Here is a 69611-nt window from a genome sequence, read left to right as displayed (position 1 = left end):
GACCACGAGGCCCAGCCTGAGAGAGTGCGTGCGTGCATGTATCTGCTCACCCGCACACGCACTCGCACACGCACGCTTAAATGGAGGTGAAGTAGCTAACACGTGTCCTAAGGGGCACGCTCACAGAGTGGCGGCCTCGGGGATGTCGGTCTGTCATTGCAGTGTGAGCATCCCCAGGCCAAAGTGCATTTGTTCACAAGATTCCAGTGGCTGGAGGGTCAGACAGGAGTTCCACATATGGGGGTGTGACCCTTAGGGCTGTCACAGCATCATCACTAACGGGACAAGTGGAAGCAGCACGGGAACCCCTTTCCTCGTTCTACAGCCCCTCCGGGCACCGCAGGCGGATGGGAGAGGAGGCCGTTGTCCTCAGAGGCACATTGGTAGTTTGAAGGCTCGGGAGCTGCTTTGGGGTCAGGAGGAGGGGCCACTATGGGTCCTCTGGCCTTTCCGTACGGGTCATTGGTGGTTTTCCTTTTTTTTTTTCTTCATAAATGAGGGAGGGTATTTGGTGAGGAACTGGTAAAGGGAAAGGAATCTGAGTGTCTGGGAAAGGGAGAGCCTATTTAGAAGGGGGTGGGATGTCCGAGGATGACCAGCACTGAAGGCGCTTCCACATAGACGGGCGGGCCGCTGGTGACTTGTCTGTCTTCTTCCTTTTTTTCTTTTTGGGCCGAGCGGCTACGTTGTTATCTGGAGATAACCCAGGAGAAGAAGGAAAAAAGAAAACAACAGAAAACACGAAATAAATGAACTGAATAATAACAAATGATGCTACATTCGCTAACCATACTCGGGAAACCAGAATCCTGTCCAGCCCAGGAGAGATGGAAACAATACCCACGGCACAACCAGAATCAGGACTCGGTGAATCATTTAGGCTCCGACTCCATTTAGTTAATTCAGTGGCACCCTTGTGCCAATGCTTTACTTAGCACGTGAGAAGTCTATATTGCTCTAGGAGCTGATGTGTTAAACCATTTTTCAGTTTCAATGTGTTAAATTATTAAAAAAGATGTTTATTAATTTAGGACCTGCCTTTTCATACTCATCCTTTTTAAAAGTGTTTTTATTGATTTCAGAGAGAGGAAGGGAGAGAGAAATAGAAAGATCAATGAGGTTTCTATCATGGATTGGCTGCCTCCTGAAGGTCCCCTCCTGGGAATCAAGCCCGAAACCCAGGCACGTGCCCTGACCAGGAATCAAACCGTGACCTCCAGGTTCATGGGACGATGCTCAACCAACTGAGCTGCACCAGCTGGGCTTACTCAACCCTTTTCATGACAGGCTTCCTGACACCTTGGTGACACACACTAACTCCTGCTCCTGTTCAAAGACCTTGGAACACGTAACGGTATGTTTCTGTAGTAAAACTGTCGACCTCAACTCTTCACTAATACTTTTTTTTCTTAAATCCTCACTGGAGGATATTTTTTCCATTGATCTTTAGAGAGAATGTGGAAATGGGGGAGGAGACAGAGAGAGAGAGAGAGAGAGAGAGAGAGAGAGAGAGGGGATAAGTTTGAAAATAATGAGAGTACCTACCTCTGCCAAAATAGCTAGAGCTCTACCTCTTTTGGATGCCAAAACACCCTCAACATCAGAAATTATTCCTGTTTAGTCCTAGCTGGTTTCGCTCCGTGGGCAGAGCATAGGCCTGCGGACTCAAGGGTCTCAGGTTTGATTTCGGCCAAGGGCACATGCCCAGGATGCGGCTCAATCCCCAGTAGGGGGCGTGCAGGAGGCAGCCAATCAATGATTCTCATTATTGACGTTTCTATCTACCTTATCCTTCCTCTCTGAAATCAATAAAAAATATATTTTGAAGTAATATTCCTGTTTAGATTCCTACATATCCTCGACTCTAAACCTACCCTCATGGCCTTTAAATCATAGTCTGACCAGAGCAGACAATTGGTCTAACTTTCTGAGCATGTCATGTACATGAACATAACTGATTCACCCGATTTCTGATTAAGGATTCAAGTCCATAGAGCAGCGGTTCTCAACCTGTGGGTCGCGACCCCTTTGGGGGTCGAACGACCCTTTCACAGGGGTCGCCTAAGACCATCGGAAAACAAATACATCATTACATATTGTTTTTGTGATTAATCACTATGCTTTAATTATGTTCCATTTGTAACAATGAAAATATATCGTGCATATCAGATATTTACATGACGATTCATAACAGTAGGAAAATTACAGTTATGAAGTAGCAACGAAAATAATTTTATGGGTGGGGGTCACCACAACATGAGGAACTGTATGAAAGGGTCGCGGCATTAGGAAGGTTGAGAACCACTGCCATAGAGGCACCTCGGTTACTTCTTTTCCCCACAGCGCCACCTGCTGACCACAGCTCCCACCACAGGATAAGGACCCACTACTCAATGCTGGGGCCCCAGGCGGGTTCAGCATCTTCAGGGACCAAAGCAGCTTGAAGTGCAGGCAGTGCTCACAGGGGTCAGAGTTCAGGCCCCTTATCCCTCAGACCCGGGTTCGGATCCCAGCTCCAACACTTACTCTCTGGGCCAGTGCTTAATCCTGGCAAACCGCACTTTCCCAGCTCTGAACAGGGGACAGGAATGGTGCCGACCTCACCCGGAAGTTAGAACCAAAGGCGATAGCTAGAGCGGGTCAACTGCCTAAAGGGTGCTGAGCCCAGGAAGCACCATTGCACGGCTGCCGTTACCCACATTTAACAATGACCTGCTCATTCATGGACCTCAACGACAGTTTGGATCAGTCGAGCATTTTTTTCTCTGAAAGGTTTGGCAACTCCATTAGGCTGATTGTAGTCATTAAGTCAACTCAGACAATAACACAAGTTGAGGTGGTAAATGTCACAACATTTAAGGAGCCAGTATGAAAGCGTCATGATCATTTCCCTGAATGTGAGCTTTTGACCTAATTCACCTGTTGTAAAGACTGGGCATGCAAGCACTAGTCCCCAAACAGTGGGCATGCGTGTGCACACCTCATTTTAGCATCTCCAGTGACACACCAGGACTTGAAGTGGTGACTGCCACCTGGAGAGGCTTGTGCACACGTCACACTCAGAAGGCGGCTTGGCACAGGGCCTGGGCCCTGTCAGCTACTGGAACGCCAGCCGCTGAGAGCACACGAGTCTCAGGCACGGCCCTGGTCCTCAGAAAGCCCGTGTCCTTCATAAAATTTGCTTTCTCAGGGGGCTTGTTGGGCAGGTTTGTAGGTAAATAATGTACACAATGATATTTAAATGTGAATTTGAAGGCGAAACCACGTTTAAGACGATGCCTTTGTTTAATCGATTGTAAAATGCACATTTCACCCCCAAACCTTACATCTCTGAAATCAGGATGCAGCTTCGAGCATCTCTCCCATCTTGGTCGGCGAGGTGGCAACTCAGACAAAATCATCACTGCCACCACCCATTCATTTCTTTTCTATGATCACATAGTTATACAGCTTACAACTGCCAGCCTCTTAGATCCGATGAAACATATGCAGCACATCAACTAGAAACCCATTTCGGAACCTCTGGCTCACTCCCACCCCAGCCCTAAATGACCAGGTACAGCGCCCCCTGGTGGGAGGACTCAAGGCCAGGAGGTGGGAGAAGAGAACCGCACCTGCTTTTCAGAGGGACAGAGAGCTCAGCCCCCGAGGCCCCCCTGAAGACCTTGCACGTGTCCATTACGTGTTAAATGCACCGGGATCTCCCTCCAGAAATGGCTCATCCCAGGCCTGGCAGATACAAGGAAACCCCAAAACTTACTCTCTTGGGCTCTCTCTGCGGTAACTGTATGGAGATCCGCTCTGGACATTCCAGGACCCACCACCTGTATGTGATGGGCGAGGCTTCTCGTGCAAAAGGAACTAAATTGTTCTGGGACGAAACTCCCACAGCACTGACGTGGGTTTATGTTTTCTATTTGGCTGTTCACATACCTAAGTGGGGAGCACACCCCCTTCAGGCGCCTACACACGTGTGCACACCCAGCACACCATCTCGTTGGTGCTGCCCTGTCCACGAGGGAGACCTGAGGTCCTCCCCTTCATTTCCCACCTGGAGCCAAGGCACTCCTCCTACCTTTGCCCACAGGCACACTGGGGGTGTCTCGCTCTTCCATCCGGTATGAGCATGATGGCGTGGCCTCCAGGGGCCCGGGAGGGCGGTCTGGGCTCAGCTCCGCTGGTTCTCTAGAACCGTTGCTTTTGTGTTTGAAGTGTCTGATAACGGCTCTGGCTCCGATCCAGCGCTTTTTCCTATTAGAAGTAGAGGCTTAGGACTCTGCCAACCCTCACTGTCCCTCCATCCGGGCAAGTGGCTGTAAATCTGGGGTTCAGAAGGATGGAGCTCTTCGCCAGCACCATGATCTTTGTATGTGGGGCTCAGGGGGTAGAACACAATTTGCAGTGAATTCACACTGACCCCACTCTGGACCTGCCATAGAGGGGAAGATGCGGGCCCAACAAACTGGTCACTGCTCTAGATGCTACGGCTTTCCCCGCTCATGAGAGAGCAAGCGTTCTGTTCTGTGCCACAGTTACTGCCATTAAATCAACTCACTTCCTGGGAGCAGGATCCTTGGGTTCGTAGGCGTCCAGGACTGAGTCCTCCTCCTCTCTGTAAATAGAGGAGAAAGAGAAGCAATCTGGTTTTTAAAATAAAACACGTAAATTGACTCAGCCCAGCCTGGGACCTGGTCCAGAAGGGCCGGCATTTTCCTGGGAATCAGACATCACGGTGCTCATGGCCTTGTGATTGCTGAGTCAGGAACATGGGGATGAAAGCTCGTGATGTGGGTCCGGGAACCCTAACACGTGGAGGAGACCTGCTGAAGCACCGAGGATCAGGCTGAGCGTCGTCTCAGGAGAGCAAGCCCCAAACTATGTGGAACTCAGGGTCGGAAAGCCGTGGGCCTTGACAGCTCAGACCCTGCTTTCCTTGCTGGAAAATGAGTCCCCTGGGTCGAGGCAGCTGCTCAGACTGTCAGTCATGAAGCTACCGAGGTAGATGGAAACATTGTCCTGGGGTAAGGATTAAAAAAAAAGATTAAAAAAGGAATGACCTGGCAGCCCGGGCCTGCCCCCCAGCTGACAGCCCTCAGAGGGTGTGTGTTCCCCACCAGGGTCTGCTCTGACGCTGACACTCCTTCCCCACCGGCTGGACCTGCCTGGCCCTGGAGGCACCTGAGTCTGTAGCCCCCAATACATATTAGAACAAGGCTGTGGGAAGGAGGGCTTCATGTGGCCGTGCCTCTGGGTTGAGACAAGACCTGGATTTGAATCCTGACTGGGCCACTGACTAGGAGCATGAACTTGAGCAAGTTATTGAATCTCTCTGAGCCTCTTTCCTCATCTTTTTTTTTTTTTAAAGAGGAATAACAATAATGCAGTTAATTCTCATGGTTCACAGTATAATGTCCTATCAAACCACCGAGAACACTCATTTAGTGGACACTGAAACTGTCCCCCCCGGTTCCTGTGAGTCTCAAATGCCGCTCCTTTATTCCCCATGAGGCTCAGCGCAGACTTGCACTTGGGGACACTGGACAGCACTGCAGCACTCCACTTAGGGGCCATTTCAAACAGCGACATCGCCACCAAAAAGCACGAAAATAGAACTCCATGGCACTCAATGGGCCACAGAAGGGACACTGGTTTGCAGTGTGAGAGCTGAAACAAGGCAGGAGCCAAAGGTCTTGTTCAGCCTCCCCTGCAATGTGCCCATCGGCGACTCCAGTATCTCCCACTCTGGACAGGCCCATGAAAGGCTACCGCTACCGATTTGGGGGTTCACGTGCATTTCAGGGAGGAGGTGAATTCACCGAGAGGGAATGCGTGAATGCCGGGGACCGAGCGCCTCTCCCTCACGGGGTGGCTGGTGGTGGAGGATGAAGGGGCCCTCGCCCGATACAATCATCACCATCATCAAGGTGCAGGGGAGGTCACCAGGCCTAGACAATGCAGCATCCCAGTGTCGCTAGCCCTCCCCTCCCGGCCACCAGCTGGCGTGCCTTTACCTGTGACCGTCCAGCTGTGACCATGACAGGGCTGGTAAAAATACACCATCACCAGGGGACTCACTTGAGCTCAGCTCAGTGGGTGCTGAGTGAGTTGCTCGGAATGAAACCTGGCAGAGGCGCTGCAGGGGGCGGAGGCGGTTACCTGTCCAGCTCCTGCCGCAGCCTCTCCTCCTCCTGGGCGGCCAGGGCGTTCGCCTCCTGCTCCTGTTTCAGAGCCTCCCTCTGGGTGTGCAGGAGCTTCCCCAGCTCCTGCAGGGATTCCTCGTGCTGGCGCTGGTCCTGCTCCCTGAGGAGGGAAACACCCGCTAGGCACCCACACACAGGAGACTGCACAGCCTCCGGGAGCGGCTTCTCTCTGCAGAGCTGAGCGCGGCGGGGATGGACACGGGTCCCCTCCAGCCCGGAGCCGAGTCCCTCCTCCCACCCGACCCTTCTCCAGGGTCCCTTCCAGTCCCTGGGTAAGCAGCCTCTCTCCGTTAGCCTGCTGGGAACACCAACACTGTTTTCTGAACTCCCTGCCCTTCTCACAGAGACCAGCACAGATTCAGGGAATTCCACCCACGGGACAGCTGACTCCCTCCCCGGGGCCAGGGGAGCCCTCCGCCCAGCTCAGGAACAGAGTCTCCCTGGGCTGAGCCAGGCCGATGGGGCCAGAGGCCTGTCTGCTGGGGCCCAAGCAGCTGCCAGGGGCCAGTGGCACACAGGCACGTGCACACCCACACGCCCTGCTCCTCTAGGCACCCCCAGTCCAGCCCTTACCCTCCTCCTCACTCACGGCTATTATTTTCTTCCCCTCTCAGTGCTTACAGGGTCCGGCACAGCCTCTCTGGAGGCTGCAGAGAACAAGGGGGAGCCCCTGACCAGCCCCTGGCTGTCCCTCCGGCCTGCTGGAACCTCCCGGTCAGGTGACTCGGCAGCTCCTCGTGACTCATCCCCTTTCGCTCTTCCCCACGCAGGCAAATCCCTGTCCAGACCCCCTTCCTGACGTCTCCACACCCAGAGACAGGCTGACAGAGACCACCCAGGGTTCCAGGGTTTGCAGCCTCTGTCTGCAGCCCTCCACCTCCACTCTACCACCCCCATCAGCTGTCCTTGTACCATCTGCAGGAGCCAAGACTCGGGGGGACTCAGACTCAGAAACCTGCTGTGGCGGCTGCTGAAAGACAAGCCTCCTGTGGCCATTAGCCACGGGCGGAGGCTGCCCCGACGTGGGAAGTGGCCAGTGGGGGTGGAGGACCTGCCTGGCTTTCAGGGTGGTGATTGTTCTCCTCCAGGTAAATGATTCTGGGAAAAGCCATACAGCTTTGCCAAGTGGCCATGGACCATTAGCGTTCCCAACTCCTGCTTCCCTGTTGTGTCTTGGAAAAGCACACGGATCAAGCACACTCCAACCGTTGGTAACCACCCTCCTGCAGGGCAGAGACTGCGAGCCTCACTCCCCTGAGGCTCCGGGACGAGGCTTGACACCCAGGAAACGTGTGCCAGGGAGCGAAGGAGTGAGGGTCCCAGTCAGGTGTCAAGTGAAATGAATCGTGCTCCAGGCACCTCCACCTCCCACCCTGCAGCCCTGCTGCAGACAGACCAAGGGCTCCAGCTCCCCCTGCAACCAGCAAAATCACTGAGTGACACAGGAGCTCTATCAAGCGAGGAGCTACCAGCAGAGTGACAATGAACTCCTCCTTCAGAGCCAGTCAGATGCCACTTGCACAAACCTTCCCCGTGTGAGCAGACATTAAGAATATCACGTCACTGTTATAATAAATCACTAAAGGCCTGGTGCACGAAATTTGTGCACGGGAGGATGGGTCCCTCAGCCCAGCCTGCACCCTCTCCAATCCGGGCATTCCTCTCACAATCTGGGACCAATGGCTCCTAACCCCTCTGCCTGCCTGCCTGCCTGCCTGATCACCCCTAACCACCTCTGCCTGCTTGCCCGATCATCCCTAACCACCTCTGCCTGCTTGCCTGATCGCCCCTAACTGCCTCTGCCTCAGTCCCTGCACCCGGGATCCGGGTTTCCCTCCCTCTGGCCAGCCATAGGTGCCCAGGACCTCCAGCAGCTTCGCCTAGGCCAGCCGCGGGTGCCCTGAACCCTCACCTGGGACCCCTGGCAGCTTTGTCCAAGTCCTGGCTTTGTCAGGAAGGACATGTCTGGTCAGACTAATTAGCATATTACCCGTTCATTAGTATAGATAGGGCCTGAAGGATAAAGCTGGTAGGTGCTCGGTGAGGGGTGGGCACCTCAGGAGTTTCCCATCATTAGTCAGCTGGGTGCATTCCCACCACATCTACACACAGCACCATGCGCCCCCTAGATGCTCACTAAGCATCACGTGAATGTGGGATGGGTGCAGGAGGAGGCAGAGAGGGGGATGCCAAGAGGCAGGAGATGCTCATTCTGGCTGGAAGGAACAGAGTCTGATAGGAGCAGACGTCTCGGCACCCCTGAAGGATGGGCATCTGAGAGGATAAAGGGGGTGGGAGGCCCCGGAGAGTGGACAGGAAGCACTGGGTGAGCGTTTAAACGAATGTCATGGCCCCCACGCTCACGGCAGCAGCAGGCGCCCTCAGCAGGCTCTGCTGGCTCAGTGTCCTCCCGGGACCCTGTGATGGAAACTCCCCGCACCTCAGCTGCTTCCACTACTGAAGATCCCCCATTTGCTCAGCGTCTTGTTGAGGAGGAATCGAGGGAAATACTGTGAGCGGGGATGTCTCACAAGCTCAGGGAGCGGACGATAGGCAGCTCTCTCCTGTGCTGCTCCAAGTGTGGGGCCTCTCTGTAGCCACATCTCTGCCGTCTCCCCTGAGCTGGAATCCCGGGCACATCACACCTCCCCCAGGCTCTGGATGCCGCTGCACCTGCCCCGGACCTGGAGCCATCGGGATCTGCCGGAGCAGGAGCTTGGGCGACCTTGGCTGACTACACACACACAAAGCCCTGATCGGGCAGAAGCGTAAAGTTGAGATTTGTCCATTTCAATGTACATCGATTTTACCTTAAAAAAGGAATATGGAGGTGGAGAGTCAGAGGTAAAGATGACATGAGATTGGCAGGCTATTCAAGTACTGACGTCAGGGATGAGTACATGGGGCTCTCACTACACAATTCTGTACATTTCCATACATTCAAAAGTTTCCAAAATTAAAAGTTAAACACACACACACACACACACACACACACACACACACAGAAGCACAGACTCTGAGACTTTGACAGGGAAGAAAAGGCCTGGAAGCTGGCAAGGCACGTCCCTGTAAATCGGCAGCTGTGGTGAACGGCCCTCCTTGTTCTTGGTTGGAGGGAAGAGAAAGAGGAAGAGGAAGAGGGGGCAGGAATCCCCAGGGGTGCAGGGACCCCAATGCTGACACATGGTTTCCCTGAGCCGCGATCGGCTGGGCACACCCATCTCCCCTCAGGGACCCTCCTGCCCCTCAGCCTCCAGCTGCACCCACCCCACATCGCTGAGGAGGACGTTCCATTCACTTCTCTTCCTGTGAAGCAGCAGATCCAGGGGAACCACGAGGGGCCAGAGCAAAGGGGGATGGGAGCCTGGAGAGCTCGCCAGTCACCCGGACCGTTGCCGGCACCCACCTACGCCCGAACGCCTTGCTCGCCATTTCCAGGGAACGGCGCAGCAGGGTCTTGTGGCGGCTGTGCTCCTCCACGAGGGCCTGGTACTGCCCAGACAGCTGGTCATGGAGCGCCCCCAGGCTTGCGTGGTCCGGCCGCAGGGCCTCGTGGACTTGAATCAGCTGCTCCAGCAGCTCGTACAGCTCCTCACACTCCCTCTCCTTGGCCGCCTGCCGGTTCTTGGAGGCCAGAAGGGAGGGGTCCAGCTGCCGGGAGGGAAAAGGTGATGATGCCTCACCGGTGCCGGTCCCGGGAGTCACAGACTCTGCATCCCCGCACCCCCACATGCAGTGAGGGGCCAAGAGCAAGGCACCAAAATAGCAGGGGCCCTCAGGGGAGGAGAACCCCAGCTGTGCTGAGGGCAGTTCTACCAGCACTTAAGGAACTGCACTGGGAAAGCCCACAGCATAGACGGACTATCACAAGGTGCTACACATGTGACCTTTTTGGGCAAATTATGCCCTTTCTCTGCATAAGCTCATTGGGTGCCCTCTTTGACTACTTTGAAAAGCCTATTGAAGAAAAGAGTAATAGAAAATTAGTAAGGACGTAGAATATCTGAACAACATTACCAACCAATTTACCCTGATATTTACAGATCAACCATCCACCCAACACAGCCAGGAGCACCTCCCCTCTCCTCCCTCAAGTCCTGTCAATCAAAAACAAGATGGCCAGTGTCCCTGGGAGGCAACACCTCTCCCTATCCCCTTGTCACAGTGAGACATGCTGGTCTGAGCTGCAGCTGAGCCAGGAAACTGGTCACCCAGAAATCACTGATCAATGACCAGGACACGGCTGTGACCCTGGACGCTCCCCCTTGCAGGCAGGGGTGCTAGGGGAGGCATGCGCTCTGGGGCCTACCTGTGGGGCCTTTGCCTGTAGGGTGTCTACTGCGTCGAGCACCTGTTTTAGGTCTTTCAATAGCTCCTTATTGATGTTCTCTAAGTTCTGGCTGTTGTCCTTTTCTATTTGCAGTTGCCACTCCAACAGCAACATCTGCAGAGCGAAAGACCCAGCCCGTGTGAAAGTCCGTTTCACGGAGTGAACTTTACTTTAAAGCAAAGCCCAAATGTGTCAGCCCATGGGACACTTTGACAGGCCTTCTCTCAAGGAAAAACCTTACTGCCCACTTCCTGGGGAGGCACAACAGCCACTGCCAAAGGTGGCAGAGCGGGAAGAGGGAAACCTGGCCCCTGGGTGGCATCACTGAGCTGCTGCCCCAGCGCTGGGCTGCCTTCCCTGGCACTTGTCCACCCAGGGTTCTCAGGGTGACCCTGGACATTTGGAGCAGGATCGTTCTTTGTCCTGCGGGGCTGTCCCAGGGGCCGCAGGACACTGAGCAGCATCCCTGGCCTCACCGCACCACAGCCAGGGGCACCTTCCCTCTCTTCCCCCAAGTCCTGTCAATCAAAAACAAGATGGCCAGTGTCCCTGGGAGGTAATACCTGTCCCCATCCCCCTGCAGAGCTGAGAATTGGTGGTCTGAGCTCCAGCTGGGTGAGGAAACTGGTCACGCAGGAATCACTGATCAATGACCAGGACACGGCTGTGACCCTGGTCGCTCCCCCTTGCAGGCAGGGGTGCTAGGGGAGGCATGCACTCTGGGGGCCTACCTGTGGGGCCTTCGCCTGTAGGGTGTCTACTGTGTCGAGCACCCGATTTAGGTCTTTCAATAGCTCCTTACTGATGTTCTCTAACTTCTGGCTGTTGTCCTTTTCTATTTGCAGTTGCCTCTCCAACTCCAACATCTGCAGAGCCAAAGACTCAGCCCGTGTGAAAGTCCGTTTCACGGAGTGAACTTTACTTTAAAGCAACCCCCAAACGTGTCACCCCATGGGACACTTTGACAGGCCTTTTCTCAAGGAAAAACCTTACTGCCCACTTCCTGGGTAGATACAACAGCCACTGACAACGCTGGCAGAGCGGGAAGAGGGAAGCCTGGCCCCTGGATGGCATCACTGAGCCGCTGCCCTAGCGTTGGGCTGCCTTCCCTGGCACTGGTTGTAGTGCCAGGCGAATCCACCCAGGGTTCTCAGGGTGACGCTGGACATTTGGAGCAGGATCGTTCTTTGTCCTGCGGGGCTGTCCCAGGGGCTGCAGGACACTTAGCAACATCCCTGGCCTCACCACACCACAGCCAGGGGCACCTTCCCTCTCCTCCCCCAAGTCCTGTCAATCAAAAACAAGATGGCCAGTGTCCCTGGGAGGCAATACCTGTCCCCATCCCTCTGCTGCAGCTGAGGATTGCTGGTCTGAGCTGCAGCTGGGTGAGGAAACTGGTCACCCAGGAATCACTGATCAATGACCAGGACACGGCTGTGACCCTGGATGCTCCCCCTTGCAGGCAGGGCTGCCAGGGGAGGCATGCGCTCTGGGGGGCCTACCTGCAGGGCTCTGTCTGCCTTCAGGGTGTCCACTTCACGGCACAGCTGCTCTAGTTCTTTCACGAGCTCCTCAGTGAAGGTCTCCCACTCCCGGTTGTTGTCCTTTTCCTGCAATAGCTGCAACCGCAACTCTTCCATCTGCAGAGCCAAAGCCCCGGCCCTGAAGCGGCCCAGCCGTGGTCCGACACACACGTGCGTGGCTTCCATGACTGCTTCCCTCCCAGCCCGCCCTGCGCTTTCTAACAGGGCGCTGCTCTCCTTTCAGGAAGCACTCACTGTGTGCTTGGACCCTTGACCTGCACTAACTCATACGATCCTCACAACACCTACAGGGCACAGCGTCACTCCCATCTCACAGAGGAAGGTGAAGGCCATGGGGCACAGAGACGCCCACAGTGCCCGCTCACTCTGCCGCAGGGACAGGTCATGCTGCCTCGGGACTCTGCTGCATGAGGCCTCGTGTCCCGCTCCCATCACTGTGGCTGCCCTGCACCCCGCATTTCTCCCAGCTGCGCATCCTCACCGACACCTGGGTGCTCCACCTGGCCACCTGCTGGCCTGGATGTTCAGGACACCACCCACCATTACCTCCTTCCGGAGCTGCTGGTTCTCCTCTTTCAGCTCCATGTACTTAGTGCTGCTTTTCTGCAGGGCGATGGGGGCCCCCTGCAGCGCCTGTGCCGCGCCCTTGTTCTCTCTTCTCACCTCTAGAATCCGGCTGGAGGCTGAAGAGCAACGTCGAGTCAGAACCCAGACTCTAGGGCCTGGGCTTCCACTCTCTGCCCCCGGCCCCGAGACAACCGTCACCCCGAGCCCTAGGACCAGGGGCCTTGGGTGGTCGGCTGGGTGCCCTCCGTTGTCCACAGGGTGCTATTGCTGTCGGTACCTGAGGGCTCCTCAGGGGGTGACGGCCCCTCTGCTGCCTCAGCTGGTGCCTGGTAGGGAAGCAACCCAGAGCTAAGAAGAAAGAAGGTGACGGTGGAGAGGCCAATGGAAAAACCTCAAGATAGTAGAACTGATGGAACCACTTTTTACCAAGTTCTAACCTGGCCACCAAGTCAGGGATTTCAGAGACTAACAGAGATGGCAAAGAGATGGCGTTTTCTGTGCCAGTCCTCAGAGTGGTGGGGGTCTGGGTGGCTCAGCTGAGGGTGTGTGTGTGTGGGGGGTGAAAATTGACCAGTGTGTCCGCAGGTGGTAGAGGCTCTGCGGCAAGTATGTCCAGTACTTACCATCCCTGGAAAGGGCCTTTGGACAGAGATTTCATTTTGTGTTTTCACAATTGCATTGAAAAAAGAATGAGACAGTATATTTAAATTGCTTGAGAAAGTCTAAGCGAGATCAACATAAGGTAAAGACAGACCAAGGCAGATTTCCTCCTTTGCTTTTAAACAGCTTGAAGGCAGAACAGAAAAGGGAGCACGGACCCAAGAAGAACCTGAGTTCTCGGCCCCTTCCTGCCACAAGCAGGTGCGTGACTTTAGGTAAATGAACGTATGAGCGGTCAGGGTGCTCCCTCACCAGGCCCTCCAGGGCCACATCCTCACCCGGAGCCTTATCACACTGCACTGCTCCTAGGGCTGCACCCCACCCGCTTCCTGTTCACCCCCTCGGGGCTGGAAGGACCTAGAGGGGACGCCGGTTGTCACCGCAGCACCTGAAGCTGGACGTTCCCATCGCCCACCAAGGACAGCAGCACAGACCCAAGAAGCCAGAACAGACTGAAGACGCGAAGCAGCAGGCAGCTCAGCAGTGGAGCAAATGAACCTTCGTGGTCCACCTCCAGCTCAGCGCACACCACAGACAAACACGCCTGCTGTCAACACATGGAAACTCGCCAAGGGCTTCATCCTGCCAAGGCTACCAATGACACTAACAGCCAAAACTCCACTAAGTCACAACCTGTGCTCATTCAGATTTCGCTTTAAAAATAACAGTTTTAAAAATTGGGGTGAGCCCAGTCAGCGTGGCTCAGTGGTAGAGTGCCAACCTATGAACCAGGAGGTCATGGTTCAATTCCAGGTCAGGAGATATGCCCAGGTTACAGGCTCCATGCATAGTATTGGGTGCGCAGGAAGCAGCCGATCAACCCTTCTCTTTCATCTTCGATATTTCTATCTCTCTCTCCCTCTCCCTTTCTCTCTGAAATCAATAAAAAAAAATATATGGTAAGAAGATTGGGGTGAAATATCTACAACACTGGGTTCACCATTTTAACTATTTTTCAGCGTATGGTTCTGTGGCATTAGATGCGTCCCCACTGTCCTGCAACTCACCCCACCCACCTCCTGTCTCTCTCAGTGCCTCACACCCGGCTCTGTGCTCCTGGGAAATGATGGTGAAGGATCTCCAAGTGCAGCAGTGGAGCTGACGACCAGCCTCATTTCCTCTTCCCTAAAGGCCAGCGCCTCAAAGTCTCTTGAGAGGACACAACAGTTTATTGGGAAAACAAGCGATGGTTCTCTACTGGGCGCTGCGCTCACGAGCACCCCCAGAGCCAGAGCAATGGGGATCTTTTCATCCAACAAGGGCGATGGGGACAGCCATCCTTTGTTTGTGCCCTGGGGGCCAGGCACAGCGTGAGGCTTCACCGTCTCTTCTCAGGAGACACGCATAGCAATCCTGCGAGGCAGCTTTATTACCCCCATTTTGCAGATAAGAAAACAGAGGTTTAAAAGAGGTCACCTGGCCAACAGGTGGAGGAGCCAAGACTTGAAGCCAGGCCTTTCTGACTCAAGAAGCCACCACACTATCCACGCAAAAGTCCATTCACGCTTTGTTCATGAGCTGCAGCTAAGCAGCAGGAGTGGGAACACCAAGAAGTTGTCATGGGCACTGACCTGAAAGGGCTCACACACTACACAGAGGGCCTGAGTCAGGGAGGCTTCCCAACCCACCAGCCGCCCTGGTCTCTAACAGAAACATTAGGTCTGAGAGGTCCCTGCCAGCCAGCACCACTCCTGCGTTCCACCAGGGGGCAGTGTCCTCCCCATGAACCTGAGCTCCCAGAGCAGAGATCCCTGTTGTGCCCGCCCTTGGTCCCAGGAGTGCTGAGACTCCAAACCACAGAGAGAACCGACTCCTCACACAGATTCAGAGTTCAATGAACTGATTTTAAGTTTGGAACTGATGGGGACCCTTGAAGAGAAGGACTATCCAGCTGCTCTCAACAGCCTCTCCATGATGCTTAGGAATGTGGATCAGAATTGGAAAAGCAGCACCTCCCCCACCCCCCAAACCAGCCCAAGGCCCTCCTGTGCGCTGCAGAGATCTAAGCGCACCTTCGCCTGCACCCTCAGGTGCACGTGATGTTGTTGAGCACAGAGACTGGCTACTTGTTTGCCGGGTGCACTGCCTGCCCCTGGCCAACCCCACACCTCCTCTGGGGGCTGTGAGGGGGCAAACACAAGAGAGAGGAGAAGAGGCCTGGCTCCCCTGAGAAGCAGACACTTAGCAGGCCCTGCCCAGGGAGACAGAGAACAGACTGCACCCATCTGCCCGATGATGACATGGACAGAGGAAATCAGCCCAGGCCTGTTCTAATGCAGGTTAGTGACCACTGGGGAAGGCTCCTGCCATCCAGAGCTTTCAATCCCCCACGGACAGATCTAAGGCATCCTCTGGGCGTCAGCGTGCTGTCATCTGGAAGCTCCTGGGACTGTCTGCATGGGGGCTGAGAAATCTGGCAACACTTACTTTGTAGTTCATGTCCTGACTTCAAGGCTGCCAGACCCTGCATGTTCTTCTTGGGGAGAATTGCAATGAAACAGTTCCAAATGGCCCTTGAATAAAACCCTATTCACTTGGGGTGAGGATGGGCTGACACATGAGATTCAGAGCCAAGGGCTCAGCTCCCTGGATGAGGGAGAAACCGCAGCAGCCTGGCTCCCAGGCAGCAGGGGCTGCTACCCACCTTCTGACTGCTGCTCCATCTCCCAGCTCAGGTGGGCGGGCTGGTTCATCCTCTGGACCTGTTCAGCCTCGAGGGCCATGCTGTCCCCCAACAGCTCCTTAAGGAGCTGCTGGGGGATGTGTCCACGATCCTAGTGCAGGAAGAGGGGAGTGGTGAGGATGCCCCCATGCCACCCTCTGGACAGGCCCCATGCATCCTCCCTCATTCCCCCAGGATGAAGGGCCTCCATGCACCTGCTCACTTCCAAAAACACAGCTGCACAGAAGTGACACCAACACAGGGCCCGGATGGAAGACCTACAGCCACTAAAAGAAATGCTGACCCAGTGGCCTAGGTGATGAAGACACCCGACGTTTCTGAGTGGTGTCTGAACAAAGTGGCGTACAACGCAGGCTTTAAAGCAAGTAATGTGATGACAGGCTGCTCTGCGGCCCCTTAGCAGATTTAACATGTCTTGGAAAGGCCGTAGGGACTCCCAAATCACAGCTCAACCCACATCCTAAACACCAGTAGAGACCCTTTTTGCAACTGTCACTCACATACATCCATTATTAGAGAAAAGCAACAGAGCAGTCAGGCCCTATCCTTTATATATGTATACACACACACACACACATACATACATACCCACACACACACTCACACACTAGAGGTCCAGTGCACAAAAATTTGTGCCCTTGGCGGGGGGAGTCCCTCAGCCCGGCCTGTGCCCTCTCGCAGTCTGGGACCCCTCAGGAGATAACAACCTGCTGGCTTAGGCACGCTCCCTGAGGGATTGGGCCCAAGCTGGCAGTCAAACATCCCTCTGGCAGCCCGGCAGCCCTCAGGGGATGTCCACTTACCAGCAGAGAGCAGACCTAAGCTGAAGTCAGACATCCTTAGTGCTGCTGAGGAGGCGGGAGAGGCTCCCGCCACCACCACTGTGCTGGCAGCCATCAGCCTGGCTTGTGGCTGAGCAGAGCTCACCCTGTGGGAGCGCACTGACTACCAGGGGACAGCTCTTGCATTGAGAATCTGCCCCCTGGTGGTCAGTGTGTGTCATAGTGACCAGTCATTCACAATCGTTCTGCTGTTAGGGTCAATTTGCATATTACCCTTTTATTATATAGTACTAGGGGCCCGGTGCACGAAATTCGTGCACTGGGTGTGCATGGGGGGGGGAGTGTCCCTCAGCCCAGTCTGCCCCCTCTCACATACTGGGAGCCCTCAGGCGTTGACCCCCATCACCCTCCAATCGCAGGATCGGCCCCTTGCCCAGGCCTGACGCCTCCGCCAGAGGTGTCAGGCTTGGACAGGGGACCCCCATCTCCCCCCGATCACTGGCTCTGGCCCCCGCCCAGGCCTGAGGCCTCTGGCCCAGGAATCATGCCTGGGCAGGGGACCCCCATCTCCCTCTGATCGCTTGCTTGCTCCACCCCCCGCCCAAGCCTGATGCCTCTGACCCAGGCTTCAGGCCTGGGCAAGGGGACCATCATATCCCCCCAATCCCTGGCTCAGCCCCCCGCCCAGGCCTGATGCCTCGGCCAGAGGAGTTGACCCTCATCACCCTCCGATCACCAATCACCGGATCGGCCCCTTGACCAGGCCTGAGGCCTCCGGCAGAGGTGTCAGGCCTGGGCAGGGGACCCCCAGCTCCCCACGTTTGCAGGCTCTGCCTCTGCCCAGGCCTAACACCTCTGGCCTAGGCGTCCGGCCCGGGCAGCGGGGACCCGCAGCTGCAGTGGCCCCGCTATCATGGGCTTTGCTTTAGGCCCAGGCAAGGGACCCCTAGCTCCTGGGACTGCCAGCTTCGACCCTGCCCAGCTCCCATCGCTGGCTCCACCCCTACTTCCTGCTATCACTGGCCAGGGCGGCAAAGGCGCCTGATTCTCCGATCATGGCTGGGGGGCAGGGCAAAGGCAGCCCCAGGGCCGCCTTTGCCCTGCCCCCCAGCTCTTAGCTCCCCCTGGGTTTCTGATCACTGTCAGTGGCAGGGGGCTTCTTCCTGCTTTCCCTTTCGCCTCCCTGCATTGTGCCTACATATGCAAATTAACCGCCATCTTGTTGGCAGTTAACTGCCAATCTTAGTTGGCAGTTAATTTGCATATAGCCCTGATTAGCCAATGAAAAGGGTATCGTCGTATGCCAATTACCATTTTTCTCTTTTATTAGATAGGATAGCGGCTTGGTGCACGGGTGGAGGCCGGCTGGTTTGCCATGAAGGGTGTCCTGGATCAGGGTGGGGTTCCCGCTGGGATGCCTGGCAAGCCTGGGTGAGGGGCTGATGGCTGTTTGCAGGCTGGTCAAGCCCCCTCCAGTGGGAACCCTCACCCCATGGAGGTTTGGCCAGCCTGGGTGAGGAGCTGATGGCTGTTTTCAGGCTGGCCACACCCCCTTTAGGGTGGGGGTCCCCCACTGGGGTGCCTGGCCAGTCTGGGTGAGGGGCTGAGGGCCGTTTAAGGCTGGCCAAGCCTCTGGCGACGGAAGCTCCCAGCCTCTCCTTTTTTTCTTTTTTTTCCTGGGATTTATTTATCTTCTATAATTGAAACTGTGTTGCCTTGAGTGGAGCTCAAGCTGGCCAGGGAGGGCGGGAAGCCTGGCTTCCTCTATCACTGGGGTAACCAAGCCTCCTGCTTGCACCAGCTCCGTGGCTGCCGGCTGCCATCTTGGTTGGGTTAATTTGCATATAGTCGCTCTGATTGGCTGGTGGGCATGGCTTAAGCCATAGTGAAGGTATGGTCAATTTGCATGTTTGTCTTTTATTAGTGTAGATATATTAGAGGCCTGGGGTCCGAATTTGTACACCAGTGGGGTCCCTCGACCTGGCCTGAGGGATTGGGCCGAAACCGGCTCTCCGATATCCCCTGAGGGGTCCTGCATTTCCAGAGGGCACAGGCCACACTGAGGAACCCCACTGGTGCATGATCAGGGCAGTTGAGAGATGTGTGAGGTTGGCCAACGGGGGACGGACGGCGGGAGGGCTCCAGGATGTGTCCCGCCCATCTCACTCAGTCCCTATCGGCCAGACCCCGGCAGCAAGCTCACCTACCAATTGGAGCGTCTTCCCTCTGGTGGTCAGTGCACGTCATTGTGAGCAGTTGAGCGGCTTTAGCGTATCATTAGCATATTGCTTTGACTGGTTGAATGGATGACCGGACACTTAGCATATTAGGCTTTTATTTTATAGGACATAAATATATTTTTACTAGAGGCCCAGTGCACAGATTCATGCACCGGTGGGGTCCCTCGGCCTGGTCTGTGGGGATCGGGTTGAAACCGGCTCTCCGACATCCCCTGAGGGGTCCCAGATTGCTAGAGGGTGGTTCTTGCGTGACACACCCGAGAATTGGGCTTCCTCCTCTCGGGTTTTGGGTGCATCACCTAAGAACCGCAACTGCCAAGCGACAGCAGCTCAGCAGCTCCTGTGTTGAGCATCTGCCCTCTGGGGGTCAGTGCGTGTCATAGCTACTGGCCAGTCAGCTGGTCATTTGGCTTTTATATATATATATAGACTGATCTCAGAGAGGAAGGAAGAGGGAAAGATAGAAACAATGATGAGAGAGAATCACTGATCAGCTGCCTCCCACAGGCCACCACTGGGTGTGGAGCCCGCAACCGGAGCATTGGCGCCGGCCAGGAAGTCCCTGTCTGTTTTGAGGAGCTTAAGTGTTGCCCACTCACGCCACTGAGCTTAGCAAGCAACTCTTCACCAACAGCAGGTCACTGCGTGGGCAGCAGCCCCAACCCAGTAGCAGAAAGTCAGAGAAGGGCACAACAGAAACCTAAAAGTGCCCCAATCCGTTGTACACGTGGTGCGAGAGTGTCTGACATGTACAGCCTTGTCTATTGGACGAGTGCACCTGCTGACAGGTATGGACTTCGCTGAGCTGTTTCCTTAACAAGGAAGGGGTGGGGCTAAGAGTCTATCCCGGGTTAGAGGGCTGAGTCCAGGCCTCTCAATTCCACAGTCACTTCACTGATCTGGGTCCTGGAAATAAATGGCTATGGGTGAGCTTTTGTTCAACACACAGTTCCTATCTGAACAGTTTACACACGTCCTCTTGGAAAACCAACAGCTCTCGGCAGCTCTTGGCAGTTTCCTGGAAATGAGGGCTACGGCACAACAAACAATACTATGGGCCTCTGGGTGTCAGGCACAATCTGGGTGTGGGACGCCATGGCTGGGCCCTCAAGGCCCCCTCATGGGAGGAGTCTGCTGGACTTACTCCTGTCCCAGGGCCCAGCACACACGGGGGAGCCGTTCAGCTCTTTCCCCTCATCTCTGCTCCTGTCCCAGGAGCCTCCCAGAACCACTCGGTGTATTAGGGGGCTGAGTCTCCCCCAAGTGCCTTCAGTCTGGGAACACACATAACGGGATGTGACCGATTTTCTCGGTGGGCAGTTTCCCAAGCCTGGCCCCACTCATGGGTTCTAACGACTGGGAGTGGGCGGTAGCTGCTGCTTTTCCATCTCGTGTTCATTTTCCCCACAGGGCCCAGAACCCAAGGTTCTTGGTAGGAGGGAAGCCGTGGACCTCCCATCAGTGGACTCAGTTCTGATCAAAGTCTGGCAGCGGAAAGGGTTTGCTCATACTCTGGAGTCACCTGGGCACCGTCTCTCTGCCCATCCCCAGCCCTGCACTAGGTGCCCTCTGTCCTTGCACATTCACTCTTCACAACAGCCCCAAGGGGGAGGCAGGCACAGTCCCTTCCTACACATGAAAAGGCTCTGCACTCACCGACTCCGCGCTCACTGACTCTACGTTCACCGACTGTAAGTTCACCGACTCTAAGTTCACCGACTCTACGTCCACCGACTCTTCACACACCGACTCCGCACCCACCGACTCCACACACAACCGACTCCTCACCCACCGACTCCATGCCCACCGACTCTGCACCAAACATTCCACTGTTTCCATGCCACCCATCCCAAACAGCTCCATGGCCTGCATTCTAAATGGCTCTGCCAGCAGCTTATGCCCCATGCTAACCGCTTTGGAACACACAAAAATTAGGACACTCTCCCTATTAACCTTAACATCTATCTGGGCATATAAAACATAAAGAAACATAAAGGTATAACTATATATATCCTATATCAATTCAAATTAACTGCTTAATTCTAATTTGGTAACAACACATTCATTTTATTTTGTGGAGTCTTACCTAGAGAGCTCACCTCCGAAATTCTTCTCCCCATTGACTGTGAATAGTTCATACATTAGAACACCTGAACTCCACCAGTCAACTGCCTAAAACACAATTTGACAGACCATTCACTAATGTGTAGTTTATAAGAAAAATGAAGAAAGTAAAGTTGTATATTTGGAAAATACTTTATTTACTTACTTTTAAAAATATATCTTTATTGAGTTCAGAGGGGAAAGGAGATGGAGGGAGAGATAGAAGCACCAATGATGAGAGAATCATCAATCGGCTGCCTCCTGCATGCCCCATAATGGGAATCGAGCCCCCAACCCACACATGTGCCCTGACAGGGTATGGAACCAGGACCTCCTACTTCATAGTTTGACGCTCAATCATTGAGCTACGCCGGCCGGACTGGAAAAGATTTTATCAAAAAGATATTGCACATAACTTTCTGTGCAAGGAGTATTAAATTAGCACAATCAAGAAAGACATTTAGAGAAGGAATATACAGGTGTCCTCGAAACAGAATTTAAACCTTTAGGCTGTCAATCAATGCACTAAGAGTGTTTTAATTATTTTATAAACTAGTAATGGTTTTACTTGGGTTAATTAAAAAACTCATTCTTAATTTAAAAGAAATTTTAAAATTTTTAAGTAAATGCAATATGTGGACGTATGTTAGAAGAAAAAAAGTAGTGATTGGCATTTGTATTACTTATCCAGTTCCAATAACTGGTATAAAATTACTTAAAGTGAAACCAGACAACCAATGGGTCCAGGCTGCTGGTTACTACTTGAACCAATGTAGCAGGAACATGGGTTGACTCATATATGGTGTTTATTCCATTAATGTGGGCAGAATGGGAGAGCAGCAGGTCATCCACAAACATCTGCTCTACTCTCCCCATAAGCCAGCTGCTTCTCTTGGGTAGAAAGACACAGATTCCATGGGAAAGTAGAAATTACATCCATGGGAAAGTAGGCAAGGTACAGTGCTTACAGGTTACATGCAATTCAGCCTGGGGGTTGCATGACTCAGGGACCAGCTTACAGGCAACAAGGTTGTTAATCTAGGCCGTTGGGAGCTGCATTCCCATGTTAGCTCCCATGCCTCAGGGTGTACAACTCTCAAACAGATGAGACCGTGCTTTCTCTAATCAAAACAGAGCAATCATGGTTAATAGAGCACCATTCCTAGTAATATTTCTTATAATTATAGCTAGTCCCTAATATTCTATTCCTGCCCCTAACAAAAGAAAAATGGGGAAAAAAATCCCACCTAAAGGTGTTATTATTTTATAACTACCTCAATCATTTTCTCTTTTAGAACCTATCTCATAAAATAGTCTTCATTTGTGGGAAGCATAATGAGATTTAAAATGATGTCAAACAAAATGTAATCTAAACTGGAAACTAATTTGTAGATGTAGTTAGCGGAACGGAGAACACAGCAAATAACAGATAAATTTAAAGAATCTTCTCCTCGCAGGTTTGGCACAGTTGATAGAGTGTTGACCAGCAGACTCAGTTCCAGTCAAGGGCATGTACTTTGGTTGCAGACTCCTCCCCAGCCCGGGACCTGCTGGAGGCAACCAATCGATGTGTTTCTCTGACATCAATGTTTCTCTCTGTCTTTCCGTCTCTCTTCCACTCTCTCTAAAAATCAATGGAAAAATATCCTCCAGTAGGATTTTAAAAAAAAGAATCTTGATATATTAAAAATTACTTCTTTTATCATCATTATGCAAATCAAGATTCCAATAATGGTTGAAATTAAGAGCTTAGGCCGATGAGATATTAAGTGTATGCTAAAGTTTTAAACTCTCTGCTCCCAATTTTTAGGACCAACATTTCAGAGAAATGATGCAAAATTTATGAACCCAGAGCTCTTTTAAGGAAAATACATAACAATGACACAGAAAACAGGATGAGGCCGACTGAAACTACAAAAGAGTGAGTGCCCACCTGGCACAGAGATGAGCATGTTGCATACATTATATCTCATTTATCCCACTCAAAGTCATCAAGGTGTTCCATGAAGACCCATTGACTTAGCTGTATTTTGGACCTTGGATATGCAGAAATCTAGGAGTAATACAAGGTTTTCTTTTCTAAAAATTGGTTCCATGACCAGGCTGGGGTGACTCAGTTGGTTTGGTCATCATTGTGTACATGGAAAGGCTGTGGGTTCAATTCCCAGTCAGGGCACATACCCTGGTTGGGCGTTCAGCCCCCAGTGGAGGTGCATATGAGAGGCAACCAACTGATGCTTTTCTCTAACATCAACGATTCTCTCTCTCTCTCAAATCAGTAAGCATATCCCTGGGATAGGATTTAAAGAAATAATGGGTTCCATTAGATATTAGAAGGTAATTTTCAAATTTTAACTTCTAAATTCTTACCAATCTCCCAATAGATTCAAAGAATACCTTGAAGAGAACTAAACCAGCAATACATTTTTTTTTTATTTATACAAGCATTTTTACTGGCACCTGACCCTAGTTGGCCTGGCTCAGTAGTTGAGCATCAACCTATGAGCCAGGTGGTCATGGTTTGATTCCAGGTCAGGGCACATGCCCCAGTTGTGGGCTTAATACCCAGTGTGGAGTATGCAGGAGGCAGCCAATCAATGATTCTCTTATTGATGTTTCTCTCCCGCGCCCCTTCTCCCTTCCTCTCTGAAACCAATAAAAAAATATATTAAAGCCCTACCCGGTTTGGCTCAGTGGATAGAGCATCATCCTGTAGACCAGTGGTTCTCAACCTTCTGGCCCTTGAAATACAGTTCCTCATGCTGTGACCCAACCATAAAATTATTTTCACAACTGTAATGTTGCTACTGTTATGAATCGTAATGTAAATATCTGATATGCAGGATGGTCTTAGGCAACCCCTGTAAAAAGGTCTTCTGACCGCCCAAGGGGTCGAGACCCACAGGTTGAGAACCGCTGCTGTAGACTGAAGGGTCTGTGTTCGATTCCGGTCAAGGGCACATACCTCGGTGGCAGGCTCCAGGGTGAGTGCACTGTGTTTCTCTCACATCGATATTTCTCTCTATCTTTCCCTCTCTCTTCCACTCTCTCTAAAATTCAATGGAAAATACCCTCGAATGAGGATTTTAAAAAAATGATGTTGAAAAACAAACAGATAAATAATTAAATTTATATATTATAATTTATAAATTTATATATAATAATTAAATTTATTTATATATATATATATATATGAAATGATTCTCTTAAAAAATAAAAAGGAAGTTACAGAGTCCTCGCTCTGACTGGAGAGGCAGTGGGTGCCGGGGTCCAACCCCAGCAGGTCCAGGGGTCCCCAAAGGTGTGGACGGAGTCAGCGAAGAAGGAATGTCACGGAGATAGCATTGAGTTGATCAGCAGCCTAGCCAGGATCTCTAGCCAAGTTCTGGTCTCGATCTCCAGAGAGGTTCTGCTTTGGATCTCCAGCGAGGTTCTGTAGCCATGTTCCCTCGCTAGGTTCTCCAGCCAGGTTCTGTCCAGGCTCTCCAGTCAGGTTCAGTGTCCAGGTTCCAGTCAGGTTCTCCTGCCAATCTCTGTAGTCAGGTTCAGTCCAGGATCCCTTGCTATGTTCTCCCGCTAGGCTCTGTCTCTAGGCTCCGAGGCCAGTCCCTCTCCAGGATCCTCCGGCATGCTCTCGCCAGCGAAGTTCTTTTGTCTCTAGCCAATCTCCGCAGTCAGGTTCAGTCCAGGATCCCTTGCCATGTTCTCCCGCTAGGCTCTGTCTCTAGGCTCCGAGGCCAGTCCCTGTCCAGGATCCTCCGGCATGCTCTCGCCAGCGAAGTTCTTCTGTCTCTAGAGAACGTTCTATGTAGGTTCTGTGCCTAGGCTCTGTCTCTCTTGGTCCTGTCTTCCAAGCCCTGTGTCCTTAGTTCTGTCTTATAAGTTCTGTCTCTCTGTCTGGTTCTGTGTTCTGAGTTCTGTCTCTTGCTGTCTTGTTACATCTGTATTTATACCAGTTGATTCAATCCTATCAATTTCTATTACAAAGGTTAGGGCGTTTCTTATCTCCATTCCAGGGAGTAAAGATTATGTAGCTTAAGCATGATTGTTCGTAGTTAAAGTGATTAGTTACCCGCCTGGCACTTAGTTGAGGGGTTTTATTCCCTCCCTAACTTCAGGGGAAAATCCCTACCTCGGGAAACAACCTTTCTCAGAGAGGAGTCCTTGGTTAAAACACATAGTGCCAAGAAGGTGAGCAAACATTTTAAGAACAGTATGCCATATATGCCAGGTCCTTTGAAACAGCAAGGATGGACCGGCTCCCGGCAAGTGGGTCTCAGCTGTGGCCCCACGTAAAAACCTGTGGAGGTTAAAGAGACAAATCCCCTCTCCTCCTAGGCTAATGCCTCTGGTCCTGGTGGGCCCTCTTCCAAAGTGATCAAAGAGTTCTCTGATGATTCTGCTGCACAGCCGAGTCCAGCACCACAGGCTAAGTGTGGGGGATGCTTAACTCACAGGGACTCCCCTGCACACGGGCCACTCACAGGGTCTCACCACAGAAACGCAGTCGCCATTCGATCCCTCGGAACTCTTGCTGACCAGGCTGGGCACCTGACTCACAGCCCCAACTACCTCCCAGACTTCCACGGTGGGTTCACGTCCACAGGGAACTCAAAGCACTAGGAGTAAAAGTGACTCACCAAAGCTCTTTGCAATTTCCTCAGTTTCTCTACAGGCTCAGGGTCAAAGCCCAGAGTCCTCTGCATGTCATCGCTCTTCAGGACCAACATCAGTTCCAGCATAAAGCGAATCCTAAAAATATAAACAAAAGAAAGAGAAAGCCATCATTTCAAATTGTCTATATAACCGACCTTCAATGTGGGAAGAAACAAACCAACTCTGCCCGTGGCCATCACTGCTGGTAAACCTGATGGTCGCAGGCAGACCATCCCCACTCCAGCCTCTGCAGTGATTTAACATCAATCTGGCATCGGACCTCCACCAGGGCCTTGACCACTACCCACAGATCTCTGGTTCCCTCTCCTGCTCCCCCTCCCCAACTCCTCCCACTGATCCCCCCACATGCGCTCCTCCCTCCTGACCCTGTGCTCTGAGTCACCCCTCCTCTCCACGACAGTTGCCATTCCTTCCCCCACTCCTGGCCTTTTCATTTCTTTAACTTTTAATCTAAAATAATGTCATACTGAGAGATAAGTTGCAAGAATATTACAGAGACTTCCCACATACCCCTTTCTGAGATTTCTCCAAATGTTGACTTTTAATTGATATAATTCATGAACCACCAAACACCCATTCAAAGTGTACACTGAGTATATTTAAGGTTGTGCATCCATCTCCACAATTTTAGAACATTTTCATAGCTCACCAAAAAGAAGCTCCAAACACATATTAAAAGCCATGCCCTGATTCCCACAACCCGCCAGCCCTAGGCAACCAGGAGAGTACTTCCAGTCTCTGCTGACTTCTGGTTTTTTAATTTATTTATTTTAAAAAACATATTTTTATTGCCCTAGTCAGTTTGGCTCGGTGGACAGAGTGTCAGCCTGTGGACTGAAAGGTCCTGGGTCCAATTCCAAGTCAAAAGGGTACCTAGGTTGCAGGCTCCTCCCTGGCCCAGGCCCTGGTCGGGGCATGTGCAAGAGGCAACCAATCGATGTGTGTCTCTCACACTGATGTTTCTGTCTTTCCCTTTCTCTTCCACTCTCTCTAAAAAGTCAATAGAAAAATATACTTGGGTGAGGATTAAAACAAAACAAAACAAACAATATACACACACACACACACACACACACACACACACATATATATATACACATATATACACATACACACACACACATATACATATTGATTTCAGAGAGGAAAGAGGAAGGAGAGAAATATCAATGATGGGAGAGAATAATTGACCAGCTGTCTCTTGCACGCCCCACACTGGGGATGGACCCTGCAACCAGGGCATGTACCCTGACTGGGAATCAAACCACGACCTCCTGGTTCATAGATCCAGGCTCAACCACTGAGCCATGTTGGCCAGGCCGACTTCTGTGTTTTAAACCGGACCCTGGGCATTCAATACAGGGAAGCTTCTCTGGAACCCTTTGGCCTGTCTCCAGTGACCTTCCTCCCGCTCTTCCTCTCAAATGTCTGAATGTCCGTGTTTCTAAGCCTGAGGCTTCCCACCTCAGGGCCTCAGGACCTCCTCAGGGGGCTCAGACCACAACTCCTCCCAGTGAATATCACAGGATTTCAGAAAAGAGCCCAGTTTCCCTTTGAGCCTGGGTCTCCTGCATATACTCCTGTCCCCTGAAGGCCCAAGCTGAGGACATGGGCTGACCCTGGCCTCCCCTCCCACCCATACCCCACCTGGTCAGTCCTCACTCCCACACCCACACCCACTGCTACTGAGCTAATCCTCCCACCGCCATCTCCGAACCCTGAAGGGGGGTATACCTGCCTGACCACCTCCATCTTCTACGTTGTAGCCAAAGGGACCATTAGCAAGAAGACTTCCCGTGCCATTTTCCCACTCAGAACCCTTCAGGTGCCTCCAGGATAAAAGCCCAAGTCCTTGCACCGGCCCCTGCCCTGCTCCCCTGTGGGTCCCACATGAACGCTTTTCCTGTTTCTCACACATCCCTAGGGGCTCCACCGCCCTCCCCTATCTCTGATGTGCAGAAAAGGAAACGAGGCCAGAGCCATGCCAAGCCCTGCTTCCTAGAAGGGGAAACTGAGGTTTGGAAGACTCAGGTCACATTGCTGTCCAGGGGCTGAGCAGAAGTCCAGGTACGCTGACACCTGAGCCCCGAACCACATGGCCTTCCTCAGTGAGCATGTTTTGAATAGATGAGTGTTAAATAAATCAGTTCTGAAACTCACAAAATATCCTCGTTCTTAGTAATGAAACAAGGCTTGTTCACATCCTATATAATAAAAGCCCAGTGACCGAACGTCAGAATGACCAGAATGACGACAGGTCAACCAGTAACTATGACACACATTGACCACTAGGGGGCAGACACTCAATGTAGGAGCTGCTGCCCAGTGGTCAGTGTGCTCCCACAGTGGGAGCGCCGCTAGGCTGACCAGGGTGAGCGGTGCTTCCACAGCAGACTGATCTCTGCAGGCCATGCCCCTAATCAGTGCACAATCCCCCTGCACCAGGCCTCTAGGCTATGTAATTAAAGCCTGATATGCTAATTGTCTCTCCAACCGTTAGACCACTTAACCAGTCGCTATGATGCGCACTGACCACCAGGGGGCAGATGCTCTGACTGGTAGGTTAGTTTGCTGCTAGGGTCCTGCTGATCAGGACTAGGCGAGATGGACCAGACATGACCTGGAGCCCTCCCACGGTCCCCTCCCAGCCTCGATCATGCACCGGTGAGGTCCCTCAGCCTGGCCTGCGCCCTCTCACAATCTAGGACCCCTCAGGGCAGTGGTCAGCAAACTGCGGCTCGCGAGCCACATGCAGCTCTTTGGCCCCTTGAGTGTGGCTCTTCCACAAAATACCACGTGCGGGTGCGCACGTACAGTGCGATTGAAACTTCGTGGCCCATGCGCAGAAGTCGTTTTTCGGCCTGGGAGAGTCTATTTTGAAGAAGTGGCATTAGAAGAAGTTGGGGGTGTCGGTCAGGCGACGGGAGACTCGGCGGGAGACACGGCGGAAGCGGGCCGCGGGATATGCGGTGCGGGGATTCATGCACGAGTTGAGTGAGCCAGTCAGTCAGCAGTCTCATTGTGCAGTAGTTAGTGCTAGTTGCATCCGCAAATCACGCGCGAGTGACAAAAGTACCTACTCGAAGCATAAAGTTACCTGTATTTTTCCAACCAGCTGCAAATCCTACAGGTATTTTTTTTAAAAATATATTTTATTGATTTTTTACAGAGCGGAAGGGAGAGAGATAAAGAGTTAGAAACATCGATGAGAGAGAAACATCGGTCAGTCCCCTCCTGCACATCTCCTACTGGGGATGTGCCCACAACCCAGGTACATGCCCTTGACCGGAATCGAACCTAGGACCTTTCAGTCCACAGGCTGACGCTCTATCCACTGAGCCAAACCAGTTTCGGCCCTACAGGTATTTTTGTCATCAATTTAAGAATTGTAATTCTTTTGTGTTGTGGCTTTATTATCATAAAATGAAACATTTTTTTAGGTGCCCTGTTTGAGATGGCTACAAAGAAGCAGCAAAGAAAAATGGAAGATGAAAACGTTGAATTTAAAGTTGAATCTACCTACCTATACAGTTTAAGTTTAAAAAATTTGGCTCTCAAAAGAAATTTCAATCGTTGTACTGTTGATATTTGGCTCTGTTGACTAATGAGTTTGCTGACCACTGCCTCAGGGGATGTAGGTGAGCCGAATCTGTGCACTGGGCCTCTAGTTTTAAAGATTAAAAAATCTGCCGAAACTGGTTTGGCTCAGTGGATAGAGCGTCGGCCTGCAGACTGAAAGGTCCCAGGTTCGATTCCGGTCAAGGGCATGTACCTGGGTTGTGGGCACATCCCCAGTAGGAGATGTGCAGGAGGCAGCTGATCGATGTTTCTCTCTCATCGATGTTCCTAACTCTCTATCTCTCTCCCTTCCTCTCTGTAAAAATCAATAATATATATATTTTTTTAGAGAGAATGAAACACAGGGTTTATTTAGGGGTGGGGTGGGGAGGAGCAGCCAGGGTCTAAAGACACTTGGGAATCTGAGCAAGACACTTGGGAATCTGAATAAAATATATTTTTTTAAAAAATCAAATCACAGAAGCAGAAGATAACAGATTACTAGCAAATGAAACATAGCATTTACCCTTTATTTCTATGTGCGGGTCAGCTTCTGAGGATTTAGGCACTTAGGAGGCAGGTCGAGTGACCCATCATACCTGGTCTTGTCCTGGAACTTGCCTCCTGCCCCGATGGCTTTGGCCTGGGTCTCTTTGATCATTTCCAGGGACAAAACATCATCTTTTCTCAACGAAAAGCCCACATTTCTCAGCATTAATAGGATCAGTTCCATATCTTCCTCTGTGAAATTCCCCGTAAGTTTTTCCAACATGTCGAATATGAGGAGAGACTGTACTACATGGAAGTCATACAAATGGGCAATGATGGTGAACAGGTAGTCACACTCTTTGCCCTCGCTTCCTTTTCCATAGAGATCGTCAAACTTCCTCACCACGGCGTCCAGAAAGGGAGCTCTGACCTGCACAAATGAAACAGACCAAATGTCATCACAACGCCTGACAATCGTGGCAGCCAGTTACTCTCAGGGATCCTTCTTTCCAACAAGCTGAAGTTATGCTGAAAGAGTCAGTACTTTTAAGATCAACGCATCAATATACACATGGTAGGGTACACACGCCCTCATGGCATACGCTTTAAAAACCAGTCTGAGTGTGTAGTATGATACAGGGCCACGTGGACTGGTGGATACAGCACAGAGCAATCCGCCACAGCACTGGGACCTGCCTGTAAGCACACCCTCTCATCTTCTAGGTCAAGGTGGACTGCCTCGGCCAGCAGCCTTCTGGTTCCTTGGAAAAAGACCACCGTACATGTCTGTCGGCAACGCTGCACATCTAACAGCATGCATTCTGGAGGAGGAGGCAGGAGCAGGACAAGGTAGGGGCATGGAGCCGTGTGGAAGGTGCAGTTGGGAAGGGAGACCTGCCAAATGCAGTCCTGCGGGACCTGGGAAGGAAGACCCCGAGAGAACTAGCAGGTGTGACCAGCCACTCGGCCACTAGAAGTAAAAGCTTAAACTCTGAGGAACAGGAGCTGGAAGGGGAAACCTGGAGGGGAAAAGCAGGTTATGGGGGGCTGCTTCAACTGTGGGTGCAGGTGAGCTCAACCATACAGGTTAGAGCAGGGGTGGGCAAACTTTTTGACTCGAGGGCCACAATGGGTTCTTAAACTGGACCGGAGGGCCGGAACAAAAGCATGGATGGAGTGTTTGTGTGAACTAATATAAATTCAAAGTAAACATCATTACATAAAAGGGTACGGTCTTTTTTTTTATTTCAATAGTTTTATTCATTTCAAACATTTTAACAAGAAGAATGTAAACACTAATTATTATAATTTGAAACTTCAAAAAACGGAGGAATCATAGCATAATAACATACCTTATATTGAAGATGGCAAAGGCAAAATAAAATTGCCTAACAAAGGAAAAGTACAAAAGCCTTTCAAATTAAACTTAAATATAATAATTTAAAACTAAAATAAATAGAAAAGAACAAAATGTGTAAACAGTAAATTAAACATTTTCTTTAGTGCAACTTCCAAATTATGCCCGGGACGTAGATGTAGATGAAAATGTAGACTGGGTTGAAAGGTTTTTGGTCTTTAAAACATCAACTTCAGTGGGAACAGTGTTGTTGGTCTCCTTTTTTAGCTAATGCATCAAAGTCTGGAGTTAGTTTTGTTGTGGCTATTCTCAGGATAGATCTGAGGTGTTTGTCAGTTAAGCTGGATCTGTGAGGGGCTTTGTTGATGTTCATGACGCTAAATGTCTGCTCACAAACATAGGTTGACCCAAACAGCACCAGTATCTTCTGTGCCATCCTCCGGATGTTTGGAAAAGTGGCTTCATTAAGTGAAGCATAAAAGTCTCTTAGTTCAAGAGAGCTGAATTTCTACTTTAGGACAAAGTCAGACTGAAGAGCGATGAGTTCCAGTTGCACCTCTTCTGGTGCTGTTTCAGGGTTTTGTGACAAAGGACAGGCCACCAGTTGAAGTGACTGTCAATTTTTTCAACATCAGAAAACCGACGACAGAATTCTGCATGCAGATCATCCAGTGATTTGCTGTATTTCTTCACGTTTTGGATGGTCTCCTTCTGTGTGGCTCGTGTGGCAAAATGAGTGAAGACTTTGTCTGAAATTTGTCTGGAAAAGAAAATCAGCTTCGATTTAAAGGCTTTCACATTAGTGTACATGTCATGTACATACTGATTTTTTCCCTGTGGCTTCACATTTAGCTCATTCAAATGTGAAAATATATCTACAGCAAATGCAAAGTCACACAGCCAATTCTTGTCACTCAGCTCAGTAAATTCGTCAGACTTCCCCTTTAATTTCAAAAATGCACCAATCTCTTCTTTAAGCTCCCACACTCTGTTGGAAAACTTTGCCCAAACTCAACCAGCGGACACGAGAGTGGTAAAGTAAGTCATGGTGATCCGCATCAGTTTCCTCCAGAAACTTAATAAACTGACAGTGCTGAAGTCCCTTTGCTCGAATGAAATTAACAAGCTTTACGACTGGATTAACAACATGATTAAGTTGTAATATAGACTTGCACAATGATTCCTAGTGAATAATATAGTGAAGAAAAATAACATCTTGGTTAGGGTTCTCCTCTTTCACTTTATCCTGAATTCTTTTTAGCAGTCCAACATTTTTTCCAGTTAAATTTGGAGATCCATCTGTCGTGACATTAGCAAGTTTACTCCATGGTAGCTTCATTTTCTCGATGACAGTAGACACCCGGTCATACAAGTCCTCCCCGTGTTTTTCCTTTCAGTGGCTCCATGGCTAAAAACTCCTCTGTAATTTCAAAATTGTCACTAATCCCTCGGATAAAAATTAAGAGCTGAGCAGTGTCCTTTACGTCATTACTTTCATCCAATGCTAGTGAATAAAACTTAAAGAACTCTGCCTTACTATTTAACTTGCTGGCCAAGTCTTCATCAATCAGTTCCACTCGACGAGTCACTGTCCTGCGCGATTAGCTGAGTTTTTCAAACTTGCCTTTGCTCTCTGGACACAAGAGACCTGCTGTCTCTATCATACATTCTTTCAAAAACTCGCCTTCAGAGAGAGGTTTGCTAGCTTTTGCTAATTTGAATGATAGCATAAAACTTGCTTTGGTAGTTGTCTCTTGAATTGCAGTTTGTCTGTGAAAGACATTTTGCTGAGCCTGTAATTTAGCCATCAACCTCTGTGCAGTAGCCTACCGTTCTTGAGGTGACTGCTTGCTAGCATAGTTGCCATGCTTTGTGGCAAAGTGATGGCTGAGATTGTACTCTTTGAAGACTGCAAGTGTTTCCTGGCATATCAGACATACCGGCATTGATCAGACTTCAGTGAAAAAATATTTTGTTGTCCACTCCCTCTTAAACACTCGGCATTCACTGTCCACTTTCCTTTTCTTTGGTCCACTCATGTTTAATATTGGGCTAAAACCAACAATACCGTTCTCTTATTAAATTCTTTACTAAAATAAGACAGTAAAGTATAAAAACAAGTGATTACATTTGCTCTACTATAACATTTTTGGTCTTCTAAAAAATATATATATAACAAAATCATCTGAAAAAGTTCAGACATGGGACAGAGGCACACCCTGACCATAGAGAACAACCCCTTTCCTCCATAGGAAACCTGTGTATCTTTCACACAGGCCCTTTTTTTATGGTAACACACATAGCTGCACACTGCTGTCTTCCAGACACACTTGTATGGGAGGTGCTAGGGCAGTGCAAAACATGGGTAACCAGTAGTTACCACTAGCACTTCCGTTACTGGCAAAAAACAGCTGCAGTGCACATAGTGTGAAAGAGCCCAAAATCAATGTCAGATTGCATCCACTGGACTCTATAAAAACAACCAAGTGCCACTTTTAAATGCCCATTGCAACAGTTTTTCTTATTAAAAGCTGGAAATGGCAGGATATTTATTTATATATATATATATATATATATATATATATATATATATATATATATATATATATATCCCCCTACTGTGACAGCCTGGCAGAGCATTACAAAAGAGAAAACCCCGCATCTGGTGATGTCCATAAGTACAAGACTTCAGGCTATCATTACCAGGAAAGGGTTCCATCCAAGTATTAGATATGAACATTTGATTTTCAGTTTTTCATTTGTCCAATTACTTCTGAAACCCTGAAATTAAGCGATTTTGTAATTAAATCTTTAGTTCATCACATTTCTATACAATCTTTTTGTTCAACCCACTGAATTAGGGTTCGCAGTGTGGTGCAGTACTGCAATGCAGTGCATCTAGGGTTAATGCAGGGTACACAGGTTTCCATCGTGTTTGCGTTGATGCTAATGTGCAGTGGTACATGTTAACACAAATGCCCTGAAGCACGCATTTTTACAGCTGAAAGTCTTTGTTGTTTTATTAACAAGTCATTGTAAGGTACAGAATGTGGGAACAGGAAAAAATTGTTTGAGTAGAGCTCTTAATCTTACCTCAGAGAGGCTCTGATACTGTGCTCTCCAGGGGCATGTCTCCCTACATCACCAGGATAACGTGTCTACGCATTCCCAGGGTGATGTCGGGAGATGCGTCCGCGGGCATTACAAGGAGCCTCTGGAAGATTGCGAGGTTGTTCCTTCTACTGAATGGGCAGATATAAATCCACCCACTCAGAAGAAGGAGCTGCGGCCGTGTTTCCGACGTTGCCATGTTAACACTGCCGCTGGTGAAGGAGCAGAGGGGAGAGCAAGAGAACCCTCGGCTCTTTCGGCTCCGCTGGCCGGATAGAACAGCCGAACGGGCCGGATCCGGCCCGCGGGCCGTAGTTTGCCCACGGCTGGGTTAGAGTGTGACATACACGCGTCATTGCTGAAGGGCAAACACTAAATGCTAGAAGCCTCCAGAGAAAGGCGCAGATGGGCAGGAGGGAACGACTTCACAGAGGCCAGCACCCATTGACGGGATATCCTGTAGGTAACAAATAATAAATGTAACCTGTAAACTCCCTCCTGGAGGCCCTTCGTGAAAATCAACCTGAAGAGCATCCTATGACCACACATTATGCTCAAATATAACTTAAAAAAGAGACATTAGCTCAGCCGGCATGACTCAGTGGTTGCAAGTCGACCTTCGAACCAGGGACTCGAGGTTTGATTCCTGGTCAGGGCACATGCCCAGGTCCGGGCTCAATCCCCAATGTGGGGCCTGCAGGAGGCTACCGATCAATGATTCTCTCACCAATGATGCTTCTATCTCTCTCCCTCTCCCTTCCTCTCTGAAATCAACAGAAAGATATTTTTAAAAAGAGAAATTAGAATTCTGCAGACATAAAAATAATTTATGTATAAAATACTCAGATTGAATGTTTTCAACACACGATGGGAATTACTTAACTACATCAAATACCTGAAATTCTGGACGTATTTGATGTCTTCAATATAAACTATCATTAGTGGAGCATTTAAAACGAGCAATGCCGTTCATGGTGCTGAAGTTGTTAAGCTCGCACATTGGTTCCGATGGGACTTGCAGGCAGATCTGCAGAGACCTGGTGCCTGATGGATAAATGACTCGAGAGCAGCTCCGGGGCGCACCCCAGGGGCCTGACCCACTCTGGGCCCCACGCGGACGCTGCTGTCACCGCAGACCTGGAGCCTCATGGACGCGCGTGCGGAGAGCTCCTCGCTCTGAGCCCGAGGCACCGTGATGAGGCCCCGCAGCGCGTCCTTCCCGTCGCGGGAAAGGCTGACAGGGGAAGCGGACAACGACCTCCGGTGCCCCGTCCAGCGGACGCCTGACCTGCTGCCGGGGGTCGGGGACATTCTGTCTGAGCTGGACCCTGTGGCAGAGGAGGGTCCCGGACCGACACCGGAGGACTTGGGCCCGGGAAGTCCTGGGGCAGCGCCCCAAGCGGGGGCCACACAGGGCAGAGGCAACGCGGGCTCCCGCGCCCTCTGCAGGGCGGGCGGGAGGGCGGCCTGGGAGGGGGCGTCTTTCTCAGAAACAAACCCTGATTCGGAAGGCGCCGCCCGGAGCCGCTGGTGCAGGCAGCGCGGGGAGGCCGACGCCCGGAGGACCGGGAGCCTGAGCGGGGCCGGCCCCCAGCCCGCGCCCCGCGCCCCGTGGCCCCCACGTCCCATCTTCCCCGCAGAAGCTGACCGACTCCCCGCAGGAGCACGTCCCCCGCGGGGCTGCCCTCCGAGGCCGCCTGCCGGGCTCCTCCCCGCAGGGTCAGCCGCTCCAGGCCCAGGTCCCCTGAGGCTGCCCGGCCCCGCGCTGCCAGTAGCCACTCAGGCCAGATAGTCCTGCATCCCTGGACTCTGCTGTCTACTGGACAAACCTTGCTGACTTCCGGCAGAGGCGGGACTTCCGGGCGGTGCGGAGAGGGCAGAGCACTGCGAGGGGCGGCGGTCCGCCCCCTGGTGGCGGGAGGCTGCAATGTGTCCACTGTCAGAAAGCTGCATTGAGTAGGTGAGTGCAGAGATGCGCTCTCACTTCTGACAGGAGGGCCCTGCAGGTCCTGGTGCAGAGGCCTCTGCATGCCCTGCTCAGAAGGGGCCGTGCTTGTCGCAGGCGTGCATCTTGTCACATGTGAGTGCACTGACGGGGGAGAGAACACACCCACAGGGAAATGTGTCCTTGTGCCTGGGCCTGCATTTACCAGTATTTATGGGAAATTTCTGCCCAGCTTGCTGTTCTGAGACTGGTGTTTCCACTCCACCCCGGGGCTCCGTGTGCCGTGTGATACCTCTTCTGAGGTGTGTTCTGTGTCCCCAAATCCATGCGGATGGGACATTGTGACCGTGGTCTTGTGGGAATAGGGTCTTGGCAGATGCAATCAAGTTCAGAGGAGGCCTTGGGTCTTGGATGGGTGGGCCCTCGCTGCAAGGACAGGTGTCCTTGTGAGAGGGAAATTAGACTCACTTGCAGAGAAGGGCATGTGACTTGCAGCCCCAGAAGGACCAGCCTTGCCCTCACCCTGATTCCGGGGGTGAGTGTCTCACAGGCAGCGTGGAGAGCTCCGGTCCCTGCCCACCCGCCCGGTCACTGTCTCCTGAGCTCCTGGAGAGAAGCCACAGGAGAGGAAGGGACTCCCGGCTGCAGCCCCCAGCCTAGGGGTGAGGAGCAGGAGAAGGGGGTGCCTGGGCACTGGCCCATCCCTGCCTCCCTGGGCACCTCCCATCCTGTGCCCTGACAGGTGGCCCAGGGCTGATACCTGCCCAGAGGCCCTGAGGACCCGTGTTCAGGGCTGTGCAAGGGAGACCCAAGAGCAGGCGTGATAAAATTCATCTCCGTCTGTCCCCCCTCCTCCAGTGCTGCGTATACTCAGCACCCTCACTACCCCCACCCAGGTCTCTACAGGGTCTCCCTTCTGTCTTACACCCTGGACCCCATGCCTGTCTCTCATCCAGCGATTTCTCTGGTGCTAATTGGGAAGAGGGAGTCAGTCTCTCTTTTTGTCAGCACATCTAACAAATGAAGTGAATCCCTTTATTCCGACGGAGTGCTTGGAAGGGGTCTGGCCCACAGTAGCTGCTCAGTGAATGAGTGTCAGCGCCCTCCCCAGGCATTCAGGGCAGTTGGTGGACAGGAACTTCTGCTTCTCTGGACCTGGTGAAAGGGTTGATTGGAAACATAGAAGATTCCATGAATGACACAGGGGCTGACAGGTGTGCAACAGGGCAAGTGGTAGAGCCAGGGTGCTGGTGTGCGCACGTGTGCATTTGTGTGTGTGAGTGTGTGCTCCTAGGAGTGTCTGTACATGCAAGAGATGAGCTGAAGATGTGGGCAGGACCAGGTGTGAATGGTCTGCTGACTCATGCTAGGTTTTGTGTTTATCCTGGAGCACTGGGAACTGGCGAAGTGTTTTAAGTGGACAAGTGGGTAAGGTTGGGGGGGGGGCAGCACCCTAAATCGATCGGCATTTGGATAAGATCACCCTGCTGCATGCAGGACTGGCCCAGGCGAGTCAGAATTGAGGAGCTGACCAAAGGCTGTTGCGTCAGACACTTGTCCCCCAGCCTAGATAAAGCTGTGGGTTGGAGTTTTGCTTGATGTCTCTTTACAAAATAATAACATGATTGATCTATCAAGAGTAATATAATATACAGTTTAAAGTATAACCTTTAACTCGGTGTCTTAGTCTGTTTGGGCTGCTGTAAGACACCACAAACTGTGGGACTTATTCATCTCACTGTCTGGAGGCTGAAATCCAAGATCAAGGCCCAGGCAGATTCCCTGTCTGGTGAGGATCCTCATCCTAGTTCACAGACAGCATCTTCTCACTGTGTCCTCACATGGTGGAAGGGGAGAGGGAGCTTTCTGGGGTCCTTTCTAGAAGGGCAACTAACCCTATTCATGACCTAGTCATCTTCCAAAGTCCCCAAGTCGTAACACCACCACCTTGGGGATTAAGGTTCAACATATGAAATTGGGGGTACTGGCATGCCGCCCATACACTTGCATTTACCTTTTTTTTGTTTGTTTCCATGCATCAATTTATTTTAAAAAATTCTGAGACAAAAATAATTCTATTGATCAAAAAAAAAAAAAGGTCAATACTATAGTTATCCATGTCATGTAGAAAGGGTAAGTCCTCCATAAGCTCTTCCTTCCAGAAACCCTAAGGCCTTGGAATAGGTAATGCAGACATTAACCTCCTCCCTGTTACTTTTTACCAAAATTGGGTACACGTGTGGTTTCCCTTTCGCTCTGGATGGTTGGGCTCAGGGCTGGTCAGACCTAGTGGTCTGGTCCTACGGCAGCTAGAGCAGAAATGCTAATAGCTTAGGAAAAATGTATAAACCTATTTTTAAATGAACAGGTAATTCCAACCCACTTCTGTGCCAGCTCACACTCAAATGGAGAGTGAGCGCCTGTTCCCCACACTCCTCCTTCATTGACTCCTTTCTGGGTTTTCATCCTTGCCCATTTGGTAGGTGAAAGGTCAGCATGGAGATGCCCTGTGAGAGAGGATGAGGGGTGGGGGCCCCTAGGCTGCAAGGTCACCCAAACCCTCTTTTTCATCTCCCTTCACCAGCCGGCCACCGAGCCACAACCCAGCTGCCTTCCCTCGCATCCACCTCATTGACCCGGGTGCAGACTATTCGGGCAGACCCCGGGTGCTGCCCCCTTTCTCCATCCTTCTGACCGTGGTCCCCTGCAGCCCCTCCCGTGGGTCCTTTCCAATGCACGCGCTGTCGAAGGGCTCGCTCTAACCCAGGCCTCTCCTCGCCATTCCCCTGCTTAAGACGTTTCGCGGCTCCCTGTACCCTGCAGACCAAGTTCGCAGCCTTGTCTGGGACGCAGGGCCCCTTCACCTTCATTTCGGCCCGTCCCCTCCGCAGGACCCCGGGTTGGGCAGGAGGGATGGGTCTCCCGCTCCCGGACTTCGCGCCCACCCGCCCGCCCTCCGGCTGGAACACTCCGCGCTCTTCTGCTTGACCAGCCCCTGGACTTTGCTCAGACAGCTCCCCTGCGCCCCCGAGAAGTGTGCGATCACCCCCGTCTCCCACCCGGGCTTTGCATCTGCAAAGTCTGCCGGGGCTCCGCGTCCGTCGCTTCAGTTTCCGGCAGCCGTTTCGCGCACGCGCGGGAGGCGTCCCGGGGCGTCCCGGGCTTAGCGGTTGCCAGGGCGACAGGGACACAACATGGCGGCCGGGTCCTAACGCTCCGACCGGGACCACCGCGGAGGTCCTAGTTCGAGGCCCCGCCTCGGAGGCGTGGAAGCCAGGGCCCTTTCCTCTCCGCCCAGTGTCGGCCCGGGGCTGTCGCCGGCCTCCGTCCAGGATGAAGAGTGAGTGGGGCCGGGCAGGGGCGGAGCCGGAGGGGCCTGGGAGCGAGGGCGGCGGAGGGCCCCCGGGGACCGGGACCTTGAGGGGCCGGGCCTCGTCGCCTGGGGCGTCACTCGGGGGGGGGGGGGGGCGTCCCCAGCCCCCCTGTGCTGGACGAGCCGATGAGTCGAAGGTGCAAAAAATATTCCGCCCTCCTTTGCTGTGGAAAGATTAATTAGTGTAGTTGTAATGTTAAATTTGCATCCTATCCTGATTGTCAGGTCGTAGTGGCATATGGCCTCAATCGTGTGGCAAAGATATTAAAAATAACCGACTTCTCTCACTGACCCTGTACAGCATTCTTATGTTCTCCTGTTGGATATTGTGTACTTGTCTGTCTCTTTCTCGAATGCACCCAAAGCTGTGGTTAGAGTGCAAAGTCTACAAAAAGTGCAAAAGGTTTGCACTTTTACTTAGTGTGAACTTATGTACAGCACACGCATTTCTGTACCATGTTCCTTTTTTCCTTTCCAACTGTTTATTTTGCACATTTTTGAAGCTACAGAAAAGTTGCAAGGAGAGTTCCTTGAATGTTTATAAACCCTTCACCTAGATGCCCCCCTATGTTCTGGCATTTTCTCGCTAAGCGACGCATTTATTTTTGCCGAACCTTTGACAGTTAGTTGCAGACAGCATGATATTTCAACACTAGCAGTTCAGCAAGTGTGTGCTAAGGACAAGGACATGGTCCTACACAGTCACGGTACAACTAGCGTGTTGGTACAGTACTGTCATGGGCATGCAGTCTATAATTCAGATTTTCCCAGTCATCCCAATAATGTTCATTATAGGCGTTTTTATTTTTTCCAGGATCCAATCAAAAATCACAAATTGCATTTTGATGTCCTATTTCTTTGGTCTCCTTTAATTTGGCAGTATCCTGCCTTTTGTGTCTTTTTAAAAAAAAATATGTGTTTTTATTGCCTGGCTGGTGTTGCTCAGTGGTTGAGTGTAGACCTATGAACCAGGAGGTCATGGTTTGATTTCCGGTCAGGGCATATGCCCGGGTTGCAGGCTCAATCTTTGATGTGGTCGTGCAGGAGGCTGTGATCAGTGATTCTCTCTCATCGTTGATGTTACTATCTCTCCCTCTCCCTCTCCCTTCCTCTATGAAATCAATAACAGAAATATATATATAAAATTATGTTTCTATTGATTTGAGAGAGAGAAGAGGGAAAGAGAGAGAGAAAACATTGATCAGCTGCCTCCTGCACATCTCCTACTGGGGATGGAGTCCACAATCCCAGGCATGTGCCCTAACCAGGAATCAAACCTACAACTTTGTCATATCGGGAACAAAGCTCTAACCAACTGAGCTACCCAGCCAGGGCCAAAGGGTGCAATTTGAATTTTATTTTTTAATTTTGTTATTGTTGTTAATCCTCACTGGAAGATATATTTTTCATTGATTTTTTTGAGGGAGAGGGAGAGAGAGAGAAAAAAAAAACACATTGATGTGAGAGAGACACATGGATTGGTTGCCTCCCGCACAGGCCCTGACCAGGGTTGGGGATCAAACCTGCAATCCAGGTATGTGTCCTTGACGGGAAAATGAACCCAAGAGCCCTTGCCGGCCAGAGCAGGGTGCAATTGAAATGTAAAATGTTCGCGCAGTTAGGAATAATTTTCTGTCCTTTTGTGTTTTCAGGATGTTTGGTAATTCGGGTCACAGTTTTCCTCACTACACCGAGTAATTTAATTGGGTGCGGAACTTTTCCTTGGAGGTTCCTGACCTTGTTTTTGTCATTTGGTTTGAATTCCTTAATCTCTTGAAATGACTAGACATTAGAAGCGGAATCTTCTCCCTGACAACTGTGGTCCAGGCACATGCCCCGAACATAGCGATTAACCTCCCCCAGTTCTTTCCATTCCTCAGCTGGCTGGGCCCCACGGCTCTGCTGCACGTCACCTGCGTGATTCAGAGCTTCAGAAGCAGTGCTTGAATACAAATGTTTGCACTTGGGCGTGACAACTTGCTCTTTTCACAAAAAGTGAACTTGACCTCCACTTTCACAGTTAAATAAGGTTTAGATTCCACTTAAACAAAAGAGCCATGGTTTCATAAAAGTGAACAGTTGGGGGGGGGGTGAAGGAGACATATGTACTACTATTTGTAATACTTTAAACAATAATAAAAATAAAAAAGTGACTAGAATCTGAATGAACACAAATGATCTCATTTATTTTCCTTTTTCCACCTTTTTTATTCGGTTATAGTAAGTCCTCTTTGTCCTTGAGTCTGGGTGGATGGTTGGGTTGGTTTTGGGAGACTATTTCTAGTCCCATTAATGCGGGGCAGGGATTGTCCCTAGCTCAGCTCTGCACCCTTCACAGCGCTGTGTGTACTAGTATCTTCATATTTCTTGTCTGACTCTCAAGACCTGTGAACTACACGGGTTCTGTTGGAGATGAGAGGGGGCCATTCTCTACCTCACCCCCCCCTTCATTCTTGTTTTGTAACCAGACCTTCTGTTACTGACAGAGCCATGGAGGAAGCAGTGGCCCTTTTTCCACCACAGACAGCCGCCTCCAGGGCTGCAGGTTCCATTTGTCGCCGACTGATTTCGATGGTCTGGAGGTGCCTGCAATGTTGGCCCACACTTGGAGTTTGTACTGAACCCACTTTAAAGTGTACAGTTGGACATTTTTTAAATATTTTTTTATTGATTTCAGAGAGGAAGAGAGAGGGAGTGAGAGATAGAAACATTAATGATTAGAGAGAATCCTCCTGTATGTCCCCTACTGAGGATCGAGCCTGCAATGGGGCTTGTGTCCTGACCAGGAATCTACCATGAGCTCCTGGTTCACAGGCCGACTGAGGAAGCTAGAAGTTAATTTTTAAAAATTAAAAATAAACAAGCAGTTCATGCTTACTGTGGAATTTTTATGCCATGCTGAATATTAGGCAGAAGGTGAGTCTACCGTACCCCCTTCTCCCCCAGAGCCGCGCCATTGCCAGGGATGGTGTGGGACGTCCTCGGTGGTCTTGCTGCACAGCCACGTTGGTTTCCTCATCGGCTGTGCCACGTCACGTGGACCCTGCCGCACCACAACCTGCACCTGTGTTGAGTCCTATGAAAGTTACTGACAGGAAAGAAAAGGAAGAGAACATTTCAGAACAACCAAATTTAAGAGTACTTGAATGGTAGTCTACATTCAGAGCTTCTTATGAAAACAAACTAAGTAGGAAATTGACTGGAATAGGAATATTTTAAAATTAAATATCATTTCTAAAAAACTTTATTACTTCTTTTTAAAAGTACCTTTTTTTCTTGCTGGTATGTTCAGATCAGAACTCACACAGGTTTTTAAAATGTGCCACATGGCCCGGCTGGCATGGCTCAGTGGTTGAGCATTGACCTCTGAACCAGTAGGTCATGGTTCAATTCCTGGTCAGGGCACATGCCCAGGTTGCGGGCTCAATCCCCAGTTTGGGGCATACAGGAGGCCCCTGATCAATAATTCTCATCATTGATATTTCAATCTCTCTCCCTCTCCATTCCTCTCTGAAATCAATAAAAATATATATTTTTCAAAATGTGCCATATCGAAGGGGTGTGGAAGAGGCTACCCCCTTGAGGCTGAACAGTTTCACAGGCCTGCTCTGCGCTGATGCAGGTTTGGGATCTGAAGGTGATGGACATTTTTAAAAAATATATTTGTTGATTTTTTACAGAGAGGAAGGGAGGAGGCTAGAGAGTTAGAAACATCGATCAGCTGCCTCCTGCACACGGCCCACTGGGGATGTGTCCACAACCAAGGTACATGCCCTTGACTGGAATCGAACCTAGGACCCTTCAGTCCGCAGACCGACGCTCTATCCACTGAGCCAAACCGGTTAGGGCGTGAAGGACATTTTTATTTAATAGGTTTCTGATCTATGTGCTTCCCGTGAGTTCTACACGTAAGGTTCGATTCTAAACCTCCTTCTCAAGCTGCCTTGTTTCTTTTTAGTCTTGTTCTTATTCTCTGTATCTCATTCCACCGGAGCCTCCAAGAGTCCCTGAAACAATATCCCATCATTGTGACCCTTCCTCCCGCTCTCCCTGGGCCAAAGGGAAACGGCCAGCCGCCCAGCAGACCCTTGGTCTGGGGAAGGCAGCAGGATCTGGTCACCATTCACCAGGCTCTCCCTGGTTCAGCCTGCGCTCTGCCAGTGCCTGCATTTTTCAGGTTTTTGTTAGCAGCCACACCCCTCTTTAAGATATTCATGTGTGAACCTGTCAGGGTTTGGTTTGTAAAGCAGAAACTAGGCATTTCAAGCAGGAAGGGATCTATGGTTGTAAAACCATTATCTGTGCAGGGGGCAGTGGTGGTGGTGGCAGCGCAAGGCCAGGGGCTGCGGCTGTCAGTTTCAGGAAATCAGGAATTGCAAGAATTGCAGGGAGCTTGGCGGCTCAGCTGGGCCTCAGTGGGACCAGAGAGGTGGCCTTCAGGAGAATGCTCGGAGGCTGCTGGTACAATGTCTCCTCTGCCAAATGCCCAGGCCCAGGTGAGCTCCTGCCAGAACCACCTCAGCGGGCCACCTGCGCCTCTGCTTTTCACATCTCGTGGGGTCTGAGCCTCTCATCCCCCCAGGATGCTAATCACGTGGTTCCCTGCTGTGGGGGGATGGCAAAGAGAAAACAAAGTGGGGGGAACGCTGAGCCTTAGAAAAAAGGAGAAACAGTCCTCAGTACATGCTGCCAATTATCCCTTCTGAAATATATTTTTATTGATTTCAGAGAAGAAGGGAGAGGGAGAGAGACAGAAACATCAATGATGAGAATCACTGATTGGCTGCCGCCTGCACGCCCCCTGCTGGGGATCAAGCCCGCAACCCCGGCATGTGCCCTGACTGGGAATCGAACTATGACCTCCTGGTTCATAGGTCGACGCTCAACCACTGAGCAACACCGGCCAGGCAACTGCCGATATTCTTACAAGTAAAACTTTCGCTGTCTGGAAACAAGTACAAAATATACGTATAAATAAAATCTATTTTCATAATTGTTTTTCTTTGTAGACTACAAAGCCATTGGCAAAATAGGCGAGGGAACGTTTTCTGAAGTTATGAAGATGCAGAGCTTGAGGGATGGAAACTACTATGCATGCAAACAGATGAAACAGCACTTTGAAAGGTAGGCGATGAGGCGGGCCACGCCAGAAGCAGGCTCAGGTTTCAGTCAGCAGGGCAGCTCAATACCGTGGGAAGGTTCTAGTCATGTGACGTGTGCAACACAGTCAGATTTCTGTAGGCATCCCCCCCGTTGGTGCAGAGCCTTCTGAAGTGTTTGGGGATATAAACGTTGATCCCAGACTCTGAGTGTGAAGCACTGTTTCTGAGAGCAGAAAGGAGTCTAGGGCACTAGTGGTGTCCAAGGGCATGGAGAACAGTAATTTCATCCTCGAGACATCGCCACAGGGTCAAAGTCGTCATCCCTGTTCTGTGCAGGAGGACAGTGCGAGGGGCGTGACGCGGCTAACAGCTGTCACTCTAGGCCCCTAGGTGGGCAGAGCCAGATTTGAATCCAGATTCCTCATCCTCACCGCCACAGTGTGTGGCCGTTACCTGCCCTTCCGAGACTGCTGTTGCTGCTCTCCTGCCTTCCCCTGTCACTTCTTCCTTTGTGCGACAAATTACTCTTTTTCTTTTAATACTCACCTGGGGATATTTTTTCCATTGATTTTTTAGAGAGAGTGGGAGGGAAAGAAGAGGGAGAGAAAGAGAGAGAGGAACATTGATGTGAGGGAGACACATCGATTGGTTGCTTCCTGCTCTTGCTTCGACCGGGGGCCAGGGATCTAACCTGCAACCCAGGTATGTGCCCTTGACTGGGAATCAAACCCAAGACCCTTCAGTCCAAGGGTCAATGTTCTAACCACTGAGCACCTGGCCAGGGCCGTCAAATTACTCGTGATAGAGAATTGGACGCAGTGTACTGAGGGCCCGGCATGTGGGAGCCGACTCTAACAGCCAGGTGGCTGAGGACGGACTATTGTAGCAGCAGTTTTGAGAAAGTTGCCTCTCTGAAGAGAACCGGTCCCGCTCTCAGGCTCAGGGGCAGATGTGCTTGCTGACAACAGGACTTGCCAGCTGTTATTTTAGTGCAGAGATGCAAATAAAGAGTGGGCTGCAAATAGCCTCCCGACGCGGCGCTTCCTCAGGCTGCTGGAACAGACCCTTGCGCGGGCACGCTCACTGCGGAGCCAGCCGCGGCGTGGCCTGCTTGGCCGCACATGCCCCCGCAGGAAGGGAGCGCTATCTGGAACACGGCTTAGAAGTCAACCAAGATTAGACTGCCTCGGGAGGCATTCCTGTGAGGGTGGCAGACACTCCGTGTAACCCCCGCCCCTCTGGAGGAGGTAGCATCACCTAAGGACGTGGTTTCCTGCCGGTGACACGCCAGCTGTTCCTCCATCCACCAGGTCCCCAACACACCAAAAGTGCACCCTGGTGTTAGCAGGACAAGGGTCTCAAGGTCCAGGCCATTGTTACTGAATGCTGTTCTTGCTAATGGTAAAATACAGCACAGTAGTTTGCAAACTACAGGATGAACTTGACCGGAGCTCAACCAGGATCAGTGTAGCCAACTGCAGAGAAGAAATCAGTAACACTCGTGCACCTGAGCCTGGCTTCCTTGTCTGAGGGGCTTGAAGAGCAAGCGAGGGGAGGACTAGGAAGTAGCTAGCAAGGCGGGCATGTGCTAAATGTTCAACAGACGGCAGCCTCGTTGCTGAATGGGTCATCGTTTGATGTAGTTGAGAACAATTCTTGCTCTTTGCCTTAACTTTAAAAGTGGTTGATTAGAACACATTTTTCTTTAAAAAACCCATAGTAAGTAAATATTTTTAATAAGGTACCACGGGATTTGTGTTCCTTTGCTTTGCTGTCGAGTCTGGGTGCGTGGGGGGTGTCTGCAGTGTGAACCACACTGGAATGCTGCTTGCCTTGGAAGGGAGCGTGGCCCTGGGCCACTGGTGGCCAGTGGCTGACGTTAGATGATGGTCACCTCAGGCTCATGGACAGGTGCCTGCAGCCGGGCAACAGACCCGAGGGGAATTGGACTCTGGGTTTATTCTTGTGAGCTCTTACCTGCCCTTGGTACATATGTTCAATGCAACGCTGTTGTTACTTATTTAATAAATTGTCCAGCTCTGGTCACTGGAGCTCCTTCAGGGTGGCTCTGTTTCTTCTGACGTACCCACCCTTTCCTTATTCCGTCAGCACTACAAGACCTGTCGCTCATCTTGTATTTCCCCGGCCCCTAGAACCCCCATTTCTCTAAGGAGCCTTGTCGCCTTTTCCTGGAGAAAGATACTTGGAAACAAGACTTCAGCACCAGGTGTGCTCATGCCTCCTGGAATGTCATAACCTCCGTAGACGAAGCCAGTGTGCATGTGCACGGACCCATTTAACCGCCCCCCCCCCCACCTCTCTCTCTCCACCTATCTACCCAGCCGTCTGTCTATTCAAATCACCACGAGTACATACTGACATCAATAAGTGACTTGCTTCTAAAGAATAGAAAATAAAGAGGAAAAGAGAGTAACTTTATGGTGAGAAACCTGGACCATCTACATCCTCATTGTGAAACAACTTACCCTTATCCACTGGAAGAATAACTTTGGGTTCCTTTAAAAATCCATTTGCTCTACTTCACATTGTCTAGTGGCCCTGCACCGTGTGTGGTTGGTGTGAGAAATGAGTAGCGGTGACAGGAAGTTATGCCAGGTGACTACAGCGGTTGCTCACCAAGCACCTGCCGCCATGCCCAGTCCTGGTGAATCGCTGCCTGTCACTGGTGCTCGCTGCCGCCCTTGGGGGACGGTGCCTGTGGCCCTCTATCAGGGTGGGGAACCGTGGGCTAGAGAGAGAAGGTCCCCAATTGTCCGGGACACCCAGCTGGCAGGTGGTGGAGCCAAGTGGGACCCAGTCTGCAGGTCCCTGCTTGTTGGCAGCTCATCTCTCGTCTTTTGTGAAATGTGAAAGAGTCTTTCTTTCTTAAATATTTGAAATAACTTGTCAGTGAAATCATCTGGGCCTAGAAGTCTTCTTTGCGGGGAGGGTTCACCCCCCCCCCCCCCGTGATGTTTGTTACAGCATCAGTCATAGTGGTAAAAAGCTGGCAACCCGTTTAGTGGAACAGGTGATAACATCACGGTACATCGTGGTATGGAATGCTGAAGACTCAGGGCGCCACCCGGACGTGGCACAGGTTGCTGGCACCATGAAGATCTGGTCTCCGGGGCACCCCTTGGACCAGCCCTGGGAAACTGTTCCAACAGCTGCAAAGCAGAAGTACCCACCCCTGTGAGCCCAGGTGTGCTGGGAGCTGGCGTATCGGACGGACGTCTGATCCCCTCCTGGAAAGCTGCACAGCCATCGACTTCTCAGCACAGAGAGGGGGGCCTTCCACTGTGAAGCTCTGACCCGTGTGGCAAGAACCAAAACACCTGTGCTGGGCCGTCCGTAGTTGACCCTGTGGAGAAACAATGGAACTCCAACCCACTCAAAACTCATCTACAAATAGGATCTCAGTAGATGGGAGACATACACCAACCACATCCTCAGGACGCAGAAAAACTATGTCAACTCTAGAGGCCATCATCACTGTGAAAGGAGGCCTTCTCAGTAGTCATCTCCAAGTGCTGATGGCAAGTTCGGATCTTCAAATGCTAACGGAGGCCGGGAAGCAATGGGCTGGGTCATACACAGAGTGAATGCTGAGGCTGAGAATTGAGAGCTTCGGTAAGGGAAGCATGAGGACACTGTGGCAGCAGCAGCATTTGCAGAGACTGATTGAAGTTGGTATACAACACCCAGTCCCCCAGATTCCTTCTAGCTGGCGTTATATTTATTTAGTTTTGGTTTGGTTTGGTTTTTGTTAATCCTCACCTGAGGATATTTTTCCAATGATTTTTTAGAGAGACTGGAAGGGAGAGAGAAAGAGAGAAACATTGATGTGAGAGAAATACATCGATTGGTTGCCTCCCACACGGGCCCAACCAGGGCTGGGGATTGAACCAGCAACCGAAGTACATGCCCTTGACCAAAATCGAACCCGGGACCCTTCAGTCCACAGTCTGACGCTCTATCCACTGAGCAAAACTGGCTAGGGCTATTTGTTACTTTTTTAAATGCAACTGTATTTTAGGTGGAATTTTTTTTAATAAGCCAAAGAAAGGCTATGTGACTTGATCAAAATAGAGAAGTTCAGGGTTTCTAAATAAAAGGGGAGATAAGATTTTTAAAAAGCTTTATTGAGATATAATTTGCATATCATGAAATCTACTCGTGATGGGTGAGTTTAGGAAATTGGCCCAGTTCTGGAAGACTCCCCATCACGATTAGAAGAGTGGAAACCACCTGTCCCGGGTGGTGAGGAGCTGCTGTCCTGAGCCTCTGGGGTGCCGCCCTCCCTCCCCTGTGCTGGGCACCTGCCCGGCACTCCCTAGAGCAGTGATGGCGAACCTTTTGAGCTCGGCATGTCAGCATTTTGAAAAACCCTAACTTAGCCCTAACTGGTTTGGCTCAGTGGATAGAGCATCGGCCTGTGGACTCAAGGGTCCCAGGTTCGATTCCAGTCAAGGGCATGTACTTTGGTTGCAGGCACATCCCCAGTGGGGAGTGTGCAGGAGGCAGCTGATCGATGTTTCTCTCTCATCGATGTTTCTAACTCTCTATCCCTCTCCCTTCCTCTCTGTAAGAAATCAATAAAATATATTAAAAAAAAAAAAAGAAAGAAAGAAAAACCCTAACTTAACTCTGTTGCCGTGTCACATACAGAAATTTTTTGATATTTGCAACCATAGTAAAACAAAAACTTATATTTTTGATATTTATTTTGTATATCTAAATGCCATTTAACAAAGAAAAATCAACCAAAAAAATGAGTTCGCGTGTCACCTCTGACACGCGTGTCATAGGTTCGCCATCACTGCCCTAGACCGCCGTCTGCCAGCACCTAGTGGGCCCCCTTTCGGACCCTCTTCCCGAGTTGTGGGCTGTGTCCTTTCTGGTTGTTTGTTGACCAGGCGCACAAGCTGCTAACAGTTTGAGTATCATCCGGGGTGTGAGGGGAAACGGGGCAGTGATGAAAGAAGGGTCTGAACTTCTAGTTAAAAATATCCTACACACAGACTATTGAGGCTCTTCTTACACAGCAGACTCCCGTTGGTTGGCTGGCATGAGATACTTCCGTTTGCAGCCACATTGATTTAAGATAACAGTATACTATTGGAGACATAACTAAACAGAATGCTGAGCTCCCCCCTCTCTGTTAACAGAATTTCACCAGTTCAAAGGGAGAAGATTCGCACCATCACTTCCTTTCAGAACCTCTGACGTGAAAGTCTCTGGTGCCTGAGTCCTCATTGGATGTGAGCCCTTGGGCCCAGGCTGGGCAGGGAGACCAGGCTCCCTCAGGCTCCCTCAGGCTCTGCGTGGAGAGCGTGGCAGCGCAGGCCCTGGGCCGCAGTGACGCTTGCATTGATGGATTTGGGGTGTCAACAGGGTGTCAGGTGGAGCTGTCTTCTTAAAGAAAAGCCTGCGTAGACACACCTGCTGAGAGAGCACCTGTCACCAGGTGAAGGAAGTTGAAAAAGATGACCGCCTTAAGTAGGAAGGAAGGGTGGGCCTGTTTGTGGAAATTTAAAATGCTTATTTTTACCTGGCTTTTACATTGCTAGTTGGTTAGTTCCCATAAACTGATTAATAGGAAATTTTAACATCTCTGTTTATATTTATTAAAAGAAACTACCAAAGAGCTAGATGGGGATAAATTGAATTTATATCCAAAGCTATAAGGACCTTGAGTTTTATAAGATAATGCACAAACATGATACGCCTAATTTCTACTGCTAATGGGAGAAATAAAACCTGATTGACTTGCTTGAAGCATTTGTGAGCTTGTCAGCTCTGATCATGGATGATAAGTAATGATTGAATAGCCCGAATTTTAAAGCTGACCTGAGTGATAAACTAGCTGTTTATTTTTGCCTACACAATAGTATTGAGCAAGTGAACAACCTCCGAGAGATACAAGCACTGAGGCGCCTGAATCCACACCCAAACATTCTTACGTTGCATGAAGTGGTTTTGTAAGTATACTCGGGCCTTTAAAAATTACCTACATTTGATGATAATGGTTAAACCTCTTTTTAAGAAAGAAAACCATGGTTGGCATTTTAGAGATCTGTTTTGTAGCCCAGAGAGTCAGCTGTGCACCTGATTCGTAATGTGACTCTGGGCTCCTGAGGCCTCAGGTGTGAGCTCTGACCTGACCCGCTGGGTCTGGGTCGTATCTGGGGGGCAGATGGGGGAGATAGGCTTCCCTTCCCTACCATAGTCATCTGTTTATCTCTGCAGTTTCATGTAGCCTTTCCTGTAGCCTCTCTCAATATGGTTTCAGGGTATTGTTTATTCCTGGTCTAACTGTAGAACGGTTTCCATGAGGCTCACCACCCATCAGGAGGTCAGGGCACAGCTGGTTCCCAGGCACTGTCCCCAGAGTGGGGCTCAGCCAGGGTTCCAGGCCCTGTCTTTCCCTGGGCCAGCGGTGCTGATCCCCGAGAAGGTGGCGTGGCCTTTAACACCTGCCAAGAAACCAAGGTGCGGCAGATGCCCGTCAGAGGACCGAACAGTTTTAAACTCCGTGTACACTGTCTTGTTGCAGCGTGCGGCCTCCTGGCCTGCGGTGTGCTGAGCCATCAGTTTGGGCTGCGTGTAGACACTACAGTCTGCGTGTGACAGTCACGACTGCCTGCGGGGAAGGTGCTTTACGCGCGCTTTACAAAGCGCCCTGTCCAGAGTGGCAGCCCTGAGAGACAGTGGCGGCCCCTCCGGAGGCCCCTGAGCAGCCTGCGGTGTCACGGGCTGCCCTGCCGGGGTCAGAGGCCCCTTTCAGGGCTCCTTGAACCCGGGGAAGCTGGCGGCGCAGCCAGAGGCCTCTGTCCCCACTCTGGGCAGAATGTCACTCGGGGCGATGCCACTCATCTTTCTCCCGCTTCCCCTGACTAGTTTCGGACTCTGTTCCCCACCCCACCCCACCCCACCCCGTGGTAATGAGCCACATGGAAGTGATTTAGGCAAATTAAAAGTAAGATTGCACTTGCAGGCATGAATTAAACCCTTCTCTCCTTGGTTATTCTGTCTGGCCCACCCCCCGACCTCATTTCTTCTCTCTCTCGAGAGTTAATTGTATATTGTCAAGACATATGTCTTTTAAAATGGGGAGGGGGGCTTTTAGAGTTTGTGCTTAAAGCAGGGTTTTACTATTATTTTAAATTAATTTTACCTGAAATGTAACTTCTGGTTCAGTCATTGCACTCCAGGCCTTGTCTGATGTGGGAGTGCTTTATCTTTACAAGAAATGTTTACAGATGAATTAAATATTTGGTTATATTTTCTGATTAAGACATGAGAAAACATTTCAAAAACCTGCTTTCTTCTTCAGTGACAGAAAATCTGGTTCTCTTGCGCTAATATGTGAGCTTATGGACATGAATGTTTATGAACTGATACGAGGTACGTAGACTCCTTTGAAAGCTAATGTAAGAACTGACTGTAAAGCCTGTAGTTCATAGTTGCTGGTGCTCAAGGTCGGTGCACGGGAGGGCAGTCGTCAAGTATAAACACACAGGGCTGACCATCCGGCGGTAAATGAAATGAGAAGGAAGGCCGCCAGCCACGAGCTGGCCGTGCGGGGAGGAGGATGGCGCGCAGGACAGCCGGGGCCTCCGCACTGTGGTCCCCACAGCGAGGGTCCCTCTTCCCCGGGCTCTGCTGCTGATCCACGTTCTGTTCTCGCCTCAGAGTAAGGCGGGGCTCTCCCCCCAAAGAATCCCTCTCATGAGAGGGAACCTCCTCATATCTGGATCCTTCCAAAGTCTCCTGAGTGACAGACAGGGTGCTCATTCATTGGCTTTGTTTTGAACAATGAAGCCCTGTTTAGGAGAGCATGACCAGGGCTGGCTTTGGAGGCTTACAGAGGTCACCTGAGGGGAATGGAGAGGAGCAGGCAGATGTTTGGCCCACATTTAACCACGGTCCTGGGCCTGTGACCTCACCGTTGTGTTAGATGTCAGGACACGTGAGCCTTGTAAATGTCACTGAGAAAGCCCAGAGGAAGTGCTGCATTTCACAGGTCACACCGTGCTTATGGGCCAAAGGAGAGAAGAGCCTCCTCACGTCACGGGAGGGACTGCTGCCGGCTTGGGATGGAAGGTTTGCGGCGGCACCATAGATGCTTTCAAATGGCCGGCCCAGCCCAGACGGAAGCGGGTGTCCGCGGAACTGCAGGTCACGCTGCGCTGCCGTGGGGACTCCCACGCTGAGCACGCCTGGGGGAGGGCACACAGGGTTGTTTTATGAAGCGGGAGAGTGGGGAAAGCGTCATGGCTCATTAGTAGAGTTCACATGCGACTAAAAATACGTGGACACATTGTTCGACATGCATAAAAGTCGATGTAAAATGTTTGGATGCAAAAGCTTTTGGATCTTTTTGGGAAAATAGAAGATTTCTATCTGGGACTCTAGGGTATTTCTTATCATTACAAAACGTGTGTATTTTATTCATGGGTTTAATCTTGTTTTAAATACAATTCTAACAGAGTTAGATCTGGTTTCTTGGTCTAACCCTATTTAAAATAGAGCTCTTAGAGCAGTGGTTCTCAACCTTCCTAATGCCGCGACCCTTTAATATAGTTCCTCATGTTGTGGTGACCCCCAACCATAAAATTATTTTCGTTGCTACTTCATAACTGTAATTTTGCTACTGTTATGAATCGTAATGTAGATATCTGATATGCAGGATGTATTTTCATTGTTACAAATTGAACATAATTAAAGCATAGTGATTAATCACAAAAACAATATGTAATTATATATGTGTTTTCCCATGGTCTTAGGCGACCCCTGTGAAAGGGTCGTTCGACCCCCCGAAGGGGTTGAGACCCACAGGTTGAGAACCGCTGTCTTAGAGGGAGCTTCTAGAACCTGGCACACCAGCGATAGCAGAAAGTGACAGGGGACAGTCCATCCTGGGGAGGCTGAGAATATGGAGCTTGCACGTGCGTCTGAAAACAACAGCAGAGGTTGAGAGCCATCTGGGCAAACAGCTGCGAGTCTCCAGATTCCGCAGGACAGTTAGAAAAGGCAGGCCACAGGGTGGGTGGTGGCGGCCACCACTCCACTGCGCACAGAGGAAAGGCAGGACAGTGAACCCGATGCTTCTCAGAGTCCCGTTTAAAATGATTACAGTGGAGAAGAGTTGACATTCAAGAGGTAAACTCGTTTACCTGGGAATCTCACGTGCCCCGCATGGGCCCGGGTAAATGAGGTGTTACCATGTGATTACGTTTCCTAACACCTGCTGCCTGCCGCGGGCCCTCCACTCCATCCTCTGTGTGTGTAACTCAGAGCGTGCAGGCTGGCGCACATGCAGCCGAGAATCAACACAGCCTCGCCAGCTCCCTACAGTAATGTTGGTGCCAGGAAGCCCAGCTTTTACTCTGGGCGACCCTACCTAACCGCCTCCTTGGCTCAGGGACAGTTCTTGGTGTGAGACAGTGCTCACGTTAGAATTCTGAGTGTTGCTTCCTACAGTGGATAGTTCCGAACTCAAGGTCAGAGGGTCATTTCCGGCAAGTTGCTATGCATCTAGACATTTGAGAAAGCTTTGTTCGGAAATAAGTATGTAACTTTCAGTAGTAGGGGAGCTGTATCGTTGGGTAAATTGCACCCATTTCTTCCGGTCTCTGCCTCCAGGGAGAGACTGTGGAACAGGCTGTGCAGTTGTGGGTGACTCACTACACAAACACGGTGTCACCCACAGGCCAGCCTGTGTCAGAGGGTCAGAACCTGGGAAAGCGGCCAGCAGCGATGGTCAGACACTGAGTGCTGGAACATGCATCCTGACTTCAGAGTTGTTAAACTGAACACAAAAGGTCTCCCTTAGATCACTGATGAAATGCGGCGACTGGTAGTAGCTACTAGTTCATGAATGCTAGCCACATGCCAGGCACTGTTCTTAGCACTTTAGAGGAATTAACTCATGTTACCCTCACAACAGCCCTATCAGGCACATGCTGTCCTTATCCCCATTTTAAAGATGAAGAAGTTGAGGCACAGAGAGATGGGTAACCTGTGCAAGGCTCTGCACCTAGGAAGCGGTAGACCTGGGGTCTGAACCGAGGCTGGCTCCCGAGTGAGTGTTCTTAATCACCCCACACCCTGCCTCTTGGCAGCCCGCTGTGGTTGGCACTTTTATCATCATCCCCAGTTTACAGGTGAGGAAAGTGAGACCTGAAGGAGTAAGTAGTAACCCCAAGTTAAGTTGTTCATAAGTAACAGAGCCAGAACTTAAAGTCAAGCCTGACTCAGAAACTTCAACCGTGATGCCCTACCGCCACCCTGGCCTTCCTATTCCTGGCCCTAGCTCAGTGCCGCAACTGACTGGACACTTAGTCATTGTTTGCTCTTGCTATGACACTGACTTACTGAAAGTCAAATCAATCACTAAAGCTTTTTCTAGTAGGATCAGAATTCATTTCACTTACTCCCTTGGACGATGAGAATATTGAGCAGCACCATTAAATACCGGGACCAGTCAATGAACCGAGAGAGTGTCCCTGCAGCCTTTGCAGAGCTGTCTGCGGCGTGCACAGCAGTGTCGGGGGCCAGCAAAGCTAGAGAGGCAGCAAAGAAGATGCATTTTTAAATGCAGAGAGTACAGCCCACCGTAGAGATAAACTGTATGAAGCAAAATCATGAGGGAGTGACTTGCTCGGGGTCGCTTTCTCTTCCTCCAGTAGATGTCAGATGAGGCCGAAGTGACCGTGGGCCCGAGCCGACCAGGCTCACCCGGAAAGTGCTAGCATTAGGCAGATGCAGGGCAGCGTTCTCGTTCACCATGACAGGCATGGGCTGTTCTCAAGGTGGGGACCCAGGGGAGCACGACAGACACAGCTCCCTCCCCCATGGAGCTCACATCTGATGAGAGAGAGACAGCAAATCAGTGAAGAAGTGAGACCCAGAACTCCAGACAGGGCCCGTGGTGTGAGAATGAAACACCTGCGGCACAGCTGGTGCAAAAGCCCTGAGGCCACCGTGAGGTGAGAGGCCACTGTGGCCCCACCAGAGGAGGAGGGTTGTAGGAAATGAGGTTTGCAGGATCACCGGGCTGGGGGTCAGATCATTCAGTGGGGGTTAAAGCAGGAGCTAGGCTTGGCTGCTGATGGAGCCTCGATCTATGAGCCAGGAGGTCACAGTTTGATTCCCAGTGAGCACACATGCCCAGGTTTTGGGCTCCATCCCCAGTAGGGGGCGTGCAGGAGGCAGCCGATGGATGATTCTCTCTCATCATTGATGTATCCCTCTGTTTCTCCCTCTCCCTTCCTCCCTCTGAAATCAGTTTTTTTAAGAAGAAGAAAAAAACATGTTTAAACCAGGGGGGTGGTGTACTTTGATTGGTGTTTAGACCAGTGTTTCTAAAACTATGGCAGAAAGCCAGATTTGTGTTTTACTGTCTGTCGTGGACCAAACCGTTTGTAAATGCAATAATTACCAGGAAACGGCCCTGTGCTGGGATGTCACCCAATATTGAACTGCTGCCACGGCTTCCAAGCAGGGCTGCTCCTTTCCGTCATCCCCGCTCCAACTGGGAAGTCCCGAGGCGGCGGCAGTGTGCGGCTGTGCTCTGAGGAGCACCATGTAGGGGCTTGTCGGGCTGCCGTGTAGAGAAGGGACCATACATAGATGTAGGGTCATCCCCTTTCATTGCAGACAATAGTGTGCATTCCTGCTAGTTTAATCGAAGGGTTTTAGTATGTGGGACGGAGCTGACAGAATCGTGGGAGCAGGGTACCTGTGTGGGGGGCGGGGAGGGGGGCTGAAGCAACAGCCTCCAGGGTGAGCCTCTGGGAAGTAGCTTCCCAAGCGATTGTCCTGGGCTGCCCGAGGCCCCAGCCCCTGCTGCAGGGTCCAGAGCTGCCTCCCCACATCCACACCCTCAGGGCCTCTGCCTTCCCCTCCTCTCCTCAGCCCGTGGCCGGGGCCTGAGGGTCTTTCACGAGTGGGTCAGACCACATCTGGAGCCCCACACGGAGGCATGTCATTTGGCTTTCTAGTCTGGCGTGCTAGACGGTGGGTGGGATGGGTCTGTGGGGTGTGCCAGGGGGAGAGGGGTGAGGAGGGGGCACTTGGGAGGAATTTTCGGGGAGCTCCCATCAGAGTGTGTTAGTGACAGGGTGAATGGAGACTTGGCTGGAATCCTGGTCTGTTCATTCGGGTGCCCTCCGTGGTGGGAAAGGCTGTTCTGGAACATCTGGAAGAGGGAGGCACGGTGCTCACCTGATCACAGAGGCACCTGCTCTTTGCCTGCACTGCATGTGATCCTGCCTCCTGTTTAACTGTCAGTGACTCCACTCTGAATGGCTGGTTAATTGTGCCCTCGCCCCTCGCCCTGGCCCCTTCACCTCCGCCCGCGCTCTGGTGGGTCCCCTGCTTGCCTGACACAGACCTGCTGCTCCACTGGGTGTCCGACTGCGCTGGAGTGTTAGCTCTGGCCTCCAGGAAGTGGGGTGCTGGCGGCTCCATCATTGGTGTCCCCAGATGTCCGTCATGCACCTGGATGATGTTTGGACATTGAGGGTCATGGTTAGACTGTTCCCACCGGAAGAAGTCACGCCGTTCTGCTGGTTCACCCGCAGAGGAAGGAGTATGTTGTGAAACCGCAGGTCTCGTGCAGAAACCATGTCTGCCACGGGAGGCGGGACCAGCTAAGCTCTGGTTGCTGAGGCCGTACAGTCCCCGGACCACACGGTCCCCTCCTCCTCTCTTGGCAGACATGGCCCCCAGACCCTGCGACCCTCCATTGTCAGCAGACGGGCCCGTGTGGAAATCCAGTCACGGGCCGCCTTGTGGAGCGTGGGCTGTAGCAGGTCCAGTGGGCTGGCCTGGGCACCTTAGGGTTATATCTTTAGAGGCTGTGGGTGGGGCAGGCATTCTGAAATAAAACCACGTTGCTGGGGAATGAACCAGGTGGGGAAGGTAAAACCAGCTTGCTGTAACTGTGGCTGTAGCTACAGTTTATTTCCATGGTCAGCTCAGGCCGTGTGCTGGTTACCACGCAGCCGCTAACTGTTCTGCCGGGTGTGACTGTGTCAGACTAGTTCGGTTGTGTGTTTCTATTTAATCAAATCTGACCCACTGGTTGTACGATGAACTCCACTTTTTTTAATGTACCAAGAGAGAAAAAAAACAATTCAGCTCTGACACGTAGCATTCTCATCACTTAGCGATCGGAGTTTTTTGTTGTTTTGTTTTGTTTTACAGAGAGGAAGGGAGAGGGATAGAGAGTTAGAAACATCGATGAGAGAGAAACATCAATCAGCAGCCTCCTGCACACTCCCCAATGGGGATGTGCCCGCAACCAAGGCACATGCCCTTGACTGGAATTGAACCTGGGACCCTTCAGTCCGCAGGCCAATGCTCTATCCACTGAGCCAAACCGGTCAGGGCAGTGATGGGAGTTTTATCGAGGTTAGAAGAGAGCCCTTTGGGGTCTATTAGACGGTTCCCGTGTCCCTGTGTGCAGGTGTACACAGGAAAGTCGGGTGAGGTTGGCCTGTCCCGGGGCTCCTCACACTTCCCGAGAAGCAGGGTGATGGTGGCTTTGCTTTCCTTAATGTCAGTCTGCGTTCAGAGTGTGAGTGGCGTCACTATTTTGTCCCCGGAATTCTCTTCCGAGCCAGTGACACCTTCCCAGGGGTTTCAATGCTGGTGCCTCGGGGGAGCCGTCTGGCACTGTTGCCGCAGCACAGACCTCCCATGTGGCGGAGCAGCACACCAGCCAGAGCAAGCGCCGTGCCCGGGGTGACGAGAGGTCGGTCAGGCGCTTTAATGGGGGTGATCAGTTCCAACTCTGAGGGCTGCTGTGAGAGTCCAATAAAACATATGCTAAGAGCTAAGAGCAGTGCCTGACTCACTGCCTTCAACAAACATCGACAGCTGTTATTATTATTTGACAGTTCACAGTGGAGCCAACTCCACTTTAGAGGCGAGGAAGTGGAATTTCAAAGAAGCGATACAGCACTTGCCTAAGATGAGCAGCTTCAAAGAGCAGAACTGGGAGGACCCCGTCCTTGAGTGTGGCCGTGGTTGCTGAGAGGGGTGCCGGTCACAGCTCAGGCTCCTCGCTGAGTCTACATCTCACCTGCTACCCTCTGCCGGTCCAGATCGCTAACCGCTCGCAGAACAGGGGCCATGATGCAAGGCCCTCCTTTGCAAAGCACCGCGTGTTGCCGTGGGGCACGGCCTCTGGGCCATTTGGCTGTGCCATGGTGGACCCAGTGTGCACCTTTAAGACTGGCCCGCAAAGCCAGGCCCAGGCCTGGGGACTGGGCCCCCTGTGGGAAGGGAGAGTGTGATTGGCTTGTCACAATGCAGGCTACACTGGCAAACACATTTCCTCAGTGAGGCCTGACAGCAAAGCCGTAGTTTAGCATTGCGTTCACATTACTAGTGCCGTACCTGACATTCTTTAGACTCTTCTTAATGAGAAAAGTAGTAAACATTAGCTTGGAAAAACTCACCTGGTCAGGATAGCTGAAACAGACAAGGCCTTGCCTGTCTCCATCAGTAGCTTCGCTCCGTCCGGCAGGGATTCTCCAGGGAGGGGAGGCGCCAGGGGTGCGTGTGGATGGGGTCCCCAGGAGGAAAGGGGGGGCCCCTGAAGAGGGCCCCTCCACTGGGACTGCAGGCAGCGGAGAACGCAGGGCCAGAAAGGCCTCCCTGGACTGAAACAGCTGCACTTCTGTCGGCCTGTGATCTCGCCCCTTTGAAGTGGAAAGCTGCATCCAGCAGGATCCCAGGGAAACTCGGGTTTACCGGTGGCTCCTGCTGGCGGCAGCAGTGGAAGGAGGGTCCTGGAGGAAGGTTTGTGATTCTTACCTGACGCAGCTCCCGCCACGGTCGGAAGGCAAGCACCCGGATTCCTGTGAGCTCGTCCCTGTGGGTGGAATTCTGAACGGCTCCTTTTGTAGGTACACTCTGTGTTTCCTGTAAAACGGCTCCAGGTCATTTCTCATAGGAAGTTCGGTTTTCACATACTATTAAGTAAAAACAGATTCTGCTTTTTATTTCAAAAAAGGGTCCCAGGACCATTAGTAACCATATTTGCCTGTTTCCTTGATTGTACAGGGAGAAGACATCCATTATCAGAAAAAAAAGTTGTGCACTATATGTACCAGCTATGCAGGGCCCTCGATCATATGCACAGGTACGCTCCGGAGACGCGGCAGCTCCAGGGTAATGGGGTGTGTTAACAGTCATTAGGAATGCAATGTAAAGGCATGTGAATGAATGAGGTACAATTAATTCTATCCTTCCTTTTATATTGAATGCAGAAATGGAATATTTCACAGAGATGTAAAGCCAGAAAATATATTAATAAAGGTAAGGGCTTTTATATGAAAAGTTGATATCAGAATAAAGGTAGAATGTAAAACTTTTTAAAAAATATATTTTTATTGATTTCAGAGAAGAAGGGAGAGGGAGAGAGAGATAGAAACATCAATAATGAGAAAGAATCATTAAGCCAGCAACCCGGGCATGTGCCCTTGACCAGAATTGAACCCGGGACCCTTCAGTCCCCAGGCTGATGCTCTATCCATGAACCACACTGGCCAGGGCTAGAATGTAAGATTTTTCACTGGTGCTTTTAGTCCCAGTAACTGGAGACCAGGCTTGCAATAGGATTTTTCTCCTCATGCAGCTTGGAAAAGTGGTTTATTTAATAAATGTCATCAATATAGCTGTACATCTGGAAGGAAATAATTGTAGGTACTCTCCTCAGACTATGTACGAAAACAAACTCCATTCCCATGATCACCGCAAACACTCGAAATAAAAAAGTGGAGGAATCAGGAGTCGGGCAGGTCTGTCTCCCTCCAAAGCCACTAAACCAGTGATGGTGAACCTTTTGAGCTCGGCGTGTCAGCATTTTGAAAAACCCTAACTTAACTCTGGTGCCGTGTCACATATAGAAATTTTTTGATATTTGCAACCATAGTAAAACAAAGACTTATATTTTTGATATTTATTTTATATATTTAAATGCCATTTAACAGAAAAATCAACAAAAAAAAATGAGTTCACGTGTCATAGGTTCGCCATCACTGCTACACCATCCTCACAAATCCAGTTGATGGACAAGCCCATCACCCCAACAGTGTCCTCCTGCCCCGCCCCCCGGCAGAGTGACGGACTTTCTGTTATTATAGAATTAGTGTGCATTTTCTAGAATGTTCTAGAAATGGAGTTAGATAGCATGTACTCTTTTTTGGTCTGGCTTATTTCACTTTGAAATCGTCCCACAGTTGTTAGGTGTTCTCTTCTGTTTTTCCGTTCTTTTTTTCTGCCTTCAGTTTGGGTTGTTTCTGTTGGCCTGTCCCCCAGCTCCCTGAGTCTCTCCCTGGCTGTGTTTGGCCTATCGATGAGCCCAGCAAAGACGTTTTTTATTTCTGCTAATTTTATTAAATTTCTAGTGTTTCCTTGTGATTCGTTCTTAGAGCTCCATCTCTCTGCTGGCATTTCCCACCTGAACTTGCATGTTGTCTACTTTTTCCATCAGAGCCCTTCACAGGCGAATCACGGTTATTTTATTTTTTAAATACCTTTTTATTGATTTCAGAGAGGAAGGGAGAGGGAGAGAGATACAGAAACATCAATGATGAGAGAAAATCATTGATCGGCTGCCTCCTGCATGCCCCCCACGGGGGATCGAGCCCGCAACCTGGGCATGCCCGAGGCTGCAGTCATTGGCAGCATGTATTTTGTCACCTGAACGTGAGGGGTGAAGAAAATGGAAGGAATATCCCGAAACCTGTCTCCCTGGTCTGTCTGACTTGCCCGGGTGGCACTGGGGCGTCTGACTGTGGTGTGCGACTCGCTCGTAGACTCACCCTGGGACTTAGCTTTTCCCAGGATCTGCAGACACTGGGAAACGGTTGTGAAACATGTTCCCCTAAATAGAAGCACCACTTCCTCACCTGTCACGGCCAGGGTTAGGGCAACTGGTATTTTACAAGCCAGGTTAGATGCTGGTCGTTTTCCCGTTAGTGCATAAACATTTGAGATGGCTTATATTACAACGGCGACTCCATGAGATGTCATTTGTCCCTGCTTTTCTCCCCCCTGCAGCAGGATGTCCTGAAATTAGGGGACTTCGGGTCCTGCCGGAGTGTCTATTCTAAGCAGCCGTACACGGAATACATCTCCACCCGCTGGTACCGGGCCCCCGAGTGCCTCCTCACCGACGGCTTCTACAGCCACAAGATGGACCTGTGGAGCGCGGGCTGTGTCTTCTACGAGATCACCAGGTAGAGCCGCGCGGCTCGTGTCCGCAGGCCGCTCCGGCCAGTGCACGTCTGTGTACACGTGCTGACGCGGTCACACGGCAGGCCTCACGCCAGGCCCTTCCTTCACAGCACGATTTCTCAGTCATCCTGAGGCTGTGTCTGCTTTGAACTTAACAGAATGTATTTTGTCAACACTTTTCCTTACTTGCTGGTGATGGGGAACAGAACACGCACAGCCCAGCCCCGGGCCTCTGCTTTCAGCTTCATCAGTGAAATGATCGATCACCAAGCTAGGAACCGAATGGAAACGTGCTTACTGCCACCTGTGGGGCCCGCCGGCAGGGGACAGGGTGTGGGGGTGGGGTGGGGGTGAGCATGGCCCGGCCCTGCCCTGGAGGTGCAGGTGTATCCAGCAGGGTTCTCTGGCCACCTGGCAGCGTCCCAGTCCTCACCATCCTCCAGCCCCATGCCCCGCCTTCAGGCTTCCCTGCTGGGGGCGGTGTGGCCTGGGAAGAAGGGAGGAGGTGAGGCGGGTGTGGGGGGAAGCAGCCCTCGCAGAGGGTGGGCACCCCCAGGCTCACAGTGCGTTGTTAAGGACTGGGGTGCATTTAATGTCTGGGTGATGCATCAGACGGAGAGCCCAGCATAGGCAGGGAACCCAGGTCTGCTCCCACCTGTTCAGCCGACGGCTTCATGAATGCAGGCATGTGTTCACACCTTTCTAGATCATTCATATTAATAATTGTTAGTTTTTGAAAGCTGAGTTGCGATTTCACTGACGCTGAAAGTGCCAGCAGACCACGCGTTCTCTGGTGCTAATTCGATGCCATGAGTTATTTGGAAGGACGTTACAGGACTCCGGGGTCGGGAACGGCCAGGATGAGGGGACTGTCCTAACCACAGCCCCTGTCACCTTCTTCCAGTCTGCAGCCCCTCTTCCCTGGAGCCAATGAGCTGGACCAGATCTCAAAAATCCACGACATCATGGGCACACCTGCTGCGAAGACCCTCACCAAGTTCAAACAGTAAGTGCCCTGTGCTCCCAAGGGCCCCGTGTGGCCTTGTCCCGCTGCCAGGGCTGGCAGCACGGGGTGGTGGGGAGGGGGGGGACTGAGGGTGGGGCCAGGCTGCCCTCTGTTGCCGGTGCAGCCCTCAGTCCTTGGGGCCCCCTGGGGGTCCGAGAGGGATGGTCTCCCTCCAGCATCACACAACAGTCCTCCCGTCTTGCCGAGGCCTGGCAGTGAGGTTCTGTCGCTGAATATTTACACTCTTGCACAGCACGTGGAGGCCTTTGGGTGAATGAGGTTCCCCGGCACCGGCTCCGTGCGGGGAGGACGTGGAGCAGCCGCCCAGCACTGCCCCACACGGACACCCGACCGTTAGGATTGTGTGCTGGTCAAAGATGAAGCTCAGCGGGGGGTGGGCTCCCAGGGAGGCCCCGTGGGCTGAGGGTGGCAGCGCCCAGCAGCTGCAAGACCTGGGAAGGCGAGGCGACAACTGTTTGGGATTCTTCTTCTTTTTTAAACTTTACTCCCTTCTTCTCAGCTGGAAATGTGACGTCAGTCTCTGACGAAGAGTACTTTTCTCCATTTACAGCATAACAGGTTTCACCACCACCACCCTTTCTTTAAATCTAAGACCTGAGAGCAGTTTGCGGGTCACAGCACAGCTGAGGGGAAAGGACAGAGGTTCCCATATAGCGCTTGCCCTGCACGCACAGCCTCCCCGCCGTCGGCACCAGAGGGGCGCGTCTGTTAGAATGATGAGCCGCATTGACCTGACCCGGCATTGGCCCCCGAGGTCCACAGTTCTCATGAGGGGCCACTCTTGGGTGGCACCATCTGTGGGTTTGGACCCTGTGTATTCTGCCCCTTTAAGTCACAGACTGTTCCCCCAGTGCAGGTCCCTGTAGAGTCGTGACAATGACATGATCATTTATTATCATTGGGCTTTTAATACAGGTCGAGAGCTATGAGTTTTGATTTTCCTTTTAAAAAGGGATCAGGAATACCTCTACAGACAGCCAATCTGTCCCCGCAATGCCTCTCCCTCCTGCATGCCATGGTGGCCTATGATCCTGACGAGAGAATCACTGCCCACCAGGCCCTGCAGCACCCCTATTTCCAAGAACAGAGGTGGGTGGTCTGGATGACTGGGGGCAGGTGCTGGCTGCTGAGACGGGGGTGGGGGGATGCGGTGGGCCGCCCAGCGGGGTCCCTGGACAGCTCTCTCTGTCCTTTTCTGGAATATCTCCCAGAAGGGGCTGTTAGCGGCGCCATGGCAGGGCATGGGAGGGCTCTGTTAAGATTGCGGGAGCCCGCCTGCACCATTGTAAGCGCTGAACTGCTGTAAGGTCTGAGCACGTGGGCATACCTGATTTGGAAGTACATGCTCTGAGCTGTCCGACTCCACACCTCTGTTCACTCCTGCGTGTGACCGTGGAGATGACATCTGACCCAAACCTCGAAGCTGGGGCAGGGGTGGGGGCCTGGGGCAGGGGAAAAAAAGGAAAAAAGTCCTCAGATAGTTCACGTGGAAAGTAGAGCGGTGACCGCCGTGGCGAGCACCTCTGGAGACAGGGGCAGCAGCTGTGCGCGGGTTCTCAGTGGGGCGCCCGTCTTTCCCCTTGCAGGGCCACGGAGAAGCAGGCTCGGGGCAGCCACAGAAAAGCGGCACCGGAACTGCTCAGTAACAAGTGGCATATTTCCAAGGAGGGCAGCAAGCAGGTACGGCGGGAGCAGTGAGCAGCGGGGTGGGGTGTGGGGTGAGGGGTTGGCTTGCAGCAGACTGCACACTCCAGGTGGCTGGTGTCTGAGGGGAACCCCACCTGCGAGGGCTCCGCTGCCCCACCCTTCCTGCCCCCCCAGCTAAGGGTCAAGAACAACATCTGTGAGCAGGCCAGACGAGGGCGCTGGGGTTCCTCCAGCCCAGGGGTCACTCCCTGTGCCCTCAGACCCACCCAGCGGGGGCACAGAGAGCTAAACGGGCCCAGGTGACCCAGCTCCCAGTGATCGCCCAGAGCATGCCGTCTGCTCGGCCAGAGCCATGAGCCCCTCGGGTGCCAGACGAGCTCCACCCCGTCCACCCCATCACAGAGATAGTCTCTCACAGCGGCTTAGAAACGACAGCCTCACTTGGCAGCACCTTCATCTTCTGGCCACGTGCCATGTGCTCAGCCCCAGTGTTGCCAGTCGTTCAGCGTCATGTCCACTTGTCCCTGCTTTTACTGTGTGTCACTAGAGCTGGGGTGGGGACGCATGTGCACCTGCAACCAGGCTGCTTTCCAGACTCTGGGTGCCCCGTCCCACCTCCCAGTCTGCCCGGCCCACACGTGTCTGTGAGGCCACAGAGCAAGCGCTGTAGGCTTTGCAACCATAAGGTCTCGTCACAGCTGCCCGCATGGACGATGCTTAAAGGAATGGTGGGGCTGTGTTCCCATAAAACTGTTGAAATTTGAATTCCATATAATTTTCACATGCCACGAAAGCATTGTCAACTACGAAAGAGGTAAAAGCCATTCTGAGTTCCCAGCCGCACAAAAGCAGGAGGCAGCAGGTTTGGCTGACCTGGGGAGCCGGCAGTAGGCACCCCCACGGCCTTGGCTCAGCCCCAGCGCGGGCCGGCCAGCCCCGGGGCTGCACCAGGGCTCCGACCCACACGCACCAGCCTGAGGTGCGGACCCCTTGCCTCCGGGTGCGGGGCCACCTCACTTTGGGGTGGCCAGGTCACCTGTTGTCTAGTCGCACCTCGTGGGCAAGAAGTTCTTTAGGCAGAAGTGGCACCAAAGAGCCTCCTGTCTCTCCTGATTTCTGTGGAGACACCACCCGTGTGCTCAGCTGACCTGTGTTTTGTTTCAAGAAACAGCCCCTGAAGCCGGAGGAGAGCCGACCCCGGAGACAGGGCCCGGCCTACCTGATGGAGCTGCCGCAGCTGAAGCTGTCCGGGGCCACCAAGCTCTCCTACTCCAGCCCCGCGCTGCACTCGGTGTTCAGACCTGGAGCGAGCGGGAAGGTGCCGGTGCTGAGACCCCTGAAGTGTGGGGGCGCAAACCAGAAGGTAGCGCCTTATTAGCTCCCCTCAGCGCTGCTGCCGCCGCCGTCCTGGCCTCCACTGAACGCCTGTCATTTTCTTTTCAGACAGATGCACAGAAGGAGCTCAAGCCTAACCTGAAGCAGTACCACCTGCCCACGATAGAAAGGAAAGGCGGGGGATACTGAGCAGCGCGCCCAGCTGCCCTCGGGGCATCAGTGCGGCTCAGTCCTCCGAGCCCCGGGTCAGCGAGCGCAGCCCGCACACCAGCGGCACCACGGCCTGGGGCCGCCAGCCCCGCTGCTCGCATCCTGAAGGCGCCGAGCTGTCTGTTCCGCTCTAATACACGTGTAAACCACCTCCCTCGAAGGTGCCATTTCACTTTTGTAACCAAGACTTTGGGACAGGAAATCTTTTGTATTTTTATATGACTCCAAACAGAAGTTAGAGTTTATATTTGTTATTTAGGCTTGGCTTCCCCGCGGGCTCTGCGTGGGCTTCCAGCACATCGCCAAGAGCATGTAGCACGTGACTGCGTGAGGATACGTGACTTTCATTAAAGAATAGCCCTCGTCACAGTATTTCCTCGTGATACCATTTGCGCTGAATGTATCACCACCCTGTCCTTTGTTTAGCTTTTGTGAACAGATGGGGGATTGATCTTGGGAAGTCTTGGGCGCGGCTTGATTTTGTTTCACTGGGGAAGCCGCGAGAGGAAGCCCAGGGCTGTGCCCAGTGCCCTGGTGCCGCCCAGGGAGCCGCAGCTGGCGCGGTGGTGCCGGGCACGTGGGCAGGCTTCTCCGTGGCCACAGCGCCTGAGCTCCTGAGGCCCAGCTGGCTCCCGTGAGAGAGAATGCCACTTCCTGATGGGTTGGGGGCATTGAGCTTAGTGTCTGGGGCGCCAACAACAAGCTGGGCACCGAAGAACCTGTTCCTGTGGAGGGGGTGCTGCAGAGACGCCGTGGCGCTGGAGAGCAGGGTGTGGGCCCGGCCGCCGGCAGAGCAAAGACCCTGTGGAGCCCCCGTTTTGTTCATTGTAACCTAATCACTGAGTGTTCCTTCTTCTCATCTTCTCCAGCTCACATTTAAAGCAAATTTCTTGAGCTCATTTTTCATCTTCCTGTTCCCTCTTTTAAGACAGATCTGACACCCCTCTGAGCTCCCCTGTGGCCACCACCTCACAGCTGATGCAGAACCAGTGACAGCACAGCTGGGCTGTGGAGGGTGGACGTGGCAGCCACAGGAGGGGCAGGTTGGAATCAGTATTTTACAGGCTCGGGGCCAAGGAAGGGCATGAGCATGGACACAGGTGGGGCCACGTGGGGCAGAGATGCCCAGGGAGGGCCGGTCCAAGGCTTGACAGTGACATTCAGAGCTGGGTGGCACTCACTCGGGAAGGTTTGGAAAGAGCTTCTTTTCAGACCCACTGGAGACCGCAGCGGCCTCAGGGACGGCGCGGCGGGCGTGGCCCTGGGCGGAAGGGCGGGGTTCTGGGTCATGTGGGAGCGGAGACAGTTTCACAGGCAGGAGGCCAGAAACAGGAGGTGCTGGGCCCAGCGAGGAAGGGACAGGGAGATGTGCCAGAGGCGTGAGCAGGTGCTAGGGCTGAAGAGGGGGGGACCTGCAAGGTGGGCGGGCCCACACTGAATCCCAAAGAGGCTCCCAGCGTACATTTAAGGACCAACAGGTATTTGGGTTTAGGAAAACTGTTACCCCCTTTAAGTATAGCCAATTTGAAAAGGTTTTCTGCGTACCTTTCTGAGAGCAGACTCTGTGGATACTGCTTCTCGGGAAACCCACAGCCCTGACTCTGGAACAGTCGCCGCCCAGGGCGGGACAGTGGGCTGGGGGCGCTCCGGGCAGGCCAGGCCCGAGAAGGACGAGAGCTGTCCACCAAATAAGGCCCTTTAGGTTCCCTTTGGCCTCTGGAATAAACAAGCTCTGAAGCCCCCCAGGCCCCAAGGGGCACGTCCCCACAAGCCTGCCTCCACGGAGGGGCCGTGTGGCTCCCTGGCCCACGGCAGGGCTCGAACATCAGTGCACAAGGCAAGTCCACGTTCCCGCAGACTGGAGAGCTGGGATTCCTGTGTGGTGGGTGCTCACACCCACCTGCTCTTGTCTGGGCAGCCAGTCTCCGGGCAGCTGAAGTGGCTCCGGCACTGTGCCTGTCTGCGGGCCCCGCGTGGGCAGGTGCCGGCCAGGGCTTAGGGCACAGGAGGCCCCCTCGGCTGCCGCCAGAGCCCTGGCAAGGTCTGCCCTCCAAACTGGAAAGCTTGTGGACGGCGAGGCCATGGAAGCCTTTCTGGGCAATGCTGTTAAATGGCTCCCAAAGCACTTGACTTGTCACCACAGAACTCTAGAAGGGGAGAAGTCTCACAGGTCCTCAACCCCCATCCTGTCGAACTTGCTCACTCCACACGTCTGCTGAGCACCTGCCGAGTGCAGGGGCCTCCTGAGCTCAGCCGGAGGGGACAGCTGGGGCCGAAGCAGACAGCCCGACTGCTGCTGACTGCAAAAGGAGACAAGTACCAGTTGTAACAGTTGGGTTTTTATACTGTGTGTACATGTATATATTTCACATATACGTGAGATTTTAATTACATTGAATCTTAAAGTAAAAAGCAGGAAAACTTCACTTATTATTTATTTTTTTGGTTAATCTTCACCTGAGGATATTTTATCCATTGATTTTTAGAGAGAGTGGAAGGGATGGGGGCATTGGGGGGGCGGGGGGGGGACATGGACCATGGGAGGTGGAGAAACATCCATGTGAGAGAGATACATTGCTTTGTGCCCTGACCTGGGCTGGGGTTTCAACCTGTGGCCCAGGTATGTACCCTTGACCGGGAATCAAACCTATGACCCTTGGGTGCTGGAGCCAACACTCTAACCACTGGGATACACTGGCCAGGGCTCATTTCTCATTTTTTACTGCAGCCCCCAAATAATGATTAAAATAGAAACCACCTCCTTGGATCGGATGCGCAGCGAGCACCCTGCCGAGAGCCCTGCTCTGAGTGACTCTTCCCCTCATGATTTGGGTGACATCCGCCTCCCACGCGTGGCTGAAGTGCAGCTCGTAGCTCCTGCACCGTCATACTCCCTCGAGACCCGGTCCGGGTGAGAGTTTCTGAGCAGTAGTAGGTCGCTACACTACAGTTCCACCTGGGGAAGTGGCCTGATTTGGGGATGACGATAAACCCTGCAAACAAAGCAGGTTACACTAATCCAGCAAACAGGGCCCTCGGAGGGTCCCAGCCACTCACCCCTCTGCAGTCTGACGCCACTGGAACAGACTCCTGCTGGTTAGGAGCCAGTGTTGTAACAGATCCTCCACGTTCGCCTATTGAATTCTGTCCAGATCCTTCCTGACATTCCTGCCTGGTTGGAACCAGAGCCCACGAACCCAGCTCTGCCTGGATTTTGGGCCAGTTGGCTAGGAGACAATGTGGGCTCTCAGGGCCTGGGTTCCTTGGGACATCACTGGCCTTAAGGTGAGGGGCACCTGCCAGGGGGGCCCTTCCCCACCTTTCCCCAAGGGCCACAGCTCAGGGCCCCAGAGTACTGCACGCCCCACCCCTCAGAGGCAGGCCCCTCCATTGACAGAGTTTAGCAGCA

General features: G+C 51.8%; 3 protein-coding genes and 1 pseudogene across 13 annotated transcripts; 2 read left to right on the top strand and 2 right to left on the bottom strand.

The window, feature by feature from the left end:
• Nucleotides 1-9468: 9468 nt before the first annotated feature.
• On the bottom strand, nt 9469-12669 carry LOC132214752 (protein Daple-like). Its single transcript, XM_059662197.1, has 5 exons — nt 12621-12669; nt 12033-12170; nt 11262-11396; nt 10510-10644; nt 9469-9851 (listed from the first exon to the last, which is right to left on the bottom strand). Exons 1-5 carry the CDS (start codon nt 12657-12659, stop codon nt 9495-9497), a joined length of 804 nt encoding a protein of 267 aa, XP_059518180.1. The 5' UTR covers nt 12660-12669; the 3' UTR covers nt 9469-9494.
• A 3282-nt stretch (nt 12670-15951) lies between these two features.
• LOC132230131 (uncharacterized) lies at nt 15952-36739 on the bottom strand. Of its 4 annotated transcripts, XM_059687091.1 has the most exons (5): nt 35439-36417; nt 29944-30263; nt 25750-25861; nt 21093-21178; nt 15952-16075 (listed from the first exon to the last, which is right to left on the bottom strand). In XM_059687091.1, exons 1-5 carry the CDS (start codon nt 35928-35930, stop codon nt 15991-15993), a joined length of 1095 nt encoding a protein of 364 aa, XP_059543074.1. In that variant the 5' UTR covers nt 35931-36417; the 3' UTR covers nt 15952-15990. The 4 variants fall into 4 exon arrangements, 2 of the variants coding, with proteins under 2 accessions (XP_059543074.1, XP_059543083.1); XM_059687100.1 differs by lacking the exons at nt 15952-16075; nt 21093-21178; nt 25750-25861 and adding an exon at nt 29180-29450 and having other exon boundaries at nt 35439-36416; XR_009451813.1 differs by lacking the exons at nt 15952-16075; nt 21093-21178; nt 25750-25861 and having other exon boundaries at nt 30133-30263; nt 35197-36739.
• A 2412-nt stretch (nt 36740-39151) lies between these two features.
• On the top strand, nt 39152-66574 carry MOK (MOK protein kinase). Of its 8 annotated transcripts, XM_059687007.1 has the most exons (12): nt 39152-39586; nt 44629-44743; nt 50616-50705; nt 52061-52131; nt 59806-59884; nt 60012-60060; nt 61807-61985; nt 62888-62989; nt 63926-64099; nt 64597-64690; nt 65823-66020; nt 66101-66574. In XM_059687007.1, exons 1-12 carry the CDS (start codon nt 39580-39582, stop codon nt 66179-66181), a joined length of 1239 nt encoding a protein of 412 aa, XP_059542990.1. In that variant the 5' UTR covers nt 39152-39579; the 3' UTR covers nt 66182-66574. The 8 variants fall into 8 exon arrangements, with proteins under 8 accessions (XP_059542990.1, XP_059542998.1, XP_059543016.1 ...); XM_059687015.1 differs by lacking the exon at nt 63926-64099; XM_059687033.1 differs by lacking the exons at nt 44629-44743; nt 50616-50705; nt 52061-52131.
• On the top strand, nt 47730-49350 carry LOC132230125 (PRELI domain containing protein 3B-like; annotated as a pseudogene).
• Nucleotides 66575-69611: the final 3037 nt, after the last annotated feature.

This window comes from Myotis daubentonii, chromosome 1 (genome assembly GCF_963259705.1).
Source record: "Myotis daubentonii chromosome 1, mMyoDau2.1, whole genome shotgun sequence".
Classification (NCBI taxonomy): Eukaryota; Metazoa; Chordata; class Mammalia; order Chiroptera; family Vespertilionidae; genus Myotis; species Myotis daubentonii.
Note: the sequence above shows the minus strand (reverse complement) of the source record. Positions and strands in the feature narration are given on the sequence as shown.

Coding starts and splice junctions, on each gene's coding strand:
- LOC132214752 (XM_059662197.1), bottom strand. CDS start 12,659: ATGGAGCTGAAAGAGGAGAACCAGCAGCTCCGGAAGGAG. Junction 11,397..12,032: donor AGGCAGACAGAGCCCTGCAG/GTAGGCCCCCCA, acceptor TTGGCTCTGCAG/ATGTTGGAGTTGGAGAGGCA. Junction 10,645..11,261: donor TACAGGCGAAGGCCCCACAG/GTAGGCCCCCAG, acceptor TTCGCTCTGCAG/ATGTTGCTGTTGGAGTGGCA.
- LOC132230131 (XM_059687091.1), bottom strand. CDS start 35,930: ATGGGACGTGGGGGCCACGGGGCGCGGGGCGCGGGCTGGGGGCCGGCC. Junction 25,862..29,943: donor AAGTTCCAGGACAAGACCAG/GTATGATGGGTC, acceptor TTATATTTTTAG/GATTCGCTTTATGCTGGAAC. Junction 21,179..25,749: donor GGAAATTGCAAAGAGCTTTG/GTGAGTCACTTT, acceptor ATTGTGTTTTAG/GCAGTTGACTGGTGGAGTTC.
- MOK (XM_059687007.1), top strand. Junction 50,706..52,060: donor ACGTTGCATGAAGTGGTTTT/GTAAGTATACTC, acceptor TTTCTTCTTCAG/TGACAGAAAATCTGGTTCTC. Junction 64,691..65,822: donor CCAAGGAGGGCAGCAAGCAG/GTACGGCGGGAG, acceptor TTTTGTTTCAAG/AAACAGCCCCTGAAGCCGGA.